This window comes from Electrona antarctica (assembly GCF_951216825.1).
Source record: "Electrona antarctica genome assembly, chromosome: 20".
Lineage (NCBI taxonomy): Eukaryota > Metazoa > Chordata > Actinopteri > Myctophiformes > Myctophidae > Electrona > Electrona antarctica.
Genome location: NC_136801.1, coordinates 39,764,216 through 39,836,304, shown reverse-complemented (window position 1 = coordinate 39,836,304; position 72,089 = coordinate 39,764,216). Strand labels below are relative to the sequence as shown.

General features: G+C 42.9%; 2 protein-coding genes across 2 annotated transcripts in view; both read right to left on the bottom strand.

Moving 5' to 3' along the window:
- Positions 1–2,894, bottom strand: part of LOC306913324 (uncharacterized protein) — a gene marked incomplete at its 3' end in the record, with an annotated part of 7,455 nt that extends 4,561 nt beyond the window's left edge. Inside the window, exons 1-2 of the mRNA XM_079489912.1 lie at positions 2,868–2,894; positions 403–549 (exon numbers count right to left, since the gene is read on the bottom strand). Of these exons, the coding sequence (XP_079346038.1) occupies positions 403–531 (129 nt within the window). The 5' untranslated portion in view covers positions 532–549; positions 2,868–2,894. The remainder of the gene's footprint in view (positions 1–402; positions 550–2,867) is intronic.
- A 27,448-nt stretch (positions 2,895–30,342) lies between these two features.
- On the bottom strand, positions 30,343–68,046 carry LOC306913322 (collagen alpha-1(XXI) chain-like; the record flags this gene model as incomplete). The annotated part of the gene is made up of 16 exons (XM_079489910.1): positions 30,343–30,465; positions 32,707–32,760; positions 38,427–38,480; positions 42,568–42,621; positions 46,436–46,525; positions 49,148–49,159; positions 50,157–50,234; positions 51,671–51,844; positions 54,936–55,170; positions 57,330–57,495; positions 60,613–60,799; positions 62,798–62,914; positions 63,745–63,864; positions 65,813–65,949; positions 66,371–66,968; positions 68,005–68,046. The coding sequence occupies 16 exons, from the start codon at positions 68,044–68,046 to the stop codon at positions 30,343–30,345; spliced, it is 2,241 nt and encodes a 746-aa protein (XP_079346036.1).
- Between the last annotated feature and the right edge of the window lie 4,043 nt (positions 68,047–72,089).

Sequence of the window (72,089 nt, the reverse complement as noted above, 5' to 3'; positions counted from 1 at the left end):
AGGGGGAGGGGCGCAGTTGAAACACAGCCGAAAGCCATACAACAGCTTGTAGTCCAAAATGTGGACTACAAACCATGTGACTTCCATTGGAAATGCATTGGGGCGGCCATGACACTACACAACATTCATCCAACAAGCATACAGCAATGCAGTAAAGGTCTGAGTGAGGCCTTACACACCATTGTAGAGATGGCCCAATACTGTATCGGTATCGGAAAAGTATCGGTATCGGCCCTTTTTGGTCATATTTGGGTCATATCGGTATCGGTGAATATGCCAGTCTAACCACCGATCTGACACATGGGTAAAAAAATAAATAAAATAAATTTGAAAAATTACAAAAACGTATACTTTTTTTAATGTCACGAGACCTTTAAACAATATGGAACAAGTTCCTCTCACCGGCTTCCCAGGGTAGCCCGGCTGGCCTGGCTGTCCCGGCTCCCCGTCCAGCCCTGGAGACCCCCGGTGACCCACGACGCCAAAGTGTCCCGTGTCCCCTTGCTTTCCGTCCGAACCCTTGGTGCCCATGTCCCCCACCACTCCTTTCTGCATGGGGAACGAGAGAGGAAGGTCAAAAGCAAAGTCAGAGACAGACAACTGGATGTAATGCAGTGCTTTTCAGCCCGTTTCATATTGAAGGCCCATTATTGTCTCCACCAGGCCGAAGGCATGGTGAGAGAGTATGTTTTGTATGTGTGTGTGTGTATGTGTGTGTGTCCGTCCGTCCGTCTGTTACCAGCTAATCTCCGGCACCGTTAACCCGGTCGATGCCAAATTTTGAAAACACACTCCCTGGATGCCAACGATGAACCTCTGCCCCAAATTTTCCAGAACGGCCTGTTATAGCGCCACCAGGACGCCGACTTTTGAAAAACACATTTTTTGATATTACTCCTCCAGATTCTGTCCAAAAATCCCACAAATCGTTACACACTATCTCTATAGTCATGTGTTCAAAACGGATCTGTCCGATATTTCATATTCCATCCTAATTGGCTAACATTGGCTTTCAAAGTTTGCAGGATTGGCCCGTTTTGAACAAAAAGCCTCAAATCATGAACGCAGCGTGGAATTTAAGTGAAATCTTTCACAGACTTTCCTACTAGGCTGAGGAATATATCCCACCCTTTTCACATTGGCCTGTTATAGCGCCACCAACAGGTGAATTTTTGCAAAACACATTTTTGGGACAAAATGCCTCAAATCATCCAAGGCGTAAGAAGAAAAGGCACCCTTTTCACATTGGCCTATTATAGCGCCAACAGGAGGCCACAACCTGACCTGCCCTGGTGGAGACCTGTGCCCCGAGGGGCACTTTATCTAGTTACTTGCGCAAGCAGAGCGTGCAAGTCATGTTTTCGGCCAGGTGCTATGTTTGGGGCCAGCACACGTTATGACGTCATATGCTGGCCCCAAGCTGACCGCGCAGGTGTGTTTTTGTCATGCTACGAAGCATTTGTCCCATGACGTGATGAAGATATGTACAAATGTCCCTTAGAATGCACGTGACATGATGTCATACGGACATACGGAAGCTGACCGTGCAGGTATGTTTTCCGATTATGTACCAATGCCAGGGTATAATTGGTTGACGATGATGATACGTTTCAGTGTCAATTGACCCAGCCGATTACATTATACCACCAACCACTCAGAAAAGTAAATATACATACATATATACATGTACACATATATGGACACATGAGCATAATGACGTGTTAAATATATGTACCAGTGCCAGGGTATAGTTGACGGTGACATAACGATGACGTGTTCCAGTGTGACGTCAAACAAGCTTATAAGTAATTACCATCATAATTTTTCAACACTAGTGCGCGCTCTGCTTGCGCAATAGTAGGCCATTTATGGCCTACTTGAGTGCAACAAGCAAGTAGGCACTCGACAGAGTGCAGTTCTAGTTTATTATGCATTTGAGCCACGGACCACCATTTCGTATAGCCTCTCAGACCAAATAGGATAAGATTTTGTCCACAATTCCATGCTGCGTTGATGTGGTACCATAGGAGAGATAACATTGATAAAAATAACAATTCTGGCCTGGGCCGTGGCTCAGCGGTCCAGGCACCTTGGCTGGTAATCCAGTCTGGCAGTGTGCCGCGGGTTCGACTCCCGATCCCGACGGCCTTTACTGCATGTCATCCCCCCCATCTTTCTCCCCATTTCCTGTCAGCCTACTGTCTGTCCCTCCATAAAAAATATAAAATAAAGGCGAAAGCCACAAAGAAATCATTAAAAAAAAATCTTCTACATAATCTAATTGTGTAGACTTCTTCTAAATAAAGAAATGCAGATGTTTAACAATAATGTAACTCTTAAGAGCGTAAAATGAAACCTTTTACGAGCGTCTATACCAGTGGTTTTCAACCCTTTTCATGTCTTTTCCATTATTTAGTCAGTATTGAGCCACGGACCACCATTTACAATTTAGGCATTTAGCAGACACTCTTAATCCAGAGTGGTAGTTATCATGAATCATGCGTAAATTAAGAACGTAACAGTGGAGTATCTATGTAAACTATACATACTATACTATATTATATATTATACATGTGTACTATAAAGTGCTATGACTACATACAATGCAATTCTAGAGCTGTCTACGTAACAAGCTATAAGTCTGTTTAAGTCTGACCACCAGATGTAGCCTCTCTAAACTAAAGAATATCGTGTTATCGTTGGATAGGATTTTGTCCACAATTCCATGCTGTAAAAATTATTATCCTGCATTCTCTAATTGTGTAGATTTCCTGAATTAAGTTAAACTAACAATAATTTAACTCTTGAAAGCGTAAGATGAAACCAAATGGACCCGTAAGGGTCTAGTAGAGTCTAATTCAACAAACCTCTCCTTTGCCTCCCCTGGGTCCCACTTCACCCTGATACAGGGGGGGGGGGGGGGGGGGGGAGGGGGAGAGAGAGAGAGAGAGAGAGAGAGAGATAGATATAAAAAATGTACTTCAGTAAAAGTACAAAAGTATTAGTATCAAAATGTACATACAAGTACCAAAAGTAGAATACAATATTATAATTAATACATTGTATTGGTATTGAAAATAGCAGATCTACATGTGGATCTGCTATTTTCAAATGTATTGTCTTATTTTCAACTATAGTAACTAAAGTTTTCAAATAATTGTGGTGGAGTAAAAGTATAATTATTTGCCTCTGCAAAGTAATGGAGTAGAAGTAAAAGTACTGAAAATTGGAAGTAAAAAAATAAGTACTTGAGTTGAGTAAATGTAGTTAGTTACTTTACACCACTGACTGCTGTGTGCTTAAAAATGCATCCAAACCAGTGGTTCCCAAACAGCCTGTGACCCAAAAGAGAGATTTGTCCAGAACTATCAGCTATTTTCACTACTTCTCAATTCATTATTTTTACGACATATTTCTTAAATTCCAAAAACTATACGTAAAGAAAATATTCCTCGACTTTACTTTTAGTGCTTTAAACCCATTTTGGGCGGGAACCCCTTTTGGTGTTTTAAACATTATGTTATAATTTAGCTATTGAAAAATAGCAGATCTACAAGCTCATAGCGCGCCACCGAGTGGCGCGCTACAAGCTTGTAGGTCTGCTATTTTTGAAAAATCGTGAAAATATTTATTTCAGAAAACTGGAGGATTTAGAAGATTTTTTTTAAATTTCGAGGTCAGGCCTAAATGGGTTAAATAAACAATTATTCCTGCATGTACGTATGTAATGAACAATTCCTAGCTGATGCCAGGAATGGGTGTGTGTGGCCTATGATAGAAACAGACAGAACTGCCCATGTGAAGTCAATAAATGTTGGAATTTGATGTGGTTGCATGAGCCAGGGAAAACAGACAGGCACTATAATGTGAAGAAAAAGAAGAAAAACAAAAAGATAAAATCCCATGGTGTAGTTAGCTGGCAATATAGCAACACAAAGCCAATGAACATCTATTTTGAGTGCCTCCTATGTCCAGCTTTTGGTGTGTGCAACCCAAATCTTGTCCACAAACATTAACCCATATAGGCCTGACCTCAAAATTTAAAAAGATTCTTCTAAATCCTCCAGTTTTCTGAAATTAATATTTTCACGATTTTTCAAAATAGCAGACCTACAAGCTCGTAGCGCTGAGCTTGTAGATCTGCTATTTTTCAATAGCTAAATTATAACATAATGTTTAAAACACCAAAAGGGGTTCCCGCCCAAAATGGGTTAAATGCCATTGACAATGAATGGACAACTTTGAGTGTTTGTGTAAACACAAACATTGCGTATAACACAAACATCGATGACGAAGGTGAGGATGCAAATTCCGAATTGGCCCCTCACATCAGACGGGTGTGGTTTTTTAATTAAAATCCAAAATAGCTCAATAGGGCTGAGGCAGGCTGATTTATACTTTGTTGTGCGTCGTGTGTCGTGCACCAAAAATACCCGATCTACCATCTCACAACTCATCGCGACGTGACGTGCTGCGAGCTTGTAGATCGGCTATTTTCAGCCTGCGACTAAAGTATATACATCAAGAATCTACTGTTGTAAAGCAGGCAGCCTTGTTGAAGTTCACAACCCCCCGAAAACCACAGGAAGGCACTATAAACGCTCCCAGAGAACATGGTGTTCTGTCACAGGCCGTGCCATGCCTGGGTCGTGAGTGTTGCTACACTCACAGCTGTTCCAGGGCTCCCGGGGTCTCCGTCCAGTCCTCTTTCACCCTGGAAGAACACACACACACAGCAGTAAGGGGGGTGTGTGTGTGTGTGTGTGTGTGTGTGTGTGTGTGTGTGTGTGTGTGTGTGTGTGTGTGTGTGTGTGTGTGTGTGTGTGTGTGTGTGTGTGTGTGTGTGTGTGTGTGTGTGTGTGTGTGTGTGTGTGTGTGTGTGTTAAGCAACTAGTCAATCCACTAGTTCACCTTGTTGGTACTAGTTGACTAGTTGATATTTTTTGTAGGCCTCAAGATCAACTAGATCAGGGGTTCTTAACCTTTTTTGGCCGGGGAGGACCCCCGGAAATGCTTTGGCAATGTCTCGGGACCCCCGCCCAGCCCCCTCCCGACCCCCAATATAAATTGACTGCTACAATAACCTTAATAATAGAGACAATACACCATAAATAAATACTGAAACCAGATATAATCATTAGGGAAGGTGTATGCATGTACTATGTGTATAGTAAACTCTTTATTTCCATTTTCCAGCCATTCAATTGCACAAAAAAAAACATTTTGTTTATATATATAATTTGGGCACCCCCCAAAATAATTTGGTACCAGTGATCATAACAATTATACTTTCCATCTGGTTCAGCTCTTGACAGTTTCACATCATATCAATCAAAATAGGACGTTTTGCAGTTTGCTGCAAAACGCATTATTAGACAGCACAACATCTAATGACATTTTTCTTTAAATAGTTAAATATTTCAAATAGCTTGTAGATCAGAAGGCACGGATGTAATTGTAAACAAACATCTTGGATGTGATTACCTGGTGTCCTTCAGGCCCTGTCTCTCCCGTATCCCCCTGGAAAGCAACAACACAGAGCATTAACATGAATGGCCTCTATGCACACAGAATAACTCTTCCTACTTCCGGGCCTCCTTTTTAATTTCAAGGACCCCCATAACTCTGAGACTGGACAAATGGAACCAAATGAACCCGTAATTTGGTTCCATGTGTGCATTTGTTCAATTTGTACACTGAGAGGTACACACCCGCACGGGGCCATTTGGAACCCACTCAAGGACACTTTGACCCCCTTTCCACCGGTTGGTTCCCAATGGGAACCGGTTCAGTTCTTTCCACCGGTTGGTTCCCAATGGGAACCGGTTCAGTTCTTTCCACCGGTTGGTTCCCAATGAGAACCGGTTCAGTTCTTTCCACCGGTTGGTTTCCAATGGGAACCGGTTCAGTTCTTTCCACCGGTTGGTTCCCAATGGGAACCGGTTCAGTTCTTTTTGGTTTTTAGTCCATGAGCCAGAGCTACAAAATTGGTGGGAAAAACTAAACTATATTAAATTGTTTATAGGATCAATACAAGTAAATGAATACATGATAACCCTTCCACAGTAGTAGCTTTTTCATATTTTCTATTATTTTGCATATTTTCCTACATAATGCCTCATTTGCATATTTAAAAATGTAAAATTTGTAATACAATAAATCATTGTCTTCGTGTAAGTAATCAATTGGGGAAGTTTCATGGTGATAACAATCTAATATAGGTATGGTTTTTCCCACTCAATTCATAATTAATGTTCCAATTTTGGAGCTCTGGCTCATGGACTAAGAACCAAAAAGAACTGAACCGGTTCCCATTGGGAACCAACCGGTGGAAAGGGGGCCTTTGAGACCCACTGGTGTAGCAGAGTGTTTCCAGTGGGTCAACACGCACAATAGCGGCACCCTGACTCTGTTTGACCAAGAGCCTTCATTAGAATCATCGATAACATGTTGACCTTTTTTTAAATAAAATAAATGGCATGCCCAACATAAGAATGGCAGTTTGAAAGGGTTTCAAGTAGCATCTCTAGCATATTAGCTCTGTTTCTCATAATCATTTAAATAGTGCCCACAAACTCAGTATAGCAGTCACCTTCAGTTACATTCTAACCACCAATTATATCATGTCAGCAAGAAATGAATACATTGACAGATATATTGTGCAAAATTGGGAAGTTCATTCATCTTCAACATAAAATTCACATTGTTTTGTTTGTGTTTGTGTTGTTTCTTTCTGGCATTTTGAACCTACTGTACTCAAAACGACTACAGCCCTCACCTTATAACCTTTGAACCCTGGCAGGCCCATGGCGCCTGGTGACGCTGGAAGCCCTGGCTGTCCCTGTGCACCCTGACAAGGTCAAAGGTCAGAGAGAGAGAGAGACACACACACACAGTGGAATGTCCTTGTAACTAATTACAACAAGTTGCTTTAAATGTCATGTGTTTGTGTGCATTATAGCATCTTTGTACCTAGTAAGTAGTTGTTTTTTCTTATTTTATTATGTAACTTTATGTAACTCTTAACTCAACTACATTTAGGCACATTAGGCGTACATTATACCCATTTTAATTACAGTAGTCTGCAATTTCTTAGAATTCACAACAGATGCATCAGCAAATGTGAGAGAAATTTGGGTGTGTTGTAATCATATGAAAATGGTTTCAGTCTTCAAACGTGTACTTTATTATGTTAGGTTCGGACAATGGCAATGATGACACACTTCAACAGCTAGGCTAGGGGGTCCGGAGGGGCGGCCACCAAAATCTCACAACTGTGACACGTTGACCTGTAAAGACCCCTGATTTAGGGGAAGTACAGTATATCGGTCACATTTGAGATACAGTTCTAACTCTTCCTATTTCCTTCGGTGTTACCGAAGATACTAACTAAGGTTCTGTTCCATAAATTTAGTGTACAGTAGTTCTCAAACTGTAATTCAAGGACCCCCATAACTCTGAGAGTGTAGAAATGGAACCAAATGGACCCGTTATGGACCAAATGGACGTTTTTAGCCCAAGGAGTGTTTTTTTTCTCGTGCAAAACCAATGCTTGCAATGAATTCAGAATCATGAAAACCCCCTCACATGCTACTTAAAGCATAATTCAAATGTAAAATGTTTGCCTTATATGGGTTTTCAATGGTACCCCAACGTTCAACCCCTGAATTTACCGTGATACAAATGTTATATAATAATCCATTTTTAGTATGTTATTTGGATGACCATAAGGATTACTATTGCACTTTATTTTGGGTCACGCCCCTTTTTTAGCTTGGATTGACTGGCCTAATAGCAGCACCCTGACTCTGTTTGACCAGAATGGAACAGAGCCTTCATTAGTATCATCAGCGACACCTGTGAAGGAAGTAGGGAAGGGGCCCAATTTATTTCCAAAATGTCCAAAATGTGTGTGCGTGCATAGAGCCCGTTGCAGTGGTTACTTGGTCAGGAGGGTGCAGTACTTAGTTTAGACAGTTTTTGGTTTAGACTAGTCATTGGTTAGACCAGTCATTAGTCCTACAACTACAACCTATCTCAAACCCTCACCCTAAACCTAACCTCCCACGGGGCAGCACACCTAAACCTAACCATAACCCATGTCTAACCAATGACTAGTATGCACCCCGGTCAGGACAGTTTGTTCCACTCACAGTTTGGCCCGGAAGACCGGGAGCGCCGGCCGGTCCGGGATCTCCGGAGCTTCCCTGAAAAACCACACATACATACACACACACATGAAAAACCACACATGCAGACACATACATACACACACATACATGGAAAAACCACACATACATACACATACATGAAAAACCACACATACAGACACATACATACACACACATGAGAAATCACACATACAGACACGTGCATACACACATGAAAAACCACACATACACACACATACATGGAAAAACCACACATACATACACACACATGAGAAATCACACATACAGACACGTGCATACACACGTGAAAAACCACACATACAGACACATACATACATACACACACACACACACACATGAAAAACCACAGACACATAGGCCTACATACACACACACATACATGAAAAACCACACATACATACACATACACGAAAAACCACACTTCATAAACGTCACATCCCTTCATGTAGTGAAATGGGGGCCGTTACATTATATTATTGGATTATTGGAAACCGCTGATAAAGTTCAGACACAAACACACACACACACACACACACACACACACACACACACACACACACACACACACACACACACACACACACACACACACACACACACACACACACACACACACACACACACACACACACACACACACACACACACACACACACACACACCTTGGTGCCATCTCTACCGTTCTCTCCAGTTGGTCCCGGGTGGCCCTGCATCCCCTATGTTTAGAAAGACAGACAGACAGACAGACAGACAGACAGACAGACAGACAGACAGACAGACAGACAGACAGACAGACAGACAGACAGACAGACAGACAGACAGATAAGCAATAATTGACAGCTTATAGAGCGTCGTAGTCCCGCCCCCTTTCATGACGACGCCAGGCCCAGGAAATAATTCCCAATGCATTTTTCCCATAGACATTTCATAAAGTATTTATTTAAAGACCTTTTAAGCGTCGTACAAAGCCAACTGGAGTTCATGACAACAAACACTATTTTGGACCAAGCAAATTATTACAAAGAGGAAAAACAACAAAAAAAGTGTTTTCTTCTTCTTTCTAATTATTTGTTCGGCCCAAAAAAATGTGTTTGTTGTCATGATTTGTCACGACTCGAGTTGGCTTTGTCCGCGGCATAAACGTCTTTCAATAAATACTTTTTGAAAAGTCTATGAGGAAAAATTAACAGGGAATTATTTTCCGGGTCTCTCGAGGGGGCGGGACTGCGTTCAGCTTCCTTGGTCTCAACTGCGCATGTTTCTTTCCTTCCAAAGCAACATGGCGTCGCCCGTACGGTCTTCGCGTCTCATCCTTCTTAGACTATCCTTGCGAGGGCCCAGGAAGTATTTATTTAACCCATTTTGACCTGAGATCAGATTCTAAAAACGTCTTCTACATCCTGACAGTTTTCTGAAAAAGCTATGTTTCTATGTCAGTCGTTCTTCGATTTTTCAAAAATAGCAGACCTACAAGCTCGTAGCGCGCCACTCGGTGGCGCGCTATGAGCTTGTAGATCTGCTATTTTTCAATAGCTAAAGCATAACATAATGCTAACACCAAAAGGGGTTCCCTCCCGCCCCAAAATGGGTTAAAGACGTTTACGCCTCGTACAAAGCCAACTCTTGTTGTGAACTTGTGACAAATCATTGGGCCGATCAAATAATTCGAAAAAAAATAGGGCAGGGTACAACACATTTTGTTTTGTTTTTCTTCTTACTAATGATGATCGGGCCCAAAACATTGTGTTTATTGTCATGATTTGTCACAACAAGAGTTGGCTTTGTCGGTGGGTTAAATGTCTTTAAATAAATACTTTTTGAAACGTCTGTCAGGGAAAAATGAACAGGGAATTATTTCCTTGGCCCTCGTCGTTCTGATGCACGCACGCACGCACGCACGCACGCACGCACGCACGCACGCACACACACACACACACACACACACACACACACACACACACACACACACACACACACACACACACACACACACACACACACACACACACACACACACACACACACACACACACACACACAGACAGCGCTACTGTATCCGTCTGTACGTAACGCAACGTAACTGTACTAAGATATAATCTAATCCACACACAGTCAAGCTACGGACAAGCAATATATAAACTCACACAGCTGAGAGTGGTTGTCATTCAAACACCATTTGCATGATCCCAATTTAACCACCAGAGGGCAGCAATGATGCATTAGGTTGTGTGTATGAATTGCCTCTCCCATATACCACTCTGTATTTTTCAACAAATTGAACCATGCCTGTCTAGTCGGTATGCTGTATTATACAACAGGTCGTTTTGAGGAAGCAATGTGATTGGCTGAAACAGATTTCTAGTCGTACTTAAACCACGATAATGAAACGGCTATTCAAAACAAAGAATTCAGCCGTGCTTTTCTCTCAGAGCGCAGCAGACTCGGTGGCTAGGCTAGCTATAGTTTCTTGGGACATTTGTGGTCGTAGTGGCTACATCAGTCATTGAAAAATTATTATTTTTCGGCGATTATCTTAGTTTTAAGGGTAACTGTTGTATAATTGCAATATTACACTTGACTCGAGGGAGTTCTTTATCATCATTAATGAATTAATTCTGTGATATCTTTCGGAACCGCAGGCGTGCATTCATTAATGACGATAAAGAACACCCTCTCGTGTAATATTGCTTAACCCATTTTGGGCGGGAACCCCTTTTGGTGTAACATTATGTTATAATTTAGCTATTGAAAAATAGCAGATCTACAAGCTCATAGCGTGCCACCGAGTGGCGCGATACGAGCTTGTAGGTCTGCTATTTTTTAAAAACCGTGAAAATATTTATTTCAGAAAACTGGAGGATTTAGAAGATTTTCTTTAAATTTTGAGGTCAGGCCTAAGTGTTGTTCCATCTCCTCCGTCACCTACCATTGCTCCTTTGGGTCCAGGTGCTCCTGTCTGGCCCGGCAGCCCTCTCTCTCCCTGCACACCACACACACAGTGATAACGATGATACAGACTTCAGGTCACACACACAGGTCAACAGTATACCTCAGCATTGTACACGATGTCCATTTCCAAAAAAAGATGACATTTCAAACCATAATATGAGTATAAGTATTTGTAATGAAGGATTAGGAAAGCAGTAAACATTTAAGCCATTAAAGGGGCATTCCACTCATTTTCAACATTGCACTATGTCATTAATATACCTTAGAGCTGTGGAAATAATAAAAAGTCCCCCCATTCTCTGTTTCCTAGAACCATTAACATAGTGAAACACATCTTGATGATGTCATCAAGATGTGTTTCACCATGCATGATTTTTTTCATACTTACAGTTCTAGGAAACACAGAATGGGGGGACATTTTATTAACTAAGGTATATTAATGACAGTAAAATGTTGAAAATGGATGGTTTTCCCCTTTAAGTAGGCTTAAATTATTATGTATTTCTGACTGTTATGTATTTGTTCACCGACATCTTTATGTTTGCATAAAAAATTAAAATAAATCCGATCTACAAGCTTATAACACGGCACAAAGTCACACACTATGAGCTTGTATATCTGCTATTTTTGAATAGTCAAAGTATGAAATATGGTTAAAGTGATTCTGCGTGCGATTGGTCAGAATTTACCTGAGGTGCCCTCGGCCCCGCCTCTCCAGGAAGTCCTCGGATTCCCTGCAGAACATAAATAGTGCGTGTGTGTGAAATCCCTCGTTCTTCGATTTTTCAAAAATAGAGTGGCGCGCTATGAGCTTGTAGATCTGCTATTTTTCAATAGCTAAAGCATAACATAATGCTAACACCAAAACACTATGCCGTATAGCAGGGGTTCTCAACCCGTGGGTCGCGACCCCTCGGGGGGGTCGCCAAATTATTCTGGGGGGGTCCCCAAATTATTTTCAAATGGCTGGAAAAATGGAAATGAATGGTTTACATAGTACACATAGTATAGACTACATGCATGTATACTTTCCTTAATGATTATATCTGGTTTCAGTATTTATTTATGATATATCTTCTCTATTATTAAGGTTATTTTTGCATTTTCAGTTTGTATTGGGGGGCGGTGCGGGGGTCGCCAGACATGGCCAAAAAGCATTTCCGGGGGTCCTCGGCCAAAAACGTTGAGAACCCCTGCCGTATATTATAGTGTGCTACTGTATATATAGTGCACTATATATTACATTCTTCGATTCAATTCAAACTTTATTCCAGACACATATATATGGGCAGTATTATGCGTGTCTTAAGTACCAGGTCTTATTACTTAACTTAAGACCTGGAGGCGTGATCAATGCCATTTGGCTATTCTGAGTGGCCAAACAGCATTGACCACGCCTCCAGGTCTTAAGTTAAGTAATAAGACCTGGTACTTAAGACACGCATAATACTGCCCATAGAGTAAATACAAATCATCAACATCACACATACAAAAAACGAAAAAGAGAAAGAAAACAAATGCATGTGACATATTAACACATTCCCTCCCGTGAGGCTAGTACGTGCCAGAGAAATGCGCAGCATAAGCAAAGAAGAAAAGCCCTCATCCAGCTGACCTGGAAGTGATTGCCCTCCATTGTCGCGCCATGAGCCTCGCTCACGGCCATGATCTGCCGCTCGAACTATTATTATGCATAGCACGATCTCGAATTAATGTTTTATTAAGCTCGAAACATATGGTCCTTTATCTCAATCTGAACCCTAAAATGGTTTAGATTGTGTGCGTGCACGAGGATACTTTGGATATTCGATGATTACACACCATATGGGAGCCATCGGAGGCTAACGATGGATGCTAAAAACGGTAAATAAAATACTATTAATTCTGGATTAAATTACATGACAAGTGTTCGTATGGGAGAGAGAGAGAGAGAGAGAGAGAGAGAGAGAGAGAGAGAGAGAGAGAGAGAGAGAGAGAGAGAGAGAGAGAGAGAGAATGTTTCGCACAATGACAGACGATCATGAAAAGCATCTGAATTCACAGAGCGCCACGTGACAATTCAACACATCGTTCAACGTGACTACAGAACATCAGCGTTCGTCAGGGTGGATGGTCGATGCTCATATCATTATCGTTATCTCTGCCGTATCATCATTCTTGGCCCGTAGAAGGCCCTTAACCCACTTTGGGCCGGGAACCCCTTTTGGTGTTAGCATTATGTTACGCTTTAGCTATTGAAAAATAGCAGATCTACAAGCTCATAGCGCGCCACCGAGTGGCGCGCTACGAGCTTGTAGGTCTGCTATTTTTGAAAAAAATCGAAAGAACGACTGACATAGAAACATGGCTTTTTCCAGAAAACTAGTCATTTTCAAACAGACATTTTTTAGAATCTGATCTCAGGTCAAAATGGGTTAACTTCTGTTGCAGCTCGGAGGCTCGATCAAACCTTTTGGTGTTTTAAACATTATGTTATAATTTAGCTATTGAAAAATAGCAAATCTACAAGCTCATAGCGCGCCACCGAGTGGCGCGCTACGAGCTTGTAGGTCTGCTATTTTTGAAAAAAATCGAAAGAACGACTGACATAGAAACATGGCTTTTTCCAGAAAACTAGTCATTTTCAAACAGACATTTTTTTGAATCTGATCTCAGGTCAAAATGGGTTAACTTCTGTTGCAGCTCGGAGGCTCGATCAATCGCTCAGCGTGCATTAAGATCTGATTGGATTCGGGAGGAAAAGAAGAAAGGATGTTTTGAAACACGAGGCTTTTCCACTTACTGGTGGAAGCCCCGAGCGGGCCGGTTATTGGGGTGCGTTGACAGAGGAAAGGGCACGCAAACACATTAGTGACTCATTAGAGGCACCGCCGCCATGCAGGCCCTGCATCCAAACCCATGGCATCTTTCAGCGGCACACCTGCACTGTTGAAATGATCTCGTTTAACCCATTTTGACCTGAGGACGATTCTACAAAATCTAAATCATGACCGTTTTCTGAAAAAACCCATGTTTTCTATGTCAGTCGTTCTCAAACATTTTCATGTCAAGGACCTCCGAGATTATATGTAATTGGCCGCCGACCCCCCCATCGGAAAATATGTTGTTCCAGGGACACCCACAAGAAGCAAAGATTTGAGTTAAAAACTTTGGCTCTGAAAGAATATATATTCAAAGATTTGCGCCACATTTTCACAATTTAAAAAAAATAGCAGACCTACAACTTCGTAGCGCGGCACTCGGTGCCACGCTATGAGCTTGTAGATCTGCTATTTTTCAACAGCTAAAGCATAACATAATGCTATGAACACCAAATGGGGTTCCCGCCCAAAATAGGTTAATGTCCATGCACAGTTATAATGGGTGCGTACGTGTTTGGATGTCGAAAGTGCAAGCAGTGCCCTTGACTTCACCTACAGTTCATTTCATTTCACTTTACCTACACTCCCAATCTTCCGCCGTATAGTCTGAAAACCCACCTCTTCAGACTCCATCTTAGCCTGTAGCACTTGCCGTAGCACTTGCCCTAGCCTCGACGACCTTACAGGCGTATGCAATGGCTCAACTTGTGTAATTTAGTGAGCACAGTTGCATTATATTACATTGTTAGACGGATGTTAGGTTCTTAGCTTACGCGTATGATTCTTGATGATATTTTTCATGTATTTGATGTATTACCATGTGTTGTTCTTGCTTACTGTAAATTGTAATTGTAAATTGTACAGTGGGAACTCGGAAACAAACAAGAATGCACAGACACAAACACGGGCACACGCATGCAAGCACGGACACTTAAACAAATGGTATTAATGCTGTACACTCACAAATATACACACACACAAAACACACACACACACATGCAAGCATGCACGCACGCACACACACACACACACACACACGCATGGACACACTCGCACGCATGCACGCACACTCACATTCACGCACACAACAGGGTTGTAAAGGGTCGGCAACATTCCAATAATTTTCCATGGCACTTCCATGGCACTACTATAGCAGGAGGCGACTCCATTTTCTTTCTTAAAGTGTGATTCATACACGCCATTGTCACGCGGAGGCATTTGCTCTATAGTGCCATCCTCAGGAAAATAATTCCCCTTGCACACACACTTATCCCTCATTGGACACGGAGGGACATTTCAGAAGGTGCCTTCTGGTGGGGCTTTTTTTTTTAAATACTTTTTAAGTCTTGTTTATGACATATTCCCAGAATAGTGTAGCCCAGGGGTCATCAATAATGTCCGTACACTGACAAATGTGTCCGTGGCAAAGACTTGGTCTTTCCATCGTGACTTTGTGTTCCCCCGTCTGTCCGTGTGTCTTGAGACAGGAAGGAGTCCGCAGACTGTGTCTCAGCTCCCAGGCAACTTCCTTAGCCCATTTTGGGCGGGAACCCCTTTTGGTGTTAGCATTATCTTATGCTTTAGCTATTGAAAAATAGCAGATCTACAAGCTCATAGCGCGGCACCGGTCTGCTATTTTTGAAAAATCGAAGAACGACTGACACAGAAACATAGCTTTTTCAGAAAACTGTCAGGATGTAGAAGACATTTATAGAATCTGATCTCAGGTCAAAATGTGTTAACCCATTGAGACCTGGAACGCATCCATGTCACGTTAGCGTTTAACCACATTAACCATTAACCCATTTTGGGGCGGGAACCCCTTTTGGTGTTTTAAACATTCTTATAATTTAGCTATTGAAAAATAGCAGATCTACAAGCTCATAGCGCGCCACCGAGTGGCGCGCTATGAGCTTGTAGGTCTGCTATTTTTGAAAAATCGTTAAAATGTGCCTCAAATCTTTCCGAAAATTGTCATGATTTAGAAAACTTTTTTTTTTTAATTTCGACGTCAGGCCTGAATGTGTTAATACTAATAGTGAATGCAGAGTTTGCGTGCTTGTTTCCTGATTGTTTTGTTCCTTTTATAGAGCTACATAAAACATTATTTGCAGTTTATAGCCAGTTAATGGGAAACTGATTTGTGCCGTGGTTTCCACAACCTCGCGCAACCTTTGCTTTCTCCTATAAATGCCGCCACAAGGTCGGTCACGCGTCCATCACGCGAGCGTGACGGACGCGAGCGTGATGGAAATTTGTTTTATTCAGTAAATAAAATAATTAGTGAGCTGTAAAACTAAATACTTGATGAGGCGCAGCCTAATAACTCGAACAAATTGACCAACACGGCTGCCTTGTGGTTAAGAGTGTCCGCCCTGAAATTGCATGGGAGGTCGGGGGTTCGATCCCCGCTGCCGGGTCACACCAAAGACTGTAAAAAAATGGGACCCAGTGCCTCCCTGCTTGGCACTCAGCATCAATGGGTTCGCATTGGGTTGGATTGGGGGGTCAAATCAACTAATCAAGCGATTCCCGAGCGCGGTGCATGCTCACCGCTCCAAGAGATGGGTCAAATGCGGAGATCAAATTTCACTGCGGTAACGTGTGTGACAAATCGTACAACTTTGACTTTGACATGCTCGGCTTCATTGTCGAAGTCAAAGTCATACGATTTGTCACACACGTTACCGCAGTGAAATTTGTTCTCCGCATTTGACCCATCTCTTGGAGCAGTGAGCCGCAGCCAAGGAGCGGTGAGCTGCAGCCGTGCTGCTCTCGGGAATCATTTGATTAGTAGATTTGACCCCCCCAATCCAACCATTTGATGCGGAGTGCCAAGCAGGGAGGCATCGGGTCCCATTTTTACAGTCTTTGGTATGACCCGGCCGGGGATCGAACCCCAACCTCCCAGTTTCAGGGCGGACACTCTAACCACAAGGCCACTGTCTGGTTAGAGAGTCATTGTGTGAAACTAAACTACCCACGATTCCTCTCCTCTCTATACGTGTATTATGGTGGAATGACTCACCGGGATGCCTTGTGGACCATCAACTCCATTCAGCCCTGGCTCTCCACCCTGCCCCTGGGGGAAAATAAATAACACATGTCAGTATGTTCAACAGAAACACTTCAATGATTATTCATTGTCTGGTAATTCTTTAGTAGATATGTTGGAATACGAAAAGTAATAATCTAAACGGTTTTGTAATTATGGCGGAGCTTACTTTTAATTTTAATTAAATGTTAATACAGAAATGTAATACTAACCCACCTCCACTAAATGCAGACAAAGTCATGCACATTCATGAACCGTGATGAAAGTAAATGTGCACTTTGTTAAATGGGCTCAGACAGGGCTCAGACAGTGGCTCAGACCAGTGGTGTATCCAGGAATTACGTTTTGGCCAGGCAAGATTATGTTAATTGTCGTCTCCCCGCGCACAATCGTAGCACTAAAGGTTTTCAAAGAGATATACCTGCCAGACGAGTGGGATACAAAGGCTGAAAGGCATGCATTTACATTACAATGGGTGATTGAGGGTCGCGCTCTACCACAACGGCCAATCAGCTGTCCACTAATAGTTCTCAGGTCTTGTTTTTGTCCTCTTTTTTTCCTCATTGTATGGATTTTGGCCAGGCCAGAAATGGATTTGGACAGGCCTGTCCTCGCCTTATTGTACAGTAGATACGCCTCTGGCTCAGACAGGGGTAGAGCGGCGGCTTGGGAAGCAGAACAGGTTCCCAGTTCGATCCCAGGCTTCCCTCGAAGTGTCCTTGAGCAAGACACTGAACCCCCGGCCCTAATTGCTCCCGATGAGCAGGTTGGTGCCTTGCACGGTTTCCTCCAACAATCTTTGGATAAAAGGCGCTATTTAAATGCACCATTTATTTAACTCATTCACTCACACTCTCATGTTGGATTATCGTTCATGAGGTCTGCTACTTACTTTTCCTGTGATTAACCCATTTAGACCTGAGATCAGATTCTAAAAATGTCTGTTTGAAAAAGCTATGTTTCTATGTCAGTCGTTCTTCGATTTTTCAAAAATAGCAGACCTACAAGCTCGTAGCGCGCCACTCGGTGGCGCGCTATGAGCTTGTAGATCTGCTATTTTTCAATAGCTAAAGCATAACATAATGCTAACACCAAAAGGGGTTCCCGCCCAAAATGGGTTTTAGACCTGATGGCGCGTCTGTGACTGTGTCACCGTATAGCTTTTAACCACTTTAACCATTATTTAAAACTTTAGCTGTTTCAAAAATAGCAGATCTACAAGCTCCGAGGGCCGCACTACAAGCTTGTAGATCTGCTATTTTTTGAAAAATCATGACAATGTGGCACAAATCTTTGAATATTATATTATTTCCCATTGAATGCTTTAAAGTCAAATATTTGCTTCTGGGGGGGCTCCCTAGAGGGTTCTCAACCTGTGCGGGTCACGACCCCTCGGGGGGTCCCCGAAATTATTTTGGGGGGTCCCAAGATGATTTTCCCAAAAAAAAGAATTGCAACTGAATGCCTGGAAAATGGAAATTGAGAGTTTACATAGTACACATAGTGCCTGCATAAACTTTCCTTAATGATTATATCTGGTTTTAGTATATATATATATATGATATATTTTCTCTATTATTAAGGTTATTGTAGCGGTCAATTTGTATTGGGGGTGGGGAGGGGGAGCGGGGCGGGAGTCACGAGACATGGCCAAAGCATTTCCGGGGGTCCCCAGCCAAAAAACGTTGAGAACCCCTGATCTAGAACAAAACATTTTGAGATGGGGGTCGGCGGCCAATTACATAACATTTTTGGGCTCCGTGACATGAAATAGTTGAGCACCGCTGAAATAGAAACATGTTTTCTTTTCAGAAACCTGTTAGGATTTAGAAGGTCCTCAGGTCTTATAATGGCTTAACTTAACCAAATGTTGTTGGTTGTCACATTTACCATATGGAATAATATGCATGCATATTATGTTATAGTTACTTTGACTGTCTGTATAGTACCTATTTTTAATATCTGGCCTATGCTTGTAGGCTAAGTTTGACAGAAACCCTGTTGTTCAGTTACTCAATGCGGCCACCAGATGGCCACGTCAGTCTTCATTTACATTAGGACACTGCCATGTCACATGACATGACACTTGCTTATGTATGCAGTAGCCTATGTGACTGTATAGACACATTCCCAAACATTTAAAAAATAAGTATATGTTGGTATTTATGATATGTTGCACAAGACACTGCAGAAGCAGAAGTGACACAATTAATGTATATTTGATATTCTGTTGCTGATATTCATACTTTTCACTTAAAGGTATATTCAGTGATTTCACTTAATTCAAATATCACTTATTTGTTTTGTTTTGTTGTGATAATCCTCCCTACTATAGAGTGTGCTGACCATATAAGGAGTTCCTCCCTGTCCATAGTTAACCCCTGGGGGTCAAAAAACCCTTAGGTTTAGTTTTTGGCTAGGTGGGCCAGCCTTCATCCAATCAGGATAGAGAGGGGCCTTCCGCCAATCATGATCGAGTGGGGGCGGGCCTTGGTGTGCGTGATGTTGGCCTGTCGCGTGCCCCCCCCCCCCAAAACTGTAGAGCGTGTGCATGTGCACATCTTGTTACCGGGGCGGACCGGGGGGTTTCCAAATCAACCATATCACTGAATGTTCCTTTAAGTCATATTCTTTCTCTTTATTTTAATATGATTTAATTGAATTCACAGAACGTTGAAGTTTAAGATCCGTCGTCTTCTGACTGTACGGCTTTGGCAGACAAAACATGTAAGCAGAACATGTGCTTGCTGCCGACCGCTGATGCAACGACAATGCTACAGTAATTTAACAGACACAGACACAGTTCAGTATACCGTTTGAACTCAGGAACTTGGAATGTAGGCTTAAGTGCAACTGCATGGCTCTCTGGATTTACAGGCATGCATTTAGACATGGCAAATCTGTCCACTCCACTGACTGCACCGTGGATTTAAAACAACAAACAAGTTGAACGGTACAGTACAGTATACAGTGCGAGGCTACCATTTGGAACAATGCATGCATAGCAGCATAATGAGGGGGCTTCACTTGAATACGGACATTCTTCTGGGTTTTTCCATTTCCATGTTCTTTTTTTGGACATGTATAGTATAGCTTAGGTTTATACACGATGACCTATAGCATGTGCTGTATACTTTTCTTAGGTTTATATCGTATGACCTAGCATGTGCTGTATACTTTTCTTAGGTTTATATCCACAATGACCTATAGCATGTGCTGTATACTTTTCTTAGGTTTATATCGTATGACCTAGCATGTGCTGTATACTTTCTTAGGTTTATATCCACAATGACCTATAGAATGTGCTGTATACTTTCTTAGGTTTATATCCACAATGACCTAGCATGTGCTGCATACTTTTCTTAGGTTTATATCCACAATGACCTATAGCATGTGCTGTATACTTTCTTAGGTTTATATCCACAATGACCTAGAGCATGTGCTGTATACTTTCTTAGGTTTATATCCACAATGACCTAGAGCATGTGCTGTATACTTTCTTAGGTTTATATCCACAATGACCTAGAGCATGTGCTGTATACTTTCTTAGGGTTTATATCCACAGTGACCTAGCATGTATACTTTCTTAGGGTTTATATCCACAGTGACCTAGCATGTATACTTTCTTAGGGTTTATATCCACAGTGACCTAGCATGTGCTGTATACTTTCTTAGTCTGGACAGGTGAGAATGAACATTTATGTTTGAGACTTATTTTAAGTGACGGCATGACCTACGTATTACGTAACAGACCAATGTTAAATATATAACAAGAAACCGTCCTAAATGGTGCATTTATACAGCGCCTTTATCCAAGGCGCTTTACATAGATTGTGCATTACATTCACCCATTCATACACACATTCATACACACACAGCGGAAACCATGCAAGGCACCAACCAGCACATCAGGAGCAATTAGGGGTTCAGAGTCTTGCTCAAGGACAATTCAACACTGACTCTGGGGGAGCCCACAGGGTTCGAACTGGCGACCTTGCGGTTACCATCCGTAAACTCTACCCCTGAGCCACCGCCGCCCCAATGTTAACAGACCAATGTTAAATATATAACAAGAAACCGTCCTGATGTCAAACCCAGAGTTGATGCTTTTACCAAGAGAGACACGTTATAACACAAGCTGCAAACAATTTGGAAGATAATTCCCTTGTATACTTGTGTTCAATTAATGACCAAATAAAACCATCCATCCATCCATACCGCAAGGAGTGTTAGAAGATAGTGAATGGTGCATTTATATACCGCCTTTATCCAAAGCACCATTCACACGCCGATGGCAGGGGGGGAAACGTATGTAAGGCACCGACTTGCTCATCGGGAGCCATTAGGGGTTCAGTGTCTTGCTCAAGGACACTTCGACACGTGTGGTACGGTACCACGACCGCTCAGGACTGCAACAGGTTGCAGAGGACCGTTAAAACAGCAGCTAAAATCATCGGCAGCACAGAACTACCCAGTCTCCACAACATCTACACCACTCGTTGTATGAAAAAAGCCCACAACATCATTAAAGACACCAGCCATCCCGCAAATACCCTGTTCAAACCACTCCCTTCCAAAAAACGCTACCAGAGCATCAAATCTCGCACCACCCGTCTCAGTAACAGTTTGTTCCCCCAGGCAGTCAGGCTGCTGAACAGCTGACCTTGAACTGTATTGCACTGTATTGTCACTTCACTTGCACGTTTTCTTTGTGTTTTTGTGTTTTTCTTTGCACTATAGATGTTTGTTTATGTCCTGTGTATGTAAGACTGAGAATGCTCTGAGCAAAATAAATGTCATTGTATTTATACTCTGTATCTATACATATGACAAATACACCTGAACCTGACACTAACCCAGGGCGGGGGGGGGGACCGGGTTTCGAACCAGGGACCTTCCGTTTCTCAAGCGACCACTCTACCTCCTGAGCCACTAACATAATATATTATACGTTTAGCATGTACATGGCAAAAAAAACCCAAAATGCTTCAAGTGCATGAGTCACCATGCCACTTTCAACCTGGCGTCCCTATGATGGTTACACCATTAAAAGGGCGATTTATTTATGGTCAAAAACATCAAAAATAGACGATCTACAAGCTCACATAGATCGACTGCATTCGCCACTCGAGTCGTCATACGACAAAGCACACCGCTTAACCCATTTTGATTTGAGATCAGATTCTAAAAATGTCTTCTACATCCTGACAGTTTTCTGAAAAAGCTATGTTTCTATGTCAGTGGTTCTTCGATTTTTCAAAAATAGCAGACCTACAAAGCTATGAGCTTGTAGATCTGCTATTTTTCAATAGCTAAAGCATAACATAATGCTATCACCAAAAGGGGTTCCCGCCCAAAATGGGTTAAGTGCGGTTAAATGTGACACTGTGGCAGCATACAACACTTTTCCTTGTTGCAGACACGGAGCATACCAGTTCCCACCCATATATATTTAAACTGTCGAGCTCTTTTTTGCGGCGGTGGCAAGGGGAAACGAGCAAATTAGTTTGTTTTCGTTTGAAGTGTCCTGCCACACTGCGTCCATAAACCCCCCCTACAAGCCAGCAGACCCCGTAATTACACCGCCAAGACAGCCCAATAAACGCCAAGACGCCGTCACTTTCTGGACGTATGTGACTGTAAGAAAACAGGCGAGCGCGCGGTGGGCCATGACAAGCCTTTAATGTAGGCCCCGGCGGCGATCCCTGTTGCTTTGTACTGTATAGTGCTTGTTGCTTCACCCTGACGCGTGTTGTTAAAGGACAGAAGCGCCGGTTATTGGTTTTCTCTGTGCTATAGCAGCGTGATGTCTGGCTAGAGAGAGCTGAGCCGGGGTTCAGGAGAGGATACTGGCTATACAGTGGTGAGCACTCCAAAGTGTCACTGGTGGTGCCTCCCTGGCACCTCCCTGGTGCTAAACAGAAACGAGGTGATGTCCGAGGTGATGTTCAAGGTGATGTTTTCCCCTTTTTTGCACTATGTTGGTGTGTGGTACTTAACCCATTTTGGACTGAGGTCGATAAAAAAAAGGCTTCTAAATCCTATTTTTTTTCTGAAAAACCCATGTTTCTATGTCAGTGGTGCTCAACCTTTTTCATGTCAAGGACCCCCAGAATTATCTCTATTGGGCCACGGACCCCCATCTCAAAATATGTAGTTCCAGGGACCCCCCCAGAAGCCAATATTGTGATTAAAAATGTTCGCTCTGAAATATATATTCAAAGATTTGTGCCACATTTGCACGATTTTTCAAAAATAGCAGACCTACAAGCTTGTAGATCTGCTATTTTTCAATAGCTAAAGTATAACAGAATGCTTAAAACACCAAAAGGGGTTCCCGCCCAAAATGGGTTAAATGTTGTACGGGTCACTGTGTGCCTTTGTTGTCTTGTATTGTGTATTGTATTGTATTGTATCTGTATGCTGGGGTACAGGCTTTAGTTCCGACATACTATTGATCTGAAACCTCAATCCCTAACCTAACCATAACCGCAAGCACGGGAGCAGCGCATGTCCCCGCGCTTCGGACCTTTGGTGTGTCGGAAAAGCGTGCGCACCCCATATGCTGCCGGCGGGTCCTTGGGGTCCAAGACAAACTTCTCCTCCGGGAGACAAAATAAAGAAATCTTGAACCTTGTTCACAGCCCTCTATGATGCTGATGGCCTCTATGCATGCACATCAGAATAATGTATTTATTTACAGAAGGAAGAGACGCCGCTCAACGTCATGGATACGCCATGACACTTTCATGGACGCTTTCATGGACGCTTTCATGGCTGGCCTACAGTACCTCGCACTGGAAGTTCCATGAATACTGCACATGGCAGTGAATGGAGCCTCAAGAGTTGCATTGTTGTTAAACATCTGTATTACTTAAATGTACAACAATTCTACACAATTAGAGAATGTAGAAGAATTGTTATTTTGATCAACGCTTGCCTGTTATCTCTCGTAATGGTACCAACATCAATAGTGGACAAAATATTACCCAACGATTATTATTATTATTAATATAATTATTCAACGTTTTGGGTCAGAGACGCTAACGGCTCCATTTTCGTTGCCGCTAAACCCTTTATCCCTAAACTCCTTTGCCTTTTTTTTTTTTTTTTTTACTATTTTGAAAAACATTTTTGAATAGTTCAACTAGCCAATCGACATTGACACGTTGTGAGCTTGTAGACTGGCCATTTTAACTATTTTAGCAAGATAGTAAAAAAAAAGGCAAAGAAGTTTAGGGAGGGGTTTAGCGGTGACGGAAATGGAGCCCTAAATCTCATCAAACGGTGGTCCGTGGCTAAAACGCAGAATACATGCACATAGAAAAATGGGGAGAAAAAAATGGCACATTTACCGTGAAAAAAGAAAAAAATTGAAATGGAACACTGAGTGGGGAGAGTCAATGTATGGAGAAAGAGAAACAAAAGGACAATAATGCTGTAAATGTTTATGTTCACTCTCCTCCCAGTTCTGTACAACTGCATGAATGAGTGTGCTTATCAATAAACAGAATAAAAAAATAAAAAATAAAACGCAGAATAAACTAGAAAAAGTGCCCTTCTGGGCACAGGTCTCCACCAGGAGGATAGGACTGTGTGAGATGTTTGGCAAAATGTTTAGGATTAATTTAAACATGTTTTTGAGGCATTTTGTTCCAAAAATGTGTTTTGCAAAAATCAACCTGTTGGTGGCGCTATAACAGGCCAAAGTGAAAAGGGTGGGATATATTCCTCAGCCTAGTAAGAAAATGTGTGAAAGATTTCACGTAAATTGCATGCTGCGTTCATGATTTGAGGCTTTTGTTCAAAACGGGGCAATCTTGCAAACTGTGAAAGCTAATTATAGCCAATTAGGATGTAATCTGAAATATCGGACAGATCCGACTTGAGCACATGACCATAGAGATAGTGTGTAACGATTTGTGAGATTTTTGGACAGAATCTGGAGGAGTAATATCAAAAAATGTGTTTTACAAAAGTCGGCCTCCTGGTGGCGCTATAAAAGGCAGATGCGGAAAATGCAGGTCAACGGTTTGTCCTTGGCCTCTAGGGAGTGTGCATGCAACGTTTCACGCAGATCGGTGCAGTTTTAGGTACAAAATGTGAAAAGCTGCCTCATGGTGGCGCTATAACAGGCCGTTCTGGAAAATGTGGGGCAGAGGTTCATCGTTGGCATCCAGGGAGTGTGTGTGCAAAGTTTGGCATCGACCGGGTTAACGGTGCCGGAGATTAGCTGGTAACAGATGGACGGAAGGACGGACGGACACACACACACACACACGGACACACGGACGGAGTGCAAAACATACTCTCTCCCCATGCCTTCGGCCTGGTGGAGACAATAATGTACAGTACCTTGACATGTGTTTTCCTGAGCAGATGAAAACAACAGTGTTTTATTTCCTGTAGTGATACTCATCAGAGGTTTGGGATTCAGAGAAAAAAGCTCTCCCTCCCTCCCAGCCCAGGGCTGTTTGTTTATGTAGGCCTGAGTGCTACACACATACATACAGACACACTGAGTCACACACACACACACACACACACACACACACACACACACACACACACACACACACACACACACACACACACACACACACTGAGTCACACACACACACACACACACACACACACACACACACACACACACACACACACACACACACACACACACACACACACACACACAGAGTCACACACAGGGGTCGGAATTGGGGATGCATGTCCTGGGCTAATGGACTCCTGACTGCGTGTGTGTGTGTGTGTGTGTGTGTGTGTGTGTGTGTGTGTGTGTGTGTGTTGATGTTGGCAGACAAACAGAGCATCAGGGCTTCCTGTCACACCACTAGGCCCTGGAACGCAGCCAAATGCGGTGTGTGTGTGTGTGTGTGTGTGTGTGTGTGTGTGTGTGTGTGTGTGTGTGTGTGTGTGTGTGTGTGTGTGTGTACTCGTGAGGTCCAAATTTGTCCCCACAATTATAGTAGAATTTGAGCGTTTGACGTGATGTGAGGCCAATTTGCCTGTTCCTCACTGGTGGTTTTAAATGGTAACAAGACAAGAAAATACAAAAGAGTGCGTGCCGTGCGTGCCTGCATGCATGTGTGCGTGCATTTGTGCATGCGTGTGTGTGCGTGCGTGCGTGCGTGCGTCTACCTGAGAGTTTGCTCACGCTCTCTGCAGCGGTATACAGTGCCGGGCGGATAATTACAGTAGTAGTGGTTGTTCGTGAATGTTTCCCTGCCGCCACGCGGGTGACGCGTGGAGCCTCGCCGGGAGCCAACGCTCCATCAAACAACCACTCGGTATAGTGAAACACAGACTCCCTGTTTTATATGCAGGTCTTTCTATGGCTGACCGTCCTGCCTCCCCGAAACCAGCCATGACACATGTGATGTGACACGGCTTATTATTAGTGGCCACGTTCGGCCACGTCCTGCCATTATACTGTCAACCCCACTTGGCACGCTAATGAATACACTGAGCATTTGTTTTTGTTTTAAAAAAAAATTAAAAACTGGAACAAACAACAAACCAACACTGTACTTTCTGTAAATTATTTCTCCACTTTTAGCTCAGTGATATAAATGTCAACGCGCACGCGAGAAACTCTGGTTTAGATACCGGGTCAGACTTTTAACCATATTAATAGAACCCATGCAATTAAGACCTGAAGACCCAATTCTATAAACATGTTGTCTAAATCTGTTGTCATTGCCAAAACTTTTTCATGTTCAAGAACCCCTAAAATAATATGTATTTGGCCGCGGACCCCTATCTCAAAATATCTTTGTTCCAGGGACGTATGGTTTTGAGTTAAACATTTTCACTTCCTACATATTCAAAGATATGTCACAAATCTTTCACAATTCTTCATTGTGCCGTAGTATAAGAGCTTGTAGATCTGCTATTTTTGAATAGCCAAGGTATAACATAATGGGTTGACGTGGTTTCAATCTAAAATGACAGGACGCTTTATGCCTTTCCCATATTTTAATGGGTTTAAACGACTGTGGTCGACCAAAGTTCCATACAAGTTAAACATCGGCACAAAACAACAGCATACATTTTAAACGAGGAAAGAACTGGTGTAAATCTTATGGATTGCAGCCCCATAAGCTTCATGTCTATACAGTAGATTAGGCTGTCTTTACAGTTTGTTGTAATATCGTCTGTTTCTTGTTTTGTGTCTGTCGACGATGACTTGTTTAAAAAAAGAAATGTGCTGCCGTCTGTCTTGGCCAGGACTCCCTTGTAAAAGACATGTTTAATCTCTGAATGGAACCTATCCTTGTTACATGAAGGTTAAAATAAAAAATAATAAGAAAACAGTTTTATGTGCCACTTAAAAGTGCAAAGTGATGAAGCCATATAACTCTGGACTCTTCTATTGTGTGAAAGAAGTGCTTATGTGTGTGTGTGTGTGTGTGTGTGTGTGTGTGTGTGTGTGTGTGTGTGTGTGTGTGTGTGTGTGTGTGCGTGTGTGTGTGCGTGTGTGCGTGCGTGCGTGCGTGCGTGCGTGCGTGCGTGCGTGCGTGCGTGCGTGCGTGCGTGCGTGCGTGCGTGCGTGCGTGCGTGCGTGCGCAAACTGTCCATACGCCCACGGTTGCACTAGTGTGTGATGATCAGAATCTAGAAACCCCTGAAGACCACATCAAAACCACCATCACGCACGCACGCACGCACGCATGCACGCACGCACGCACGCACGCACGCACGCACGCACGCACGCACGCACGCACGCACGCACACACACACACACACAGAGTTCAGGGTATCAACATAGGACGTAATTATGAATGTCATTTTCTTTTGTTTTAATTTGTTTTGCTATTTTTAACCCTCATGCCAGAATTGTCCAACAAAAGGAATAGCAGATCTACCCGTAAGTCGCCCCAAAATGGCGAGGTTGCATGCACGCATCCGCCTGGGTGACAGCAGACTGCCGGGCGAGCGCTGGCACTTTGGCATGTGGGGGTCAGATCAACATATGGGATGAATACTGTACTGGCCATATGGAGCGTGTCTTGAGTGTACAGGGTACGATGAGGTCAGATCAACATATGGAATGAATACTGTACTGGCCATATGGAGCGTGTCTTGAGTGTACAGGGTATGATGAGGTCAGATCAACATATGGAATGAATACTGTACTGGCCATATGGAGCGTGTCTTGAGTGTACAGGGTATGATGAGGTCAGATCAACAAATGGAATGTCAGAACCGGAAGGACAGGTGGGGAGGATCAACATATGGAATGTCAGAACCGGAAGGACAGGTGGGGAGGATCAACATATGGAATGTCAGAACCGGAAGGACAGGTGGGGAGGATCAACATATGGAATGTCAGAACCGGAAGGACAGGTGGGGAGGATCAACATATGGAATGTCAGAACAGCTCAGTTCCATATAATATGGATATCAAAGGGTTTGAGGTTTGAGGTCAATAGAGTTGCTGGCCGGCTCTATATATATGCAGATTTAGGTGATGATCCAGTCTTCTTCAGGGTTAGAAGATGAGGTCAGTGTCGTGATATTCATAAATGGAGATGGCCATATATGGAGGCTGTGATGTCACGAGGCGTGACAATATATGGAGGTGTGATGTCATGGTGATGTCACGAGGCGTGGCCATACTGTATATGGAGGTGTGATGTCACAAGGCGTGACCATATATGGAGGCGTGGGGTGACTAAATGCCTAAATTGTGACTAACGGACGGATGGACGGACGGACGGACGGACGGAAGATGCAGGTTTTCATAGTAAATTCAGTAAGTTCACAACACTTTTCACTGTGATACGTTGTGAGACATAAATAATACTAATGTAGGAGCAGGACATGTGTTTGATAATATTGTGTATGCGAGAGTCGTTTTCAGTATTTCTGAAGGTATTTCAGTGGCCAAACGCGAATCTGCCGGTGGCAAAAAAGAAAATGCCTTTGGCGGACAGTGCAGGGATATTAGTCTGGCTTACTAAGCCAGGCTATTTCAGTGCATCCAGAATGAGTGTTGCTGTCGTATTGCATTTATTGCGAGCACTAACTATAGAAGCTGACCAAAACTGTCTGTCTGTCTGTGTGTCTGTCTGTCTGTCTGTCTGTGTGTGTGTGTGTGTGTGTGTCACACACACCACCCGCCCGCCACCAAAGGGCAACTGAAATTGGAACGATACAGAGGTGTGTGTGTGTGTGTGTGCCTGTGCACGCGTGTGTGTGTGTGTGTGTGTGTGTGTGTGTGTGTGTGTGTGTGTGTGTGTGTGTGTGTGTGTGTGTGTGTGTGTGTGTGTGTGTGTGTGTGTGTGTGTGTGTGTGTGTGTGTGTGTGTGTGTGTGTGTCAGACTGCCACAACAGCTTCGTTCGCTTCCTGCGTTTACGCGTCTTACTTGTTCTTCTTAAAGAACCTCAGAAAACAACACCGTCGTGCCATCACAGATGGGAGGGAGGGATGTTTGTACGGGACACATGTGGCAGCTTGCCTGATGGGCCCAACATATGACACCCCATTGACTACATGGTATTTAGCAGACCGTCTGGTAGACATTATTCTCTGATCTTTAAGACACATGAACCCTATAGCGTCCTAATGGGTCCTAATGGGTGATAGCGGCAACGCTAGCTGATGCACAAGCTCATAAGAGTCATAATGACGTGCTGTGAGCTTGTAGATCGGCTATTTTTGACGGATATATTTGTGACTCTTTTTGATACAGTCAGACAGTCATGGCAGCAAGACTAACTGTTCAGCAGAGTGAAAACTGTTGTTTTTTTAATCCAAAATGCCCACAGGCAGACTATGTAAATATGAAATAAATGCTTAAACATGTAGCTAGGTGTAATGTCAGAGACCACAGAAGTGAACTTTTCAAGCCCGTTTTCTCAACTCGCTGTTTTCTGAAAGACATTACTCTATAAGCCATATCTCCAAAACTGGCGGGTCAAACCGAACAACCAATATGTCAATTTGAAGCTATGATCCCCTGCGTCCATATGACATAACAAAACAAAAATAAAAACAAATCCAATGACTTACTGTGTCAAGTTTGGTCACAATTGTGTAGAGTAAGTAAGGGGGCCAAGTCTAGACTCCTGGGCGTGGGCCGCCACTATACCGTGACGCAGACAACGCAATTGCGTTGGGGCCCAGAGGGTCATTTGGGGCCCACGGCCGCCCACCTGTGCCGTCGGTAAAATACAATTATAAATACATACAGATGATGCAATGACAGTTGAGTTGACCAAACTTTGGCGGAGCCCGTTGCTGGCTGCTGGATGCTAGCACATGCTAGCACAGCACGTGCCCCACGCCCCCCAACAGCTCTGGTGGAGGGGAGGGTAGGTCAATAAGGTGGAGGAAGTCAGAAGAGGGTGCAGTGGGCTCCCCCGACCTCGCAGAGCTGCTGTAGCTCTGTTCACAATCGTGACAGGTACACTTTCACAACTACGGTACTGTACAGTGTGCTGCTGCAGACCTAAACACAGTGTGGGCTGCTTTCACCCAGGGTGGGGGTGGGGGGGGTATAACTCGAAGCCTCGTGTAGTCTCATAGTTTAGTTTATGTGAGGCCATTATGACATACACTTCAAACATACACGCACGCAGGGAGGCATACTATGGTCCGACGGAGCATTGGTTGGACATGCGTCCGCACCTCGGACTAGCGCCTGCTCCCGTGCTTGCGGTTATGGTTAGGTTAGGGTTTGAGGTGGGTTGTCGTGTTTCGGACCAATGACTCGTCGGACCAAACACATGCACGCACGCACGCACGCACACACACACACACGCATGCACACATACACACGTCAGGGCGGGTGAGTACATGTCTCAGTGACAAATTGGACATGGGATGACACGCCTTTACTATAATAATATATATATAGCAAACACATGTAGCTTAGGCCAGCAGCCAAATACTAAACTATGGAATTATAGTTTAACCCTTGGGTGTGTTTTATAATTTTTTTGTTTGTTTGTTTGTTTTAGTAGTAATAAAGTAGTAGTATAATTGACACTGAGGATGTCGCAGTGTACTAGTTCTGCACTGGGGGGAAATATTAAAGCACATACAAAAATATATATAAAAGTCTCACAACGTAACTTCAGCAGAAATACCCTCAAATTGTCTCCGTCTTGTCCCCATTATGTCCCCATGCAGCCTGGCTAGTGTACATGTTGTCCCCATTATGTCCCCATGCAGCCTGGCTAGTGTACATGTTTGTTGACCTGCTCATGTTTGTGTAAAGGCATGTTTTCCAGTAAGTCGTCCATCCTGACTGCAACAGTCCTGATAATCATTACGACGTTCAACGAGCCCTGAAACTTGTACTTGTGTTTATCTTTGACTCAGCGCGGCGTTGCAGGAGCACTGCAGGGTTCCAAGAAAGTGGTAACAGTTAAAGGGACATTTCACCGCTGGAAGAAACTGCAGCCAATGTTAATAGAATTTGTAGTAGATAACAGTAGCACACTTTGAAATTTGCACCCTATTGGTCAGAAAAATAAGTGCTCGTTGTGTATCACTCAACGGCCCCTGCGTACCACCTGTTTTGAATTTGCACATAATGGAGGAGGCAGCAGGAGGTTGCGTTACTGATAACGAGCGCTTCCAAACTCTGACGACAATAAATTACGTAGTTCAAGTAGTTCAAAACATACGGTACGGTGGGATTTTTGTTAAACAAAAACCTTTTGCAGTTAGAAAGAGGATAATTCAAGCTTTCCGCACAGCTGCAATGTTGGTGAGTTTGACGTTATTTAATACAATTAGATAAGATAGGACTTTTCTGTTTGGATGAATGTATGGGCTTTCAATGGGAAGTTTCTCCTACAGTAGTTACAGTAGCACCTTGCTGGCAAGATGGCAGCTGTGTGCATATCTTCAATACTATAGGCATTAGGCATGGAACAATTTAGTGTAAATCAATTAAAATCGAATCCATAACTGGGGACAATTTAAATCGATCGAATAAAACATATATATCGCAATGCAAGAAATAGCCAAAACAAACGAAGTACGAGTATGTATGTATAGACAGACAGACAGACAGACAGACAGACAGACAGACAGACAGACAGACAGACAGACAGACAGACAGACAGACGGCCTCTTACAAAACCACACCGTAAAACCGTTGAGAAGCGCTGGTACAGGACACACTGCTATGTCTGTATAATGTATTACCACAGCAAAATGCAAACCCATCCGCGCATGCACACGCACACACACACACACACACACACACACACACACACACACACACACACACACACACACACACACACACACACACACACACACACACACACACACACACACACACACACACACCACAAATCCCACCCCCCCCTCGCCCACGCTTTCCCTCGAGGAATCTTACACATTGTTGTATTACACCATTTCATTAGAATAACAGGGAGAGTGACAATTTAATGTGCAGGGAGTCTGAAAGTGTGTGTGTGCGTGCGTGCGTGTGTTTGTGTGGGTGTGTTCCTTCTTCACATGCTCAAGAACGGCCGAGAGTAATGCTGAAAAAAGGAGGTCTGGATTTGAAGGCTTATGTGTCTTCTAGTTAAATATACTGTAGTTAAATACAACTGCAACAATGAGACTAAAAACGTAACGTAAAGATCTTCGGCGGTATAGGCTCACCTTTTGTCCGGGTGGTCCGACCTGTCCAGGTGCCCCTGGCGGCCCCGGCTTCCCCTGGAAGAACACAAAAGACCTCTTTAGTGTAGGCACAACACAGAGCAGAAGCACAATAGTCATAGGTTTTGGACCCTTACAGATCCGTTTGGTTCCATTTGAACTCTCTCAGAGTTACAGACCTTTTATTTACTCATTTTGAATGTCCATGGCATATCAACTGTAGGAGAAAACGTTCTAAACTAGAAATCAGGCGTATGCACACTTGCACAGGTGCATAGGCCAGTGAGCATAGTATTTTTTTCCCCTTCTTTTTTTCTCGTGTACCGAGCAAATACACAGTGTGCGGGTGTATTCTATTGCTTTCATGTATGTCCGTGGCACACAAAAAAATGATGTTGACAAAAATGTCCACCACCAGATGACCCCTGGCAGAACCTTCTGCATTATTGTACAGTACACGTCGTCAATCATCTTCAAATTAGTCAAACACTTCTTTCAGAACTCTATTCAGAACTCTATTATTCAGAGCCCCAATCAAAGGTCAAATGGTCAAGTTTGATGACATCGTATGGCACACATATTTACATTTGTATATATTATTACAGTATCTATTGGCCTACTTGTTAAGTGTTTGAACCAAGCAATGCATGCTAAACATTCTTGGGATTGGAAGGAGTAGGTTTACAGATAGCTCATGTACTCATGATGCTCAGGGCGTCATCTGACTATGACGGATTGGTTTTACAAGGTGTTGAATGGTGTGTTGAGGTTGTGGGAGTACAGTAGGGACCGTGGCTCACAAAAGGACATAATTAAAACACCTTGAGGGCTCGGGAACGCCTACTGAGTGGCAAAAAAAATACTTTTTGGCCTTGACAGCCCATATATCTAAACAAATCTGATTGCATTAGACGATGTTAACACCTTGAGGGCCCGGACCCATTTAATCCATTAATAAAATGTGCCCATCATTTATAGCGCCCGGACCACTTTTACCGGCAGACCGGAAGTTGTTGTGAATGTCTGTGTAGCAGCTAACAATAGCCACACCACTCTAGAGTCGATCGACAACAACGGGAGGTAAGAATAAATCTATCGCGACTAGCGACTGGACAGCGGAGGGCCGTCAAACACAGGATCTTTTTTCATAATTAGACGGGATGATTTAGATTGCAAGTTATGAATGTTTTAAGATTTTCGTTGTCGTCAGCTAAACAGGCAGGGAACATTTTCGATGACGTGTCACTGTTGTGCAACACCGAGGATTGCGCAACAAGCGCCTCTAGGCTGTAGAGCGATGCGATCAGTTTTCATAGCACTAATTTGACGGAGATTAATCAATCTCCGTCTCGGGCAACTGACTTGAACTTGACGGTGATCTCCGTCTTGCGCCTCCAAGGTGTTAAAGACACACTGAACAATGAATAAGCCTTATTTCTACTTTGTCACACAACTTTGTCACTTGTGTTGACATACATTTCTACAGCCTATACCTTTTAGGACCATTTTAAGATGCTTTACTGGAATATACTGCACTATACTTAAAGGGGAATTTCTCCCTAAACCTTTTTTACAAAAGTAAGTTGATAATTATGTATATTGACAAAAAAAATACAAAAATAAATAAAATAAAGATATAGTGGAGCTGGGGCTGGAGGGGTCTAACACTAGAACTCCTATTCAATCGCGCAATTGTTTTTTGTTTTTTGTTTACATCTGTTCTAGATGATGTGACAGCAACACTCCATGCATTGTTGACACTGAACTCTTCCTGGTCTACGTGAGCTGGTGTTAGACCCCTCCAGCTCCAGCTCCAGCCCCAGCCCCAGCTCCCCTATATCTTTATTTTTTTTTTTTATTTTTTTTTTTGGTCAATATACATAATTATCAACTTACTTTTGTAAAAAAAGGTTTAGGGAGAAATTCCCCTTTAAAAGGACCAAAATAAACTAAATTAAACAAAAAAAAGAAGAAAAAAATAGAGATATACAGTATTTTCAATAGAACGAGTTTTTGTTCATCTTTGAACGACACAATTTCGGTGAAGAGGTGACCACTGAAAGATGTGTTGTGTGAGCGGTGACCACCGTGGCGTGACGTCATGTTGGTCACCTCTTCACCCTGAAAACTGGACTATGAATAGGCCTTAATACCCATGGGTTAGACCACTGGTTCCCAAACTTTTCCATGTCAAGGACCCCCAAATTGACACTAATTAACCCGCGGACCCCCATTTGAAAAGATATGTCAGGGACCCCCCATAAGAGAAGATCTTTACGGCTCTAGCGGTGATTCTCAACCCGTTTTAATTTCAAGGACCCCCAGTTTGACATGCATGCATTAGTCTACGGGCCCCCATTTAATAGCATTTCTATCTTTTGGAACCCCAATTTATATTGTAAAGTCAATGTTAATTTAACTCTGAGAGCGTACCAATGTAATTTGTACACTCTCTGAGTTACAGACCCATAAGGGTCCATTTGGTTCCAAATTATAATTTAGCTGGGTCCCCCTGGAACTCCCTCAAGTACCCCTGGGGGTCCCCGGACCCCACTTTGGGAACCACTGGGTTAGACAGCACATATTAGCACAAATAAGTGTTTTATACCGTACCGTGGGTCCAACCGGGCCTAGAGGACCCGTGTGGCCTTTGACACCAATAGCACCCTGTACAGAATGAGCAAAATAATGGACACCAGTGAAAAACAATAGAAACTATTAAAAGGGTCAAGCTCAAGTTATGAACATGAAAGCAATTAATATTACTTCATTAGTACATATATGCACGATATTGACATTTTGCCAGATATGGATATCCGATAATATGCACGGTAAAATTTTGCCATTACCGATATCGATATGATAGCGATATCCTGATAATATACACATAATTAATATTACATTATTATTTATATTGAGCTCATTGCTGAATGTTTTTGTTTTCCTTATCAAAGTCTTTAACGGTCACATTATCGTTGCGTCAATATCGGTCAATATCGGTGAAATAATATTTCACCGATATTGACCGATATGACAGATATTATCTGTCAATATTGGTGAAAAAAAATATCGGAATTATGTTGATATCGGTTCAATACCGATATTGCATTTTTAATTAAATATCGGTCGATATCGATATGATACCGATAATATAACTGCACCAAAATCAGCACCAAAAGCTATGCTAACACCAACATGCTTATCTAGTACTTATGGTATCTCTAGATACCACAATATCGTCATGTTAGTGTACAATGTACACTAACATGTACATTGTACATTTAAATTGTACAGTGTACATGTAAGGACATGTACACTGTACATGTCCTTACCTTCTTCCCAGGCATTCCGACCGAGGCTCCTAGGTTCATCCGTGCGGAGATCTGTATCACACAACAGACCAGTGTCAGTCTTTGCTTCTTTCTTCTTTTATTAATACATTATTCAAGTCGTTGCTGTTGGAAGGAACCCTTAGTACTGTACTTCCAAAACTGTTACTTTTGAAATTTAAAAAAATAATGTGTTCTAATGGATCCAGTGTATAGTTATTATTTAGTCACAAGCTAATTGTGTACTTTTCATTGGTTAAATATATCAAGCAAAAACAATAATAGATTTAGAAATAGATTTGTTTAATTGCTGCTGTACTTTTACTCAAGTACATTTTGAATTCCAGACTTTAACCCATTCTGGACGGAATGGGTTAACTTTAACGGAAACTTTAACTAAGCATTATGTTATACTTTAGCTATTGAAAAATAGCAGATCTACAAGCTCGAGCTTGTAGGTCTGCTTTTTTTGAAAGTGCGGCACACAATTTTGACGTCAGCCCTAAATGGGTTAAACATGCAAGTACTTTCCCCCCCCCCCCACCACTGTGTATGATCAATATGTGACCAGGAGTATATCTACTTGACTCCAGTACTTGAGGTCATTGAGTAACTGGCCACTGCTATGGGCAGACAACTCTTCTGCTTCCTCCACTGTGCCAGTCCCCAGAGGGTCTCGCTCTCATGTCACATGTCCTGAACATGTGACAGGAAGCAGCTGGAGGCCAGATGCCATTAAGTCAACTAGACAAACATGAATGCATTCATGAACTGTCCTGTTCTGGGTTACAATCTGGACCATATGGAGGCCAATTCTGATGTAAAAAGTTGCAGGAAGATGAAACCATTTTAGAAGGTTGAGCATGAGCAGTATAGAACCGTTAGTAGGGGTGTCAAAAAACCCCGATTCAAATGAGAATCGCGATTCCCGTTATGAACGATTCAAAATCTATTCATAATTTCCAAAAATCGTTTTTTATTTTTATTTTTATTTTGTTACATTTACACCCTAATCACAGTAAACATCATGTCTTCAGTCATTTTCAAGTTACTGTAGTATAGTCACTTCAGTTGGCTGGAGTAGATTGTGATGAAATCCTATGTATTGAATCGATAATCATTTTGAATAGAGTATTGTTTTGAATCTGGAAAAAAAATGCTTTTGAATTAAAAAAAAAAAAGTTTTTAGATTGCAAATCGAGTTGAATCGAGAAAAAAAAACGATTTTGAATCGAATCGTGACCCCAAGAATCGGAATCGAATCGTGGGACATCCAAAGATTCACAGCCCTAACCGTTAGCAGGAGTCATTGTTGAAACCGTTACCAGTGTTTCAGTACTCCTTGCTATAACGTCACGTGCGAAACGTTTCGTCTGGCTATGACTCTGACCAGGGAAGTTTTAGAATGTTCTAGAAGTGAAGAAGGCGTTTGGACCTCGATATGGCCACGCTGAGGAAGGCCTATCAGGTCGAGAGACGTCGTCCGTTGCTTGTCCACGAGAGGTAAATAACCATGTGAAAGGGACATGTATTAGGGTGCTGGCTATATTTCTTCACTTCTATTGCATTATTGAGCCCTGCCTTCTGCTTTTGCAGATATTAGATATTGGTATAGTTGTTGAGAAATACAGCCCCAACGGGATGATTAAATGTAAGCCGAGGTGTTTAATCATCCTGAATTTCACAGTACGGCCGCAAACCAAGCGGTCATTATCAAGAAATAACAGGCATTCAACCAAGCCGCGTAAGAAATACCCCAAATAAAAAAAAAGGCCTCACCTTGGGTCCTGGGGGTCCTGGTTCGCCTTGCAAGCCTGACTCTCCTCTCTCTCCCTGGATACAGGAAGGACCATGTCAAGACATTAGTACGAGTATAAGGCATGGGTTCCCAAACTGGGGTCTGGGGACCCCTAGGGGTACTTGAGGGAGTTCCAGGGGGTACCTAGCTCAATTAGAGATATAAGGAACCAAATGGACCCTTATGGGTCTGTAACTCAGAGAATGTACAAATGGAACCAAATGGACCCATTTGGTTCCATGTGTACACTCTCTGAGTTAAATAGTGGTTTTACAATATGCATTGGGGTACTAGAGATAGAAATGCCATTAAATCGGGGGTCCGTAGCATAATGCGTGTGAAACTGGGGGGGTCCATGAAATTAATATGTTTCGGAATCACTGCTAGAGCCGTAAAAATCCTCCCTTATCGGGGTCACTGGCATATGTTTTCAAATGGGGGGTCCGAGGCCTAATAAATGTTGATTTGGGGGTCCTTGACATGAAAAAGTTTGGGAACCACTGGTATAAGGTACACTTTGCCCCCCCACTCCCCAGGCCCGTCAAGCACCGATTCCACCTCAGCTGCTGTGACGCCTCAATCAACGAGAGACTCACCTTCATGCCACTTAGGCCGGACTCTCCTCTCAGTCCAGGTGGGCCAACCTCGCCCTGTCCAACCAGAGAGAGAGACATTTGGAGAAAAACAAAGTGACGGCAACAGTTAATCTAGTGTACACCATCATGCACGCACGCGCACACACACACACACACACACACACACACACACACACACACACACACACACACACACACACACACACACACACACACACACACACACACACACACACACACACACACGAGGATATGTTGGTTAACTATGCTTTTAGTGAACTAACTTGGCGTCTTTTGATTTTCGAATACCGTAATTCAAATTGTTATTATTTCTTTATCTTTTTTATGGTGTTATATATATATATATGGTGCAGATATCAGATTAAGTACAGTGTTTTGAGTGGATGGGAGAGCCCACTATGTGTATGTCATTGTTGATGTAGTCAACACGATTTCTACCGTATGTTTGTTGACAGGCTTTGCGTGTTGTGCCTGCGAGCAGCCTCTCAAAAACGAGATGATGCATCTCAAGGGGCTTAACCCATTTTCGGCGGGAACCCCTTTTGGTGTAAGCATTATGTTATGCTTTAGCTATTGAAAAATAGCAGATCTACAAGCTCATAGCGCGCCACCGAGTGGCGCGCTACGAGCTTGTAGGTCTGCTATTTTTGAAAAATCGAAGAACGACTGACATAGAAACATAGCTTTTTCAGAAAACTGTCAGGATGTAGAAGACATTTTTAGAATCTGATCTCAGGTCAAAATGGATTAATTATCCTCCAAAGTAATTTCAAATAAATCAAATAAACAAATTGTAAGAGGTTCTTTCAAACCCCATTCCTCGTCCAGTTGATCCTTGTAGGGATACATTACATTAGGCATTTTATTCAGAGTATTAGTGGAACGGACAGAGCCAGAGTCGCAGCGATGTGGTGCCAGGCAGCTCATTTTAGCTCATGGCATGGAGGAAGACGCTTGTCACCTTTTCCCCTGTCAATCCAGGTGCTCCAAATTCTCCAGACTTCCCCTGCTTGCCCTGGGGGATAGCAGACCGACAGAATGGGGGATAGCAGACAGACAGAATGGACACACATCACAACGTGGGCGTTGGCATATTTTTACAAGACTATATAAACTAGATCCAGGGGTTCTCAAGCTGTGGGTCGGGACACCCCAGGGAGGTCACCACTTGATATTCTGTAGGGGTCACCAGATGATAGTGAAGTGACAATTTAGGGACTTTGCACAGCTTTTGTGCTAAAGACATGTCCACACGTCCTCTCAATAAAAAAACGCGGGGTGCTAAGGATGTGTATTGATGACAGCCCATTCATCCAAACAGAAAAGTCCTATCCGATTGTATTAAACAACGTCAAACTCACCAACATTGTATTACTTCCTGTCAAGACATTCCTTGCAGGTAAGTATTGGAGTTTGGAAGCACTCCTAGTAAGCACTCTTAGGCCTGACTCACACCTTTCGATCTAGCATACAACATTGATGCATGCTAGATGTAAAGAAAGGGTTTGTTTACATCTTGCCCCAATGCATTTCCAATGGAAGTCACATGGTTTGACACAACATTTGTGTTGTACGGCTTTCGGCTGTGTTTCGACTGCCCCCCACCCCCTCACACAACACAAATGTTGTGTCAAACCATGTGACTCCCATTGGAAATGCATTGTGAGCTTGCATCAGTCAATAAGTATCATGCATCAGCTATACATCAATCTGTTGTAAAGGTGTGAGTCAGGCCTTAGTAAAGCAATGCCTCCTGCTGCCTCGTGCATTATGTGCAAACTCAAAACAGGTGGTACGCAGGACTGTTGAGTGATATCCAACGAGCACTCCCAAACTCTGACACAAAATATCATGCACAGCATTTCTGGACAGGAAGTATAGCTCATAATATGTCCACGGTGGATTTTTATGAAACTTTACAGATTTAAAGAGGATAATTCAAGCTTTCCGTACAGCTGCAATGTTGGTGAGTTTGACGTTGTTTAATACAATTAGATAAGACTTGGTCTGTTTGGATGAATGGGCTGTCTTTGGGAAGTTGCACCTATAGTTAGCACCTTGCTGGCAAGATGTCCGCGGTCTGAATATCGTCAATAGGGCGTCTTTAGGTCCTTTTTAATGATATAAAACGGAATTGCTGTAACCCATTTTTTGGAAATATGATTATTTTTGGGGGGGGTCACGGCCTGAAAAGGTTGAGAACCACTGCTCTAGAAGCTCCTCAGAGGTTTCCCTCTGCACGGAAGCAGTTTGTCACCACAGTGTCACAGCATTGTGGTGGCATTCTGATCATTTGAATCTCTAATGTGTAGAAAATCTCAAAAGTCTCGATTTTTGGCTCCATCTGATTTTAATGAAACTTATAGTTGTAATAACTTTCAGTAACACTAGATATATTCTTGCAATAAGTTGTATGACAAATACAACGGGTCCTATATGCACAGCAGCCATTTTGGAAATAACTCTTCTTCCTATACTTCCGGGCCCCTTCCCGACATCCTTGACAGGTGTTACCGATGATACTAATTAAGGCTCTGTTCCATTTAGTGTACGGTGGTTGTCAAACTTTTTAAGTTCAAGGACCCCCATAACTCTGAGAGGTGTACACATTTGGTGTCATTTGTAAACTCTCAGTCACACACCTGTAGGCTAATTACGGGGCCATTTGGAACCCACTCAAGGACACTTTGAGACCCACTGGGGTAGCAGAGTGTTTCCAGTGAGCCAACAACACGCACAATAGCAGCACCCTGACTCTGTTTGACCAGAATGGAACAGAGCCTTCATTAGTATCATTAACACTGACTCTGTTTGACCAGAATGGAACAGAGCCTTCATTAGTATCATTAACACTGACTCTGTTTGACCAGAATGGAACAGAGCCTTCATTAGTGTCCTTAACACTGACTCTGTTTGACCAGAATGGAACAGAGCCTTCATTAGTATCATTAACACTGACTCTGTTTGACCAGAAGGGAACAGAGCCTTCATTAGTATCATTAACACTGACTCTGTTTGACCAGAATGGAACAGAGCCTTCATTAGTGTCCTTAACACTGACTCTGTTTGACCAGAATGGAACAGAGCCTTCATTAGTGTCCTTAACACTGACTCTGTTTGACCAGAACGGAATATAGAGCCTTCATTAGTATCTTTAACACTGACTCTGTTTGACCAGAACGGAATATAGAGCCTTCATTAGTGTCCTTAACACTGACTCTGTTTGACCAGAATGGAACATAGAGCCTTCATTAGTGTCCTTAACACTGACTCTGTTTGACCAGAACGGAATATAGAGCCTTCATTAGTATCATTAACACTGACTCTGTTTGACCAGAACGGAATATAGAGCCTTCGTTAGTATCATTAACACTGACTCTGTTTGACCAGAACGGAACAGAGCCTTCATTAGTGTCCTTAACACTGACTCTGTTTGACCAGAACGGAATATAGAGCCTTCATTAGTATCATTAACACTGACTCTGTTTGACCAGAATGGAACAGAGCCTTCATTAGTGTCCTTAACACTGACTCTGTTTGACCAGAACGGAATATAGAGCCTTCATTAGTATCATTAACACTGACTCTGTTTGACCAGAACGGAATATAGAGCCTTCATTAGTATCATTAACACTGACTCTGTTTGACCAGAATGGAACAGAGCCTTCATTAGTGTCCTTAACACTGACTCTGTTTGACCAGAACGGAATATAGAGCCTTCGTTAGTATCCATCAGTAACACTGAGAAGGACGTAGGGAAGGGAACCACGTTCTATCCAAAATGGCGTGTGTGCATATAGAGCCCATTCTGGGGCCTGTCATCGGGTAGCAGAAACTGAGGTTAGACTAAACAGCACTGCGTGAAAAGAGGAGTTAACGGCCAATTACGGGACCGGTATTTTGCCCGTAAATCTCAAGTTTAGCAGCATATACATGTAATATACGGTAATGTATGGGTGCGATGGTACAATTCGGGAGTTTACGGGAGTTTGTTGGAAAGTTTAATGGGAGTTTCCTGTAATATACACATCCGTATTCCATGGTTTTTGCGCAGTGCAGAATCCTTTAGTCTCTGCTGAGCAGGCAAGGGGAGCAGAACTCACGACGGACGGGTACTTACGGGCTTTCCGTCGGGGCCTGGTGGTCCTTCCTGTCCTTTGTCCCCCCTGAGACCCTGTAGCGTCAAAAACAGCCAATGTTAATATGTTAATAATAAAAGTTGCAGCTTACTAGTCATCCATAAACTAAGCTCTTACTTTAAACTTAAAGGACAACTTTAGTTTTTTTCAACCAATGTTCATGTTTTAGGTTGTTATTAGAGAAAGTAAAAGATGAGTGTTAATTTTTCTTCATTTGCTGCTTTCTTTCGTTTTAGGGATTTTAGCGGTTTTTGATAGGGGGGCGGGGGCATTCGAGCATGGGGCTAAATATGTATTTCTTTACAAAATATTATGGCGATTTATTTTTTTATTATTTACTATAGTCCTAATATACCCCAGGAAATTACATCTGGCCACAAAAGATCACAGGGTCTACTGAATGTGAAGGTAGCCTACTGGGGAGAAGCCACACTGTGTGTCTTAGGCTCAATATGTCAGTTTGACACATTCAGTAGATCTCGTGATCTTTTGTGGCCAAATATAATTTCTTGGGGTTTAGTAGGACTAGAGTAAATAATAAAAAAATAAATCGCTTTAAAATGTTGTAAAAAAATACATATTTAGCCCCATGCTCGAATGCCCCCGCCCCCCTGTCAAAAACCGCTAAAATCCCTAAAACGAAAGAAAGCAACAAATGAAGAAAAATTAACACTCATCTTTTACTTTCTCTAATAACAACCTAAAACATGAACCTTGGTTGAAAATAATAATAAAACGCCCTCCCGGACCACTGGTGGTGCTACAAATTTGAACTGTAGAATGTATGTAGAGCAGGGGTTCTCAACGTTTTTGGCCGGGGACCCCCGGAAATGATTTGGCAATATCTCGGGACCCCCGCCCCGCCCCCTCCCGACCCCCAATATAAATTGACTGCTACAATAACCTTAACCAATTTTGGGCGGGAACCCCTTTTGGTGTTTTAAGCATTATGTTATAATTTAGCTATTGAAAAATAGCAGATCTACAAGCTCATAGCGCGCCACCTAGTGGCGCGCTACGAGCTTGTAGGTCTGCTATTTTTGAAAAACCGTGAAAAAAATATATATATCTTTTTTTTTTTTTAATAATAATTTGGGGACCCCCTAAAATAATTTGGCGACCCCCCGAGGGGTCGCGACCCACGGGTTGAGAACCCCTGCTTTAAGCCATACAACTGAACTGTATACTATAATAAAACGCCCTCCCGGACCACTGGTGGTGCTAATAATTTGAACTGTAGAATGTATGTAGAGGACCAGAGATGGCTGGCAAACACACTCATTAGATTTAGTCACTGGAATAAACAGGGATTGGAACATAACCTCCTCAACATGGAAAGAAGGCAAAAAAGAAAAGAAAAGAAAGAAAAACATTTCATTAACAACAGCTCCTCGCACACGCATGCTTTTATGAACCCATGGTGGTCTCCAGTGGTGTAAAGTCATTAAGTACATTTACTTAAGTAATGTACTTTTTTTTTAGGTATTTGTACTTGAGTACTTGAGTGTTTGCAATTTACAATACTTTTTCTTCTACTCCACTGCATCTCAGAGGTAGGCTAAATATTGTACTTTTACTCCACTACATTTACTTGAAAACCAAAGTTACTAGTTACTTTGTAGATATTGATTATTATTATTATTATTATTATTACTATTACAAAACATACAGTAACTACTTACAACAGTAACTCCCAATATAAGTTTTGGCCTTTTGAAAATAGCTGATCTACAAGCTCACAATGTGTCGCCATGCTATATGCAATCTGCTATTTTCAAAATATTTTTATACATTTGAAAACTTTAATTAAATGGGACATTCTGCATATTGAGTACTTTCTATACTTTAGGTACTTGAAGTACATTTTGATGCCAATACTTTTACTCAAGTACATTTTGAATTCCGGACTTTTACTTGTAACAAAGTATTTCTATATTGCAGTATTGATACTTTAAAAACTTAAAAACCATGAGCACTTGTTCCACCACTGTTGGGGGGGGGAGGAGGAGGACATTGCATTATCGCGATGGAAACGATTGGTCTCCACATTCAGAGGGTCGCCTGCCAATCTCTGACCCCCTACACAATGCTTGAGAATGGCTGCATTGGAGTGTAAAGATTAGCATTAGATAGAGCTAGGTGGTCTGGGAAATGTGGTCATTTTCCTATAACTGATGGATAAGGAGGGGGGCTGTTGAGATTGTTTCCCCACATCCTCAGAATGTGATCGTGTGTGTGTGTTTGCGAGTGAGAGCGTGCGCGCGTGTGTGTGTACGCGCGCGCGTGGGAGGGTCCTGTGTGATTTGTTTCCTTCACATGTGGCTTTGTTTTGTCGTTGACCTGGGTGGACTTCAGTGCACATACACACACACACAGTGGTGTGGTGGGCGTACGCACACACACACACACACACACACACACACACACACACAAGAGCGTATGGGCCACCTGTTGCGAGGACTGATTTAAAGGACGACAGACAGAATATTTTACTGTCCCTCTCTCTCTCTCTCTCATAAATAGTGCATTTATATAGCGCCTTTATCCAAGGTGCTTTACATAGATTGTGCATTACATTCACCCATTCACACACCGATTGCGGCAGAAGCCATGCAAGGTACCAACCAGCACATCGGGAGCAATTTGGGGTTCAGTGTCTTGCCCAAGGACACTTCGACATGTGGACAGGAGGAGCCGGGATTCGAACCGCCGACCCATGGATCATTGGATGACCTGCTCTACCTCCTGAGCCACAGTCGCCCCTCTCATACACACACACACACATGCACAATAGATATTGCTCGGTGTTGGTTGGCATTACCTTGGGGGGGACTGGGCTGCGTCGGCTCTAGCGAACTTGAGCTTGTCGCCGGCGCCCCTCCGCCATGGTCTAAAACTATAGTTTATCGGCAAAAAAAACGAGTCCGTGGTTGTTGGAAAAATAGAGGCGGCAGCGGGATTTGAACACGGGAGGTGTGGGTTGGGAGTCTAATGACGAACGAGGAACGCTACTGAGCTGGCTGCCAGAATCTGAACCTGTTGTCTTCTGTTGTTACTTTTTCGGCTGTGATTTTCCACCATTTGCGTTTCAAGGGCCCCCCTGTTTCACCTGAATTAGGCTACGGTCCCCTATCGAGCGTCGCAGTCCCGTCGTACAAAGCCAACTCGAGTTGTGACAAATCATGACAACAAACACAATATTTTGGACCAAACAAATAATTACAAAGAAGAAAAACAACAACAAGTGTTGTAACCTTCTTCTTTCTAATTATTTGTTCGGCCCGAAAAATTGTGTTTGTTGTCATGATTTGTCACGACAAGAGTTGGCTTTGTTCGAGGAAAATGAACGGAGAATAATTTCCTGGGCCCTGGTAGGGGGCGGGACTGCGACGCTCTATTTAATGGCATTTCTATCTCTGGGACTCCAATGTATATTGTAAAATCACAGTTAATTTAACTCTGAGAGCGTACAAATGGAGCATTTGTACACTCTCAGAGTTACAGACCGACAGGTCCATTTGGTTCCCAACTATCAATTAGCTAGGGACCTCATGGAACTGTCTCAAGGACCCCTGGGGGTCCCCGGACCCCACTTTGGGAACCCCTGCAGTAAAGCATTGGGGTGGCTCAGCGTCGCTCCGGGGCTGTTTTGCTTCCTCTGGTGGCGTGTGGAACGCAAGATGGATTCAATCAAAGTATCAGGAAATCCCTATAGGAGAAAATGTCATGCCCGTCTGATGTGAGCTGAAGCTTGAGCGTCACTGCATGGACCTTCAGAGGAAAAGGGCCTGAAATATCCTCGAGTTCGGCCGGCCATCACGTATATATACGGCATGTGCGTGCATGTACCATTGGTCCTGGAGGGCCAGGGGGCCCTTGCGGCCCAGTCAAGCAGTCACATTCCTCTACCTCCACGGTCTCGGTTCGGTTCAGGGGACACTGAGGACACACAAACACGTGGAATTTGTCACAGTGTAACATTATGAGGACACACAAACACGTGGAATTTGTCACGGTGTAACATTATGAGGACACAAACACGTGGAATTTGTCACGGTGTAACATTATGAGGACACACAAACACGTGGAATTTGTCACAGTGTAACATTATGAGGACACACAAACACGTGGAATTTGTCACGGTGTAACATTATGAGGACACAAACACTTGGAATTTGTCACAGTGTAACATTATGAGGACACACAAACACGTGGAATTTGTCACAGTGTAACATTATGAGGACACACAAACACGTGGAATTTGTCACGGTGTAACATTATGAGGACACACAAACACGTGGAATTTGTCACAGTGTAACATTATGAGGACACACAAACACGTGGAATTTGTCACGGTGTAACATTATGAGGACACAAACACTTGGAATTTGTCACAGTGTAACATTATGAGGACACACAAACAGGTGTAATTTGTCACAGTGTAACATTATGAGGACACATAAACAGGTGTAATTTGTCACAGTGTAACATTATGAGGACACAAACACGTGGAATTTTTGACAGACACCAGAAAATAATGTGAAATCAGTACTAACTAACTAAGTACTGTGTGTGTGTGTGTGTGTGTGTGTGTGTGTGTGTGTGTGTGTGTGTGTGTGTGTGTGTGTGTGTGTGTGTGTGTGTGTGTGTGTGTGTGGGTGACGCGGCTTGGCCTGTTGTAGCGCCACCATGAGGCTGATTTGAAAACTGTCAAGTGGCATTTCTTCCTCAGCCTAGTGGGAATATGCATGCACAGTTTCACCGCGATCGGATGCTGCGTTGAGTAGTTGTGGCGATTTGTACAAAACGGGCTACTCCTGAAAAGTTTAGAAGCCAATCTTAGGCAATGAAGGTGGATTATGAGAAATCAAACAAACCCGTCTTCATCACATGACTATGGAGAGCATGTGTACCGATTTGCGTGAAATTTGGATAAAATCTGAAGGAGTAATATTAGAAAATGTGTTTTACATATGTCGGCCTCCTGGTGGCGCTATAAAGAGCAGATGTGAAAAATTCCAGGCAAAGGTTTTTCCTTGGCCTCTAGGGAGTGTGCATACAAAGTTTTAGACAGATCTGTGCAGTTGGAGGTAAAAACACTTTTCGGCCAGTTATAGCGCCACCATGAGGCTATATTAAATGTTCACATGGCATTTCTTCCTCGGCCTAGTGGGAATGTGCGTGCACAAATTCACGGAAATCACACGATGTGTTCATGATTTGCAGTATCTTGTTTGAAACTGAGCACTCCTGCGAACTTTGGAAGCCAATCTTAGCCAATCAGGATGGAGTCTGAGAAATCTGAAAGACCCGTTTCGTTGAATGGCCCTAGAAAGACTGTGTACCAATTTGCGTGATGTTTGGACAAAATATGTAGGTGTACTGTCCAAAAACTTGTTTTGCACAAAGCGGCCTCCTGGTGGCGCTATAACCGGGCGTTCTGGAAATTCTGGGGCAGAGGTTCATCGTTGGCCTCCAGGGAGTGTGTGTGCAAAATTTGGCATCGACCGGGTTAACGGTGCCGGAGATTAGCTGTTCACAGACGGACGGACACACGGACGGACGGACGGACAGACGGACAGAGTGCAAAACCGGCGACGGCCCTAGGTACAGTTAGTTGAATCGTCAAAACTCCTGCATTTGATCATCCATTTATTCCATTAGATTAGACCATAGACCATTTTATGTGAAAACATTCGGTACATGAGTTAGTGTACATTTCCCATGAATAGCCTATAGCCACTATAATGTTTTAGTTATTACATAACTTAATATGCTTGGCTGTATTCTTCTTGGAAAAATATAAAAAGGTACTCCTATGGAAAGTCTATATTATTTTACTTATATTGACCACTTAGTATAATTTATGCACAGGTCCGTCACTGCGCAAAAAGCATGGAATATACGGATGTGTATATTACAGGAAACTCCCGTTAAACTTTCCAACAAACTCCGGTAAACTCCCGAATTGTACCATCACACCTGTATATTACCGTATATTAACTGTATATGCTGCTAAACTTGAGGTTTATGGGCAAAATACAGTGCCCATAATTGCCCGTTAACTCCTCTTTTCACGCAGTGCGTTGTGCTTCACGTTCCACAGCCGTCTGCCTTGACCTCTGTGTGCACTGACTGCGGCGGGCACGGTGTGGGCTACCCCCTCCCTCCCCTCACTGGTGCGAAATCGGGTAGGAAAGACAGGGAAGGGGCCGCTCTACCCCTGAACGACTGCCGCCCCTATAGCATAATGATATTGTGCGGGCGTGACCTATATATGTGTTTTAACTGTAAACCTTTTTAATTGCGTTGTTTATGTCTCAACACGCTGCAATCTAAATGGCCCATAAGTGACAATAAAGATTTTAAATGAGTTTAATAACTTCAGCCACGCCATGTTCAAACCGCATTCATTTTTTCCATATGTGCCAACGAGAGAGCTGTTGTAGCGCTAATAGTGTCAGGCGCTATGAGGCTAATGTGACGGCGTGGAGGAAGAGTTGCAGTGTGTGTGTGTGTGTGTGTGTGTGTGTGTGTGTGTGTGTCACTGTTAACACTCACCCTCTCGTCGTCCTGCGAATGAGAGAACGAGAGAGAGGAAAGAGAGCGAGAGTGAGATAGTGTGAGAGAGAGAGAGAGGTTTACATGAGACAATAGTTACATTGTTTTGTTCTATATCCAACCGACTATACAAACTCTACCTGTTGAAGCTGTTCTCTTTCATCAATAATTGTGTGACAATTGTGTTATTTCCTTTTGTTTTATTTTTGTTTATAGAAAACATATACTTGTCCAATAGGCCTATCTCACAGCATTTCCCCGCCCCCTTTTTACGCCCCCTTTTGGAGATAGTGGTGTTATTTTTTTTGCGGTCGATAGGCTTCCATGTTAAAAGAGGTATTTTCACAAGCCACAAACTACCGTTTTGTAAAGGCAAGGTTTATTCTACTTATTTGAGTTGTTATACCATTGTGTTTTCTTCATATTATTATCGGTCTTTGACATTTTAACATTAGGAAATGTACTTAGATTCTCCAGAGAAAAAAAGTGTAAATGCCTAATGTTAAATGACACCACTATCTACTGGAAGTGGGCGTGGAAAGGGGGCTGTGAGATAGGCCTATGACTATGAAAATAAAACTCAACTGAACTGAGTTTCAAAAATCACAATCTGCAGTGGGACGCTCCACTCCAGTGTGTGCTACTGAAGCTATACTTTGTGTAAGATGCTAACATCATCATCATCATCATCATACTATAATTCTGACAATGTCTGTCTGAATGTGTGTCTGAATGTGTGTCTGAATGTGTGTCACTGTGACTGCCGTAGCTCCTCACCACCTGCACCAATCGCTCCCACTTTTCACACAGGCATTGACCATAATAATATGGAGGTCTTAACGAAGCCCTTTTTCCAATTTAACAAATTATAAATTAATATTGAATTTATTAGTGAATTAAAAATTGCCACAAGGCGGCAAGTATTTCACAACGGGTAAGGGCTAGTGTTCTATAATTGATAGTTTCTCATTTCTATGAGACGTGTCTCATGGTAACGGAGCGGACTTACCACAGAGTAGATCTCACACGCTGTCTCTCGTTCACTCTGGTGCGGGTCGCAGTACAACCGCAACTTCTGAAGGTCCACCTAAAAAAAAATAACACTTGTGTGAAGTGAGGGGCGCCAAATGTACTTATATCGGCCACATGACGTTTTACGTTATTTAGTGCTCTAAACATTAAAGTCCATAGACTAGGCCGGCAAACGATGTACGTCATACATACTCTAAACAACTGGTTGGAATAACGTGTTGCTATGTCCAACTGGGGAAACTCCCCCCTGTCAGGTGAAAAGAAGCAACTTGGACTCCTCATGCATAGCAGGAAGTATGCGGTCAGTCCCGCTGCCCAATGTAACTTATATCGGCCATGTGACGTCTTACGTTATGTAGTGCTCTAAACATTAAAGCCCATAGACTTGGCTGGCAAACGATTTACGCCACAAGTGCTCTAAAGAAATCGGATAGACTTGGTTGCCATATGACATAATCTTCAAAAGCCAAGCTTTTGAGGGGCTGCTGGCTCAGTGGCTCCCCTCAAAAATAGATGATTCATGATATACCTAATGTTTAAGATATGTGTTGAATTCATAAGGTAAGCTACTGTGAAGAAATTAGGCAGACAAATGTACCTCTCATGCAGTATTTGTCTAGTTGTCTAATATTATACATGTTCATGTACATGTTCTGACGAAAATAATAGCTCAATAGCTTTAATAATATCAAAAAAAATAAAACGAATAATAGCTTTTAATAATAGCTTTTCGGTTGCAATTACTACTATGCTGTACATGACCTCGTTTGCACTCTTCCCATTGCTTTTTGACAAATAATAAAAACGAATCTCAATGGTGTTTCATTGGTGTGACAGTACAGCCTGTAACTTGTGGCTGCCAATGGCTTCCGTAAAACATTTTACACAACATGCAAACGCCTTATTAGTGGTTTCATTAAGCTCTGTGTAGATATACCCTGCTCTGACTTGGCCCTTGAGGTTATTTTACAATACTATGGTTACGCACGCACGCACGCACGCACGCACGCACGCACGCACGCACGCACGCACGCATGCACGCACGCAGTGTGCCTGGCACGACCCCTAGACTCTGTAAAAACTATAGCCTACGCAAGGTGGTTTTATGCTATTTGCAGTGAAATAGGTATGTTTTTCAGTAGTTTGTTGCTGTTCATCACGTGAACAGCAACAGGCTGAGAGCATTTTCCGGGCTAAAATAATATGTCTAAATGGCTGATCTTAAACCAGGTTATAACTGGTCTAAAAGTGAACGTTTTCTTTAGCGGTCTAGGCTTTTTAGGCGTTGAAACAACGTCATTTCAACAGCTACAGTATAGAGCGTCGCAGTCCCGCCCCCTTTCATGACGACGCCAGGCCCAGGAAATAATTCCCAATGCATTTTCTTTCCCATAGACATTTCAAAAACTATTTATTTAAAGACCTGTAGTAATACAGTAGAATAGTAATAGTAATATACATGCACATTTAAATAAAGGTGGTAATAATCACAGGTATGCTGGTGTCTGTTCCTGATCTCTTGGCCACTTGCGTCTGGCCGTTGATATAGATGGGCTCCACCGTCTCCAGAGTGACCTCCTCAATCTGCTGGTCATCCAGAAAACTGACCACCTGCTGCGGCCTCACCACGAGTCTGAGCTGATGCCACCGTCCGTCGAACAGAGCCTGAGAGAGAGAGAGAGAGGACAACAATAATGAGTTAACCCATTTTGGGGGCGGGAACTCCTTTTGGTGTTAGCATTATGTTATGCTTTAGCTATTGACAAATAGCAGATCTACAAGCTCATAGCGCGCCACCGAGTGGCGCGCTATGAGCTTGTATGTCTGCTATTTTTGAAAAATCGAATAGAATAGAAACATAGCTTTTTCAGAAAACTGTCAGGATGTAGAAGACATTTTTAGAATCTGATCTCAGGTCAAAATGGATTAATTAAAAAAAGAACTGAGCGGTGCAACTATACATGTATTGTTATGGTTACTGTACTGTACTGTGCTCTGTACTGTATGTATTGTAGTGTACTGTGATCTCTATTTTGATTATGTTTGGAAAAAATCCTCGAGAAGTTACCGCCGGGGGTCCCCGGAACGCACCCAGGGCTCGTACTGAAGTGTAGTACGACTTTACAACTTTACTCTGTGACAGGGATGGGCAACTTTGACGATGGAGAGTGCCACAATATTTCCACACTCACTCCAGAGGGCCACATTGCATATTACTGTCATAGCAAAAATAGCCGATCTACAAGCTGAAAACGCGTCGCAGTGCGACACGTTTTGAGCTTGTAGATCAGCTATTTTTGCTATATTTGAATTGAAATGCTGAATATTTTTTTGCTATTCGTTATAGTTTAATATGTTAACTTTATGAACTAAATACAAATACAAAGACAATAACCTTTTAATACTATAGTAATTAGCTGAAATAAACAATATATCAGCATTCTGATATTAACCTGCGGGCCGCATTACGTGATGGTGGGGGCCGCATGTGGCCCCCGGGCCGCCAGTTGCCCATGAATGCTCTGTGAGGTACTATATACTGGCCACTTAGGTGTTGCAGCTGTCCGTGCTCGGACACGTACATACACATACAGTACACATACATAGGGACACACATTGCTGTGTAATGGAGTGGAGGCACCGCTCAAATAAATCACTAATCATTAGAGAGAGAGACAGAGATACTGAGACACTCTTCCAGACTAACCTCGCCTCACCAGGCTTACCACCACCTCGGAGGAAAGCCTGGTCTCTGTTTCAAAAGTCTGTATGATCCGGTCGGGAGCGGATGATATCGTTACGTCATGTTGTAGTATTGTTTCGTAGTCGACAGGGCGGCAACTTCCTTTTCCCTCAAACCAATTTTTCTCAATAAAAGCTCTCGTAGCCTGTAGCTTTTATTGAGAAAAATCGGTTTGAGGGAAAAGGAAGTTGCCGCCCGTTGTTCCTGCCTGTCGATATCCTCCGCTCCCGACAGGATCATATACCCTAAATGAAATGGTGCCCAGGCTACTTCCAGACAGTGGATGCCAACTTGAACCACAGCCATCCCACTTCACTTCACCTCACTTCCACAACACAAGAATGAATAAGGTTCTAAAATGTAGTTTGGACTTCTTCCACTATACATATTGTGCAACATCCTACTACACAGAGAATACATGATCATATCAATGATCATATACAATATAGCGGTGAGAAACAATATAAGATCTTAGTCTTAGACAGGGACATTTGCTTATCAATGTACATTGTGCAACAGTTTCAGACGTTTCAGAAAATAATGGTTAAAACACCAAAAGAGTGTTTTAACGCTGGCGGCATCCGGCATGTTTCCTCCTCCCCGTCATCAGTGCCCGGCGGGGTTGGCGAAAGGGCCTTTCTGTGTGGAGTTTGCATGTTCTCCCCGTGTCCCCTAGGGTAGGTACCCTCACAAAAAACATGCAGTAATCCTGGTCTCTAAACTGCCTCCCCCTGGCCAGCCGGGGCGCCTGATGGAGGGGAAAGGAACTGGTTGGAATAACGTGTTCCTTCCACGCGCTACGTCCAACCAGGGAAACTCCCCCCTGTCAGGTGTAAAGGAGCAACTTGGACACTCAGGCATGAAGGAAGCATGAGTTCAAGTCCGTTGCTCTCCCCATGTCCCCCATATACAGGCCCGCGGGAAGTACTTTACACTCGCAGGGGCTGAGCGTCTAGTAGGGGGTGCACGCGCATTTTTGCGCATTTTCACGCGCAAACGTGGCCTTTACTTTCCCTCTCCACACGCAAGTTATATGAACGAACTGACACAGGCAATTAACCAGGATAAGGTGCCAATACTGTGATACAGCATATTTATTAGGCCTGGCCTATCTCTTTTTTTTTTCTTCCCCTTCTGTTCGAGGGGGGGCTGTGCCTGGGGGGAGGGGGTGCTACAGCCCCCCCAGCACCCCTACTTCCCTCAGCCCTGCCCATATATGGGGACTAGGTTGGCGGAGGGTGTGTAGAGCCCAGGATCACATTAGATAATTGACACAGGGGTGAAAAATGGGTTACAAAATCGTGGTATAAAAATTATAGAGAAAAGAAAAAAAAACACCAAAAGGGGTTCCCATCCTGAATGGGTTAAGGAGTTGAGCATAATACAGGTACATGCGAAGAGTGACCATGCGTCACACGGAGCTCGTCTGGCATCCAGACAGTCGAGTCACGGAAACAAACACGCCAGAACACGCATTCAATCCTGTGAAAAACCACAGCCACAAACCCGTGTCCACGTTCCGTTATAGTTCGCCAACAGCGAAGTGAACAAATCCTTTCAGGAGACATAAGCCAGGGGCGGAGAGCTTAGTGACCGCCGGTGTTTGTGCATGGAGAAAAAAATAAAAAAAGCGTAGCGGATGTTGTTGGTCCACTGCGGAAAAATAATGTTGCACGCTCCAACAAAACGTCTTACATGCACTGTGGCAGATTTCCACTGCTGAAAGTGGTTTTTAAAGAAGGAAATTGATTTATCCGAGTCTCCTTTTAGCATCAGTGAGAAGATGATGTCTTCTACGGTACAGCCTAATAACTATTTTCACTTTCCGTGAGTTCCCGCCATTGATCATGAACAGTGGTGGAAACAAATTTTCCACCACTGTTCATTTTAATTTTACTTAAAGATGGAGTGCAGTGATGTTTGTACTGCATGTGGCCGCATGTGGCCCCCGGGCCGCCAGTTGCCCATGTATGATATAAATGCATACAAAGAGTGGCATTAATATTATTAAACCTGGAAGCCTCTACTGAAGACCACGGTCTGTTGGGGCCGGGCGGCGGCGCTGCTGGTGGTGGTGAAGGTCACCGTCCCGCCCTCTCCTCCTCCTCGCAGCGTGACCGCGGCCTGCACCTCCCCGTCCTTGGACAGCACCCTCCAGAGGTCAAAGGGCACCTTGCTGGACGGGCCCCTCAGGCGCAGCGTCGCCACAAACACGTAGGACGGTGGGAGGCCCTCTGGGAAAATGTCCCTGTGGGACGTGGGTGGGGGTGGGGGGGGGGAGAGGAGAAGATATATCGGATTCATTCCGGCACCTGTTCACATTGTACGGTACAATTGCAATTTACAGTTCGCGAACATAGACCGCCTGTGACACGGGTATAGAGCGTCGCAGTCCCGCCCCTTTCATGACGACGCCAGGCCCAGGAAATGAATCCCAATGCATTTTTGCCATAGACATTTCATAAAGTATTTATTTAAAGACCTTTTAAGCGTCGTACGAAGCCAACTCGAGTCGTGACAAATCATGACAACAAACACAATATTTTGGACCAAACAAATAATTACAAAGAAGAAAAACAACAAAAATATTGTTGTAACCTGCCGTTTTTTTCTACTTTCTAATTCTTTGTTTGGCCCAAAACATGTGTTTATTGTCATGATTTGTCACGACAAGAGTTGGCTTTGTCCGCGGCGTAAACGTCTTTAAATAAATACTTTAGTCTATGAGGAAAATTAACGGGGATTTCTTTTCCGGGTCTCTCGAGGGGGCAGGACTGCGACGCTCTATAGTGACGTAAAGCAGTGGACCCCAAAGTGGGCTCTACACACCCTCCGCCAACCTAGTCCCCATATATGGGGGACATGGGGAGAGCAACGGACTTGAACTCATGCTTCCTTCATGCCTCATGAGTGTCCAAGTTGCTCCTTTACACCTGACAGGGGGGAGTTTCCCCGGCCGGACGTAGCGCGTGGAAGGAATGCGTTATTCCAACCAGTTCCTTTCCCCTCCATCAGGCGCCCCGGCTGACCAGGATTACTGCATGTTTTTTGTGAGGGTACATACCCTAGGCCGGGGACACGGGAGAACATCAATGTCCAACAATGTCCTCTTTATAATCCCCATGTTGAATTCTAGGTCCTCACCGGAATACTTCAAGCCATATGCACCGGTTTTAGCACTGGCAATCTCAACTGGCTGACTGTGCCAGTACTTTATACTGACGCCAGCAGGTCCTCCCATAATATAATATTGAGAGCTGGGACAATCAGACTTGTTGTACCTATACTCTCTCTCTCTCTCTCTCTCCTTTGCTGTTGGCGCTGTTTGCTTTGAGAAGGCCGCGGTGAACGTGTGCCACAGAGTTTTGAAGTGCCACTGGATGGAAAACAACCTATAAGTGCCTTTTTCATGGAGAGGTTTCACAGCATTTTCCAAAGTGGTTTTCTTTGGAGTGCAGCGCATTTCCTCGACAGTTGGCGACTTGGCGTGATTTATGAACTTCTCGGATTTGTTGTGTTGACCTCCTATCGGCATCCTGCTTCTTTTCACCAACAGAAACATGTTTTATGTTTTTCCCACCATGCCTGCACCTCTTCTGCCCTTACAGCTTTCCTGCACTAGTCTGTACTGACTAGGGGTCACCAGCTACAACATGTTTTTTGTCATTTTTGCCACGGACATCCACGAGCCCTGAATGACCATTACAGGTCTGTAACTCTGAGAGTGTACAACTGGAACCAAATGGACCCATTTGGTTCCATTTGTACACTCTCAGAGTTAAATTAACATTGATTTTACAATATAAATTGGGGGTCCTTGAAAATAACACATTTGAGAACCACTATAGTTGTGGACTGTGAATAAAACCTGACTTGACATTCAGTAATTTCGTCAACATATAAAAACTAGACTGAAATGTTAGTAAGGGACTAGTGGACAAGAGATCCAGTATAAGTAATTTTACAATTAGTTGCATGCTGAAAATAGCTGATCTACATGCTCACAACGTGTCGCGCTGCTAACACTAAAACATTCCAGTGACTAAAATGTCACTAAAACTAAATGAAAACTATTCAAGAGACTATGACTAAAACTAACATCAAAATGTGCTGCCAAAAACAACACTGATTCACACTATACCACAACATCTGCCAAGTGGTCCCGAGTGCACACCCAGGACCATATAGTGTGCATCTGCCCTTAGAGTAACGCTAACTCCATAGACACATACAAAACAGAACACTGGGCTCACTGCTCAAATCTAAAACCACATATTACACACATACAGACCTCCAGGAAAGTGTTCTAGGTCTTCTAAACGTCATTAACGCGTATTTTTTTTGCAAAAAGGGTGAAGTGTCCCTTTAATGGGTTGAATAAGTGATTTGGTCCTACAGCATCTATACCTGGTGTTTTCCGTGATGTCCACGGAGGCGCTGAGGGCGTAGGCCGCCTCAGAGTGCAGAGATCCAGGGATCTCCTGGGCCTTCTTCTGGATGTTCATTCCCAGCAGGAGCTCGAAGCCCTTCTCGTCGCGAGACGCCACCGGGATGCGAGTTGGACACACCGATTCTGAAACGAGAGGTTCGCCATCACCGCGTCACTTACAGCAAGTTCAAAATACAGATGCTCTTAATCCAGAGCAATTTACAGCAAGCAAGAACAACACATGGTAATACATCAGATGCATGAAAAACAGTCAGAATCATACGTAGGCTAAGCACAGTGTAATATCTAGATAATTAAACTATGTGTATACACTGACTATAGAGTGCTATATGTCTACAAAAAATGCTATGTAAGTTACAGAAGTTGAGCCTTTGCACACACCTGTACGCAGTGTTGTTTTCGTCGACTAAAACTAAGACGAACAATGTTCGTCGACTACCTTTTTCCACTGACGAAAACTAAATGAAAACTAAGCTATGATGACTAAAACTAAGACTTTTTTGTATTGACAATTTCGTCAACAGCTAAAAACTAGACTAAAATGCTAGGAAGTGGACTAGTGGACAAGAGATCCAGTATGAGTCATTTTAGACTTGGTTACATGCTGAAAATAGCAGATCTACAAGCTCACAACGCGACGCGTTGTGAGCTTCTAGATCTGCTATTTTCAGCAAGTGTAAAATCAGTAAATACGACATCAAGGCCCACCAAAATATCGACTAAATCAACTGTAGATTTAGTCGACTAAAATCTTGTGACATTTAGTCGACTAAAGCTATACTAACACTAAGACATTCCAGGTGACTAAAATGTTACTAAAACTAAATTAAAACTATTCAAGAGACTATGACTAAAACTAAAATCAAACTTTGCTGCCCAAAACAACAGTGCCTATAAGGTCATTGAGGCTATAGGGCAAGTGCTACGGGCTAAGATGGAGTCTGAAGAGGTGGGTCATCAGACTACGACTTTCCATACAGTAAAAGGACACCCGGTAGTTACACATACAGTATCCTACAATTGTTTCACTGACTTGAAAATGTAAAAATAAATCACACAAAAGATAATACCGATATTATAGGGTCAACTATTCAGGGATCCTTGGACCACAGGCAGCATGTGCACACAATGTGGTCCCGTGTGGTTACTTTGAGAGATTAGTGAGCACGCACACGCGCACACGCACGCACGTGCGCACACACACACACACACACACACACACACACACACACACACACACACACACACACACACACACACACACACACACACACACACACACACACATTTGATGTTTCCCTGTGACCCGCAAACGAATAAAAAATAGCAATTTTTGCACTAAGTCTTAAATATTTGTTTCCTAATTTATGAATTTCTTTTCCCATTTCTTCATGACATTTCTGGAAAAAATAATCATTGCATTTGTTTTTAATTAATTACAAACGTAGCTCATTCTTTTGTTTGATATAATAATCATATTAAAAAAAAACGAAGAAAAAAGTTTGTCCACGACCCACAAATGGGCTCCCGTACCAGTGTTTGGGAAACTTAAAATAATTAAGACATTTGCCGCCTCTTGCTTCCGCATGCAGCTGCTTGGCAAATGTGTCTCCTGTGGGTTTTGGGTCTAACCCAGTGTTCCCTGCTGCTGCACCACCACTCCACCAGTGGTGAGTTCTGCTCACCACAATCCTATAACTGTACCGTACGGGCACATCTGTTTAGTGTTCACTGTCACAGTGTCCTTTTGATGTCCTCCACAACTCAATAGGCTGATACCATCAGATGCAGGCTCTGGGTTTGGCCCTGGAGCGTGTGTGTGTGTGTGTGTGTGTGTGTGTGTGTGTGTGTGTGTGTGTGTGTGTGTGTGTGTGTGTGTGTGTGTGTGTGTGTGTGTGTGTGTGTGTGTGTGTGTCACTGCCAGGAGTTTTGATCACGCCTGAAATTAAATATGCACTGTATTCCATAAAATGAGACAATCAATGCATCGAAAGTAATTAACAAACTATATTATAAAAAACTGGCCAAATTGCCAAACTTGTCAAATGAAAAAAAGAAATACAAATTAAATACTGTGGCGTATTTATCCGCGGAACCGATAAATGTAATGCCTCGACTCCTACAATTATACAAAAAAGTGCTTGTCAGGACGGGGGGACGGGGGGGTCTCAAGTTCCAAATAATGAGGCTTTAATGGGCCTTGATATAAAAGGGTTGAAAACCACTGTATAAGGTCTATGGGCGGCTGTGGCTCAGGAGGTAGAGCAGGTCGTCCAATGATCCCTGTGGTCGGTGGTTCGAATCCCGGCTCCTCCTCCCGTCCACATGTCAAAGTGTCCTTGGGCAAGACACTGACATATGAATGAATGAACCATTGTAAAGCGCTTTGAGCACTTGGAAACTCATACAGAACTCTGCCGCCCGACTACTTACAAACACAAGAAAACGAGACCATATCACACCCTGGCCTTCACTGGTTGCCTGTGGGCTCCAGGTGCAATTTTAAAATACTTACACTTACACTTATAAAGCCTTAAACGGAATGGCCCCTACCTATATCCTCGATATGCTCTCCCCGCACAAGCCTGAACGCACCCTTAGATCGTCAGATAAGGCCCTCCTTGATGTCCCTATATGACTAATTTAGTTACACGTGGTGATCGGGCATTTTCCTCCCGGGCACCTATAGGTTGTGGAATGCACTGCCGACACAGCTAAGGCTATAAGCACCCTCCGTGCCTGTATTTAAATCTCAATTAAAGACCTACCTCTACACCAAATGTTACTTGACTGTATACATATTTAAATATTGTTACTGTATTTCCTGTATTTCTACTGTATTTGCTTTTTGTTTTTTGAGTCGATGTGTTCATCGATGTTTTTTGTTTTGTTTTTACCCTGCTCTGTGCAGCACTTTGGAACATTGTTTTAACCCATTTTGGGGCGGGAACCCCTTTTGGTGTTTTAAACATTATGTTATGCTTTAGCTATTGAAAAATAGCAGATCTACAAGCTCATAGCGCGCCACCGAGTGGCGCGCTACGAGCTTGTAGGTCTGCTATTTTTGAAAAATCGTGAAAATATTTATTTCAGAAAACTGGAGGATTTAGAAGATTTTTTTTAAATGTCGAGGTCAGGCCTAAATGGGTTAAGAAGGTGCTATACAAATAAAATTAATTATCATAAATTCATTCTAAAAGACAGTTGGGTCGTCTATCAAACATCCTCTCTTCTTCTCACCCTCGCAGAGTTTCTGCTCCATGGCCTCTCGGATGCGGTCGATGTTGGCGTAGTCGTCGGCGTACAGCACGTACGTGGACGACGGCTTGTTGGCGATGGAGACCAGCTCCGACGTGGTGATCTCGCTGCCCACGCCCACGGCGAACACGATGATGCCCTGAGCGCGGGCCTCCACGCTGGCGTCCACCTGTATGTGTGACACGCGGCAGAGTTGATTTCGTCGACTTATATACTAAGACGAAAAATGTTCGTCGACTACCTTTTTTCACTGACGAAAACTAAATGGAAACTAAATGAAAACTAAGCTACGATGACTAAAACTAAGACTAAGACAATTTCGTCAACAAATAACAACTAGACTAAAATGTTAGGAAGAGACTAGTGGACAAGATATCCAGTATAAGTCATTTTACACTTGGTTGCATGCTGAAAATAGCAGATCTACTACGCGTTGTGAACTTGTAGATCTGCTATTTTCAGCAAGTGTAAAATCTGTCATTACGACGGCATCAAGGCCCACCCAAATAAATCAACTGTAGATTTGGTCGACTAAAATCGCATGACACTTAATTAAGGGCAGTATTATGCGTGTCTTAAGTACCAGGTCTTATTACTTAACTTAAGACCTGGAGGCGTGGTCAATGCTGTTTGGCCACTCAGAATAGCCAAATGGCATTGATCACGCCTCCAGGTCTTAAGTTAAGTAATAAGACCTGGTACTTAAGACACGCATAATACTGCCCTTAGTCGACTAAAACTAGACCAACACTAAAACATTCCAGGTGACTAAAATATGACTAAAACTAAATGAAGTTTCAGTCCAAAGACTATGACTAAACTACAATACAACACTGACACACAATATAGAGCAGTGGTTCTCAAACTTTCTCATGTCAAGGACCCCCAAAATGATACTCATTAGCCTACGGACCCCCATTTGAAAATATATGCCAAGGACCCCCATAAGTTATTTTCAACCATTTTCATTTCAAGGGACCCCGGTTTGACATGCATTAGGCTACGGTCCCCTATTTAATGGCATTTCCATCTCTGGCACGCAATTTATATTGTAAAATCAATGTTAATTTAACTCTGATAGTGTACACTCTCAGAGTTACAGACCCATAAGGGTCCATTTGGTTCCAAACTAACCACCCAAACACGGTGAAATAGCACGGAATTGCAATTCCGTACATGCGGCTGCCTAGAAAACCCCAAAATCCGTACATATGACACTGAAGCACCACTTTCTCACCTGTTGGTACTCTAAACAGACAGACAGAAAGTCACATGTTGGAGACGGTGGTGTGCCATCGCTCAAAAAGGACTATGACAAATTGAAGTGTACTAAATTAAATTATGGTCACATGGTGTCACTGTTGTGGACCCACAGGCATGAGACTTGACATTTGGCCATCGACCAGGAAAGCCAAATAATGTTCAAAGCATGGCGAACAGATGTTCAATCCATAGGACAGACATCGGTCAACAGTAAGGCAGGGAGACAGACAGACAGACATGTAAACACACACACACACACACACACACACACACACACACACACACACACACACACACACACACACACACACACACACACACACACACACACACACACGCACACGCACACAAGATGTACCAGTGCAAGTGAAATGTACTTTCATGCTGTATTGAGGAATTTTATGTTTACATTTAATTTATGTATAGACTGAAGGATCACGATGCGGTGACGATGAGGTTGTAGATTTTCCATTTTCAAAAGATGTTTATGTATTTGAAAACTTGGGACATGGGATATTCTGCACAATGGGCACTTTTACGTGTTGGTAGTACATTAACCCATTTTGGGCGGGAACCCCTTTTGGTGTTTTAAACATTATGTTATTTAGCTATTGAAAAATAGCAGATCTACAAGCTCATAGCTTGTAGGTCTGCTATTTTTGAAAAAATCGTGAAAATGTGGCACAAACCCTGACAGAAAACTGTCAGGATTTAGAATACATTTTATAAATGTTATAATTTATTTAATTAAAGTACATGTTGATAACAATAATTTTGGCACTTTTACTCAAGTAAATTTAGAATCCCGGACTTTTACTCGTATTCATATATAATATAGTATTTCTACATTGCAGTATAATTGATACTTTTACTCAAGTAAAACAATGTGAGTACTCTTCCTCACCACGTCGTCCTGGGACTTGCCGTCGGTCACCACCACGGCGATGCGGTTCTTCACGCGGCTGCCTCTCTGGGACGAGCTGAACACGTGGTCGATGGCAAACTTGATGGCTCTGCCCGTCTGCAACCAAAACAACAACACAAACAACATGACCATATGCATGCACGCCGCGGCCATCTTGACATATAACATTAATGGCAGCGTGGTAACAGGTTGAGGGCCTCTCAGACCCAAAACTAAAGAATATGTTGTTATCGTTGGATATGATTTTGTGCACAATTCCATGCTCTTCTACGTTCTCTGATTGTGTAGGCTTCTTGTAAATTAAGTAATGCCAATGTTTAACAATAATGTAACTCTTGTGAACGTAAAATTAAACCAATTAATTTTACGCTCTCAAGAGTTAAAGATTTATAATGGTAATGGTCCATTTGCTCTCCATCATTTTGGGGACCACCTGGAACCCCCTTAACCCATACTGGGCGGGAACCCATTTTGGTGTTTGACGCATTATGTTGTGCTTTGGCTGTTGAAAAATAGCAGATCTACAAGCTCATAGCGCGGCACTCGGTGCCGCGCTATGAGCTTGTAGATCTACGACCTTGTAGATCTACGACCTTGTAGATCCGCTATTTTTGAAAAATCGTGAAAATGTGGCGCAAATCTTTGAATATATATTCTTTCAGAGCAAACGTTTTTAACTCAAATCTTTGCTTCTGGGGGGTTCCTGGAATAACATATTTTCAGCTGGGGGTCGGCATCCAATTACATATCATTTTCGGGGTGCTTGACATGAAATATTGAGCACCACTGATATAGAAACATACAGTAGGTATTTCAGAAAACTCACGACACCAGGCCTAAATGGGTTAAGGACCACTGGTGGTCCCCGGGCCACAGGTTGAAACCCACTGTGCTAGAATAAACAGAGACATGAGCCTGGGCCTTGCCTGAGTGTTTCCTCCCAGGTAAGGGATGTCTTCTATGGCCTTGAGGAGCTCAGCTCCACTTTGGTGTTCCCCCAAGGGAATCTCCAGACGAGTCATGTCACTGTACTGGACCACTCCTACCTGCAGAATGAGCGCACACACACACACACACGCACGCACGCACGCATGCACGCACGCACACACACACACACACACACACACACACACACACACACACACACACACACAAACTTGCTATTTACATTTCGAAATGTATAGGGCTGAAGTCGTTAATGTATGTTTTGTAATAATAATTAAAGTAACTATAGTAAGTAACTAAAGTTTTCAAATAAATGTATTGTAGTAAAAGTACAATATTTGCCTCTGAGATGTAGCGGAGCAGAAGTACAAGTATTGGAAATACTCAAGTAAAGTACAAATACCTCAATATTGTACTTATCGTATACAGTACGTAAGTAAATGTACTACTTAGTTGTACTTTCCACCACTGTGCAGGGTGTCCATAAAGTATCTTTACAATTTTAAATTTGAATTAGAAAGACAATTGATAAGATATATTAATTAGATGCGTTTGTTGGATTTCTTTATATGGGGCCATGTTAAATATATTGTGTATGGAACAACGATACGGGACATTACTGAACTAAAGCAAAAGATAACAGGTGCGTTTGCAACCATTGATGAGGCCATGCTACAGCGAACAGGGCGAGAAATCGAGTACCGTCTTCGTGCGACTAATGGCGCCCATATAGGTGTATTAAATAGGGTAAAAAAAAAAACCTTTGAAAAGAGTACAATAGAACAAGTCTGATTAAGATATCGTATCAATTGCCTTTGTAATATATTTGTGACTCTTTTTGATACAGAGACAGTCATGGTGGCAAGACTAACTGTTCAGTAGAGGAGAAAAACTGATTGTTTTTTTATACAAAATGAGTTAATATAGCACAGGCAGACTCTTCACATACTAGAGCATGTCTGAAATAAATGTAAGAGCTGAAATCGACATGTAAATATGAAATAAATGCTTAAACAATGTGATATTGTATTGTAATTTTAGAGTCCACAAAAGTGAACATTTTAAGCCTGTATTTCTCAACTCGCTGTTTCTCTGCAAGACATTACTCTATAAGCCATATCTTCAAAACTGGTGGGTCAAAGTGAACAACCGATATGTCAATTTGAAGCTATGATTCCCTGCTTTCATACGACATGAACGAAGGACAATAAAAAAAAAAGTCAATGACTTAGCCTCGGTCAGAAACGGTCACATTTTGTAAATTGTAAAGAGCAGTGGTGTAAAGTAACTAAGCACTTTTACTTACAGTAAGTACTGTACTTAAAGGGGCATTCCACTCATTTTCAACATTTTACTATGTCATTAATGTACCTTAGAGCTGTTGTGTGGAAATAATAAAAAAGTTCCCCCATTATGTGTTTCCTAGAACTATTAACATGGTGAAACACATCTTGATGATGTCATCAAGATGTGTTTCACCATGTTAATGATTTTTTTCATAATTACAGTTCTAGGAAACACAAACTTTTTTATTATTTCCACACAACAGCTCTAAAGGTATATTAATGACATAGTAAAATGTTGAAAATGGGTGGTTTTCCAATTTAAGTACAATTTTGAGGTATTTGAGTATTTCCAATTCCCAGTACTTTTACTTCTACTCCACTACATCTCAGAGCCTAAATTTGTACTTTTACTATTACTATTTGAAAGTTACTAGTTACTTTGGAGATTATAATTTTGATTAGAAAACATACACTAACCACTTCAACCCTATACATTTCGGCCATTTGAAAATAGCCGATCTACAAGCTCACAATGCGTCGCGTGAGCTTGTAGATCTGCTATTTTCAATAGATTTTGTACACATTTTGAACTTGTGAAATGGGACATTCTGCACAATGAGTACTTTTTACTTTTACATTTTCAATTATGTACTTTTACTTGTAACGAAGCAGTATTGGTACTTGTACTTAAGTAAAACAATTGAGTACTTTTTTCCACCACTGGTAAAGAGACTTTCCAGACACCCTGTATTATAATGTCTACCTGTGTATAGAGTGAGCTGATGTCGAAGCTGCTGCTGATGTTCACCAGCCACCGCTTGGCCCTGTCGAAGTCCGTGAAGCCCACGCTCCACGAGCCGTCCACGATATAGACCAGGTCATTCACCGCCGTGCTGCAGCCTGTGCACGTGCACACGCATGCACAGATGCACACAAACACACACGTGCACAAAACGTTCATAGTTGAGGTGAAACCCACTTAAACCCATTTTGACCTGAGATCAGATTCTAAAAATGTCTTCTACATCCTGACAGTTTTCTGAAAAAGCGTTTCTATGTCAGTCGTTCTACAAGCTTGTAGCGCGCCACTCGGTGGCGCGCTATGAGCTTGTAGATCTGCTATTTTTGAAAAATCGAAGAACGACTGACATAGAAACATAGCATTTGAAACCCATTTGAAAAATAGTGAAAATATTTATTTCAGAAAACTGGAGGATTTCGAAGAAACTTTTTAAATTTCGAGGTCAGGCCTAAATGGGTTAAACCTGCATGCTGTTTATTTACACACTTTTAGAATGCCCATCATCAGTGCTGTACTCACCAGCTCTGATGTCTTCGTCTTCAACAACGGCGTGGAGACAGTTGCTCATCAGCAGGAACGGGATCAAGAGACAGCGGACAGACCACCGACACGACATGGCTCTTAACAGCCAGGTTCTAACGACATACACCTCTTTCTGTGCTGTCCTGCACTCTTCTGTGCTGTCCTGCACTCTTCTGTGCTGTCCTGGACTCTTCTGTGCTGTCCTGGACTCTTCTGTGCTGTCCTGCACTCTTCTGTGCTGTCCTGCACTCTTCTGTGCTGTCCTGCACTCTTCTGTGCTGTCCTGGACTCTTCTGTGCTGTCCTGCACTCTTCTGTGCTGTCCTGGACTCTTCTGTGCTGTCCTGGACTCTTCTGTGCTGTCCTGGACTCTTCTGTGCTGTCCTGCACTCTTCTGTGTTGTCCTGGACTCTTCTGTGCTGTCCTGCACTCTTCTGTGCTGTCCTGCACTCTTCTGTACTGTCCTGTACTCTTCTGTGCTGTCCTGCACTCTTCTGTGTTGTCCCGTCTCGCCTGTGGTGTGCGCGTCCTGTGTCGTGCTGCTGCTGTTGCTGTCCCGTTGTGCTGTTGCTGTCCTGTCCCGTCCCCGACCTCAGCTTTTAGCAGGACGACACCTGAAGCCAACAGAGAGAGTTCAAGGTTGACCACGTTGCAATTATCAAAAACGTGTCGTTCCAGTTCTCTATCCCTATGGTGTTATTTCTGTCTCGGAGATATAAACAGCTTCATTTTACCGTAAGTCACGCCGAGGGAAAGACCCTGGTTGACCACCGAGACGATATGGATTGGAAACACACCAAAACCCAACAAAACAAAGCAATTAACCCATTTTGACCTGAGATCAGATTCAAAAAATGTCTTCTACATCCTGACAGTTTTCTGAAAAAGCTATATGTCGTTCTTCGATTTTTCAAAAATAGCAGATCTACAAGCTCGTAGCGCGCCACTCGGTGGCGCGCTATGAGCTTGTAGATCTGCTATTTTTCAATAGCTAAAGTATAACATAATGCTTAGTTAAAACACCAAAAGGGGTTCCCTTCCAGAATGGGTTAAGTGCTCCGGATCTCAAATGGCTACGAGACCAGCTTTCAGATATACAATCAGTCTCTGAGGATTATAGTTCAGAAGTTACAGTACGACAATGTTACTCAATATTCTTTACCCCTGACCACCAAATTGAGACATGTGTCAGAGTAAGCAGGGATCTATATGACATTGTGTGTTCCTGCATTGTTATTTGATAATTTCATTTTTTTTTCTCATTTCATTTATTTATTTATTCCGAACATGTTAAAATATAAACAAGAAAAGACAAAGTAAATATTAAAAACAAAATAAGAAGCGTCCAAAAATAATAATAGTGATCTTTCATAATCCTTAATTTATATTTATGTTCGAAAAAGGAGTAGGAAGAAGTTTATTGAAAACTTATCAAGTCCTACCCCTTCTTTGTGTATCTCAATACATCAAAACGTATCAATAATGCATAATGATGCCAGTCAGGTGATACATTGAAGGAAGCATGAGCTCAGTTCGGGGCTCTCCCCGTATTGGCAGAGGGAGAGTATAGCGCCCAGGATTACAGTTTAGACATCGGCACTGGGTGAAAGAAAACGTTGGAAAATCGTGTGCCTGGAAAGGAGCCAGCTTAGGTATCTTAGGTGGTCCGGGCATCTGGTTAGGATGCCTCTCGAGCGTCTCCCTAGGGAGGTCCTCGGGGCACGTCCCACTGGGAGGAGACCCCCGGGGCAGACCAAGGATCACGTCCCACTGGGAGGAGACCCCGGGGCAGACCACGGATCACGTCCCACTGGGAGGAGACCCCGGGGCAGACCAAGGATCACGTCCCACTGGGAGGAGACCCCGGGGCAGACCACGGATCACGTCCCACTGGGAGGAGACCCCGGGGCAGACCAAGGCGCAGATGGAGGGATTACATCGACTCACTGGACTTGGAACGCCTCGGGATCCCCCAAGAGGGAGTTACTAATGTTGCTCTGGAGAGGGAAGTCTGGAGCTCTCTGGTGGAGCTGTTGCCCCCGCGACCCGACTACGGATAAGCGGTTGAAGATGGATAGATGGATGGATGGACAAAATTGTTGGATAAAAAGAAAAATATATACAAACAAGATAATGATTGCAGTCAGAGTGACATGCATGCAGTACATACTCAGACAGACGGCATCATTGCAACATGTTTCACAATCACATCGCAGCTCAACCAACAATCAACCAACAATCGGCACGACCGCGTGATCTTTGCATCTTTTGCATCTGCCCGCATGTGAACACAGCATAGGGATATTAAAGGACATTAATTGATGTGTTAGATTTGAACCCATTTTGGGCGGGAACCCCTTTTGGTGTTAGCATTATGTTATGCTTTAGCTATTGAAAAATAACAGATCTACAAGCTCATAGCGCGCCACTCGGTGGCGCGCTATGAGCTTGTAGGTCTGCTATTTTTGAAAAATCGAAGAACGACTGACATAGAAACATAGCTTTTTCAGAAAACTGTCAGGATGTATAGAAGACATTTTTAGAATCTGATCTCAGGTTAAGGTGTGTTGATTATTCCATGTATGAGAGGGGCACTAAGTGCAATCCAGCCGTTCTGAAGGATTGTGCGAGCCAGTCCTAGTGGACTATTTTTTTATTTATTGTTTTCGTTTAGTGAAGTGAAGACGGACAGGAAAGGGGACCGCTAGCCGCTAAGCCTGCAGTGAGTGCACTGACTAGTGGACTGTTGACTACAATTTTACAGTTTAACAACAGCATGTTTTTTAATAGCAATAGCATACTTGGCAAATGTGGCTCAAGAGGTAGAGCGGCCGTCTTGGAATCCGAAGAATGCAGGTTAGATTCCCCGCTCCTCCTGGTGAAGTGTCGAGGTGCCCTTGAGCAAGACACTGCTCCGGCACGTGGTTTCCTCCGCCATCGGTGTGTGTGTGAATGGGTGAATGTGAAGTACATTGTAATGTAAAGCGCTTCGGATAAAGGCACTATAAAAATGCAGTGCGTTTTAGGATTTTCAGATCAGCAGTTTTGTAGACTATTTCTGGATCTCTGTACAAGCCTGCAGAAGGGGATTTCTGGCACAAGTATAGGCCTACACAGCCTCTTCCAAGGTGCACAGTCATGAGAGAAGGTACAATAGTCTGTCCTTGAATCCAGACTGATTGCTACGTTAGGCTTTTTATTGTTATCCCTGCAAAGTTAGAAAAATAAAAAAATGCCAATCCGTCTGGATTCCTGGCTAAAAATAGTCCAAAGAGATCACAACTCAACACTGTAGTAAGTATACATGACAACTTAAGTCTTTATGAACTCTCTCTCGCTCTCTCTCTCTCTTACTCACCCCCCCCCCCCCCCCCACACACACACATGCACACAGTTGCAGATGGTGTGTGTGTGTGTACGCACGCACGCACGCACGCACGCGTGTGTGGTGAATTGAATTGAATTGAATTGTGTGGTTGGGTATACATGTGCATGCACTTGTGTCGTTTGTGTGTGCAGTGATTCTCACTCCCAGCTCCAGAAGCCTAGTGTCCATAAAATCGTAACGTCGTAAATAAAACAGCAGTGCGTCAGACTGTTGTTGAAGTCATTACAAACAATGGCTCGGTCGGTTTTGGAAACACACGCGCGAAACTCGGTCAAACCGCCGCATCTCTCCCCGTCTTTCATCAATATACCAGCGTGCCTCTTTATGCCTCGCCACGCTCGCCACATCGCTCGCTCTGCCCCTGTTAAAGGGATTTGGTGAGGGTGGTTTCTCCCGTATAGTAGGACATGCGGCTGGTATTTTTTTTATGTACGAAGCTTCCTGCTTTGATTTCACTGTGAAAAACATGCTTCCAGCGACCGCAAGGCTGCCAGTGGTGGAAAAAGTACTTCTTTTTTTTTTCTCAAGTAAAAGTGACAATACTGCAATGCAGACGGTGGGGCTCTATGGGCTCCATTTTTGTCTCATCTTTCTAAAGCCACTATTTGGGGTTTTAGGAGTGGGGAAAGGGTGTTCCCCCACTAAAGTTGGTATTTTGGTTACCTGTCTAAATCCCTTAAACATTTCTCCTCCTATATGCTCCTATATTCGTAATTTTCGGGCAGCGGCTGAATTGCGGACCGCGCTGCGGGTAAAGGCTGCGAAAAAATTGGAGCCTATATTTTCGTCTACCTTACTTTTTTTTTTTTTTTACTATTTTAATTTGTTTTGGCTTTTGTTGTCCTTTATTGGATAGTGTACAGTATGGTGACAGGAAATGGGGAGAGAGATGGGGGGTGACACGCGGCAAAGGTCGTCGGGATCGGGAGTCGAACCCACGACACGCTTATATCTGCTTAATTTTGTTTTGTATGTGAACGTCGTATAAAAGCATATGAGTATGCGGACGTCTCTGACGTTTATAACAAACCAAAACGTTTGAAAGTCGGTTGAAAATTGAGCAAGTTGTGGTTATTTAAAAGTACCCATACCCATAGACACAATGTTATGCTGCCCCGAGGTAAGATGGCCGCCACGTATAGCAACGTCGCTCTCCATTGGCCAGAGCGCGGGTGAGCCATCTAGCTTTCTTATATATATCTATGGGCTTAGCAGCCTAGGTGCCCGGACCGCTACACTAGCCGCCCAGGCCAGTGATTATTGAATCCATTTAGGCCTGACGTCGAAATAAAAAAAACGTCTTCTGAAAGAATACAATTATATTCAAAGATTTGTGCCACATTTTCACGATTTTTCAAAAATAGCAGACCTACAAGCTCGTAGCGCGCCACTCGGTGGCACGCTATGAGCTTGTAGATCTGCTATTTTTCAATAGCTAAAGTGTAACATAATGCTTAGTTAAAACACCAAAAGGGGTTCCCATCCAGAATGGGTTAAAATAGCCAATCTACAAGCTCACAACGTGTCGATGTAGATGGTTGAACAATTCAGAAATGTTTTTCGAAATAGTAAAAAAAACAAAAAGGCAAAGAAGTTTAGGGATAAGGGGTTTAGCATCAGATTGGCATCAGAGTGTACTCACCAAAAGTAGAAATTACTAATTATGCAGAATGTCCCATTTCATGTTTTCAAAATATCTAAAAATCCTTTGAAAATAGCAGATCTACAGTCTGATCTCCAATTTGAAAATATCCCCTCTACGATCTCACAATGCGTCGTGATGCGACACATTGTGAGCTTGTATAGCGTCTATTTTCAAATGGCCAAAATGTATATACAGTAGGGCTGAAGTGGTATATGCTTTGTAATAATAATATTCAGAATCTAGTAACTAAAGTTTTCAAATATGACATGGAAAATGGCCACGTAAATAGAGTTCAAATAAAGCAATTTACTGCTTCAAAGAAACTAGTTTACCGATACCATATAGGTACAGAAAACATCAAACCTAGCATCTGTCTAAACAACATCTAAATAACATAGCATTTGTGGTCAAGCAATAACGAATGTACTGTATCTAAAAATGTATGTGCACATATAGCATATATCAAAAACACCTCAAGAAGGGATAAATGGTAAATGGTGCATTTGTATAGCGCCTTTATCCAAGGCGCTTTACATAGATTGTGCATTACATTCACCCATTCACACACACATTCACACACCGATGCCGGAGGGGACCATGCAAGGTACCAACCTGCACATCAGGAGCAATTAGGGCTTCAGTGTCTTGCTCAAGGACACTTTGACACTAACTCTGGGGGAACCC